The following is a 72,089-nucleotide window of genomic DNA, read 5'->3' on the forward strand; positions in this document are numbered from 1 at the left end:
GAAAATAGCGGAATATAAACGTCCAAATGGACAAAGAAAAAATGGCGGAATGTAAATATGATGAAATGATAAAATAAAGCGATAAAGCGAGAAATATAAAGAGCGGTATAATAAATTGCGGAAATTAAAGTTAGTTGTTAGATGTTAAAGATAACCATCTTGAAACTTGTCAAGTATGTTATCAAAGTTAGTAATGAAGATCGATGGTGAGTGAAGGATGTACTCGGATTTAAATTCAATGGAAACTTATCAGAAGCTTGATAAAATCATAGCGACTACACGATAAATTTCCATAAGTCATAAATCAACCGCATACAATTCTCTTCCATATTTGATCTTTTTTTATCGAGTCGGGACAAATGTAGGAGAACTCTCCATGTATCAAGATCATCAATCAAAAGAAATAAGAAGGAGAAGAAGAGATGATCTAGTCTTTATCAAGAATCCATAGAATTCTCAAGATATTAAGACTTTCATCGATCAAAAGAAAATAAGATGAAAAAGATAAGAATGAAAACATAAATTGATCTAGTCTTTATCAAGAATCCATAGAATTCTCAAGATATTAAGACTTTCATCGATCAAAAGAAAATAAGATGAAAAAGATAAGAATGAAAACATAAATTGATCTAGTCTTTATCAAGAATCCATAGAATTCTCAAGATATTAAGACTTTCATCGATCAAAAGAAAATAAGATGAAAATAAGAATGAAGACATAAATTGATAATCAACTCACACTATCATTAATATCACTCATCCATTTTGGTGGATTAAGTCACTTCAAACCTATCAACACCCTAGATCCAATGATATTAATGAAGTGGAGGAAGAAGGAAGCCAAAACAAGCACAAAAAAGGCAAAAAACCACATTCTCCCTGCTGGAAATCGATTTCATGCAGGGGAAATCGATTTCCATAGTGCAGTTTTAAAAAAAAACAAGTTACGTTCAGCAGGAAATCGATTTCAGCCTTAAGGAAATCGATTTCCTCAGTGTAAATTTCAGCAAAAACAGCATTTAAAGGCATGAAACTTGACTTGAACAAATATACAAACACCTTATGATCACACATCAATTGGAGCACGGATTTTCCATCAAATCACCATCAAATAGCACCAATATAGCATCAAAGATGCATCACACACAAGCACAAAAGAATCACATTATGATAGATGAAAAAGGATGAAGAAAATTACCAAATCTTGAACAAAACTTAGATGTACTTCAAGAATCACCAACACAAATCTTGATCTCTCAACAATTGAAGAAAAAAGAGTGAAATGGATGGTGGCTTAGCTCAAAGTTTGTGAGGTTCAATATGTGACTTACAAACTTTATGAAAGAACAAAGAGCTTTGGTGAATTTGGTAGGGATGAAGAGAGAAATTGCAAGGGATTTTTTGGCTATCAAAGCTTGAGAAATGAGAGAGTAGAGGCCTCTATTTATAGAATTTGAGCAAGAGTAGTGGTAGTTTGGTCTTTTTGCATTTGATAATTAGCTTGTGTTTAATTGGTGATTAAAGTGGTATTTAAATGGTAAGAAATGGTAAAATGAGGTTTAAGTGGGTTTAATGAAGGGATTAATTTTGATGTGGTGGAAAATTGGTAAAATGATCAAATAAAAAAGGTGCCAAAATGATGTCAAGCTTCCCTCCTTATATTTTTTGAATTTCGCCTTAAGGAAATCGATTTCCCCAGGAGTGAAATCGATTTCACTCTGTTCCAGAAGAGAATTTGGCGCAAAATACACTAGGGAAATCGATTTACCCAAGAGGGAAATCGATTTCATGCTGTCCAGAATGTGATTTTGTTGAAAACTGCTGCAGGGAAATCGATTTACCCAGAAGGGAAATCGATTTCATCAGTCAAAAATGTGAAAAATGCCTTGTTTATTGCATGTCTTGGCTTGGTACCTACAAAACAAAAGCCTACAAAGAAACAAAGCAATGTTTTTGGTATTTGGGTTAGTATAAAACAAATAAAAAGCTAAAAGTGCTTGATGATTCCCCTCAAAGGAAAAATGATACCTCAAGATTGTGATCTTGATTGATGATTGAAATGCGAATGATGTATGATCTTAGGGTCAAAAATTGGGGTATGACAAGTTGGCATAGCAAGAAACAAGTGTCCGTTACTTTGTCAACCGCCGAGGCGGAATATGTGGCGGCTGGTAATTGTTGTGCTCAAATACTTTGGCTCAAGCAACAATTACTTGACTTCAATGTCAAGCTTGATCATATTCCTATCTTTTGTGATAACACAAGTGCTATAAATCTAACCAAAAATCCAGTCTTACACTCTCGCACTAAACACATAGAAATTCGACATCATTTTGTTATGGATCATGTTGAGAAGGGTGATGTAGTGTTTGAGCATGTTGATAGCAAAAATCAACTTGCCGACATCTTTACAAAACCACTAGCTACCGAGCCCTTCTTTCACATCCGTAGGGAACTTGGCATCCTTGATATATCGGATAGGTTGCAACTATGAGTAGTTGCATATGCTTTATTTATTATTATTATCTATGCTCTCACTATTTTTTAAATGATCATTGAAAGATATGTGAGGGCTTGTTTCTCCTATCTCTTGTGTAAAGATAATATCGTTTCAACCTTAGATTCACTTCATGCTAATATATCACTATGGTAAAGTTGAAATTTGTTCATCAATATGTTTATTCTATGCAAGATTTGGTCATAACATGCATACATTCATTGCATACAGCCAAATTTTGAAATTTTCAAGCCTTAGGTCGACCTACTCCTTATGTGAGTCGACCTATTCAAAAATAATTTTAAAAAAAAAATTAAGGCTAATGCATCGACGCATTCACTGCATAGGTCGACGCATCGTTCGCAGAATTTCAAAATTAGGTTACATTTAAAAAGGGAACACAAAGCAAATTCATTCTCTTCTTTCTCCTCCTTGCGTCGACCCCCTCACACAAACCTTAAGCACTACTCATCTCCTCCCTCTCACTCATCCATGGCTTCCCACAAATCATTGAGAAAGAGAGCAAGCAGAGAGGACTCTTCTTCTCAACCACAACCAGACATTGAGGATGCTTTGTTTCTTATTCCTGATGCACTTGTGGAATCCTACTCCTCCCATTTCAGAAACTGAAAAGTCATCAAACAATTCATGCTGTTCACAGGAACTCTACGAAGACTTCATCTTCAACAGGTAATGGAACTACTTGAAGTTCAAAATTTGGGCACTTTTCTTGAACTAAACCATGATTACGATGAGGATTTGGTAAGGGTTTTCTACAATGGTATGCAAGGACACTTCCAAGGCAGTTCCTTCAACTTTCAGATGGGTACAACCACATACGCCATCACCGACAACACTTGGATACAATTAGGTCTATTTCCACTCCGTGAGAATGCTGTCACTGTAACTGATACAAACGTGTTGACCCAATTTGACTATAATGTTGCTTTAAACAACATGTTGAGGCGTCCTCATGCTGACCATGTAGTTCAAAGCAATTTTTTCCCTCTGTCCGCTACTACAGGTCTCCTAAACATTGTTGATAGAATTCTACAATGGATTGTGGCACGAATCATCCGACCTAAACAAGGTGGATATTCTCGTGTTGACCAACAAGAAGTGTACTTAGTTTGGTTGATCAAGAGCAGAATTCCGGTAAATTGGCCTCATTTTATAGTGAAGCGTATGTTTGAATTGAAGGAGTCAGGTAGAGGCACTGCTATTGGATATGCCTCCTTCATCCAATGGGTGCTTAATAAAGTCAATATTCCATCTCAGCGGCTCCCCAAGAAGTCCATCTCAATTGACCAAGAATTCACAAAGAAGACACTGAAAATGATGGGTTTCTTCTACAATCGAGCCACGAGTGCCTATGGAGCTGTTCTACGAGGAAACAATCCGGACCTCAATAGAGAAGATGAGGATGAAATGAATATTGATGAAGAGGAAGAAAATAAAGGTGAAGATGAAGATGAAGATGTGGGTGTTGAAAATGCCGGCTCAAACATTACAAATTTGATGGAGGCTATGCGTCTTCAACAAATTGAGAATCAGAATCTGATGAATGAGCGTCTTACTACTTTGACCACTCGTGTCACTGAGCAAGGTGCTCAATTTACAACCTACTCAACACTTCAAGAGCAACGGTACAACACACTCTATGGTATGTTGGATGCACAGAGCAACCAACTCTCCTCCTTCACAAGTGCCTTCATGCAACACTACCCATTCCCTCCAGTTCATACGGCTCAACCACCACCACCGGCTCAAGAAGGAGATGATGATGCTGATGCCTAGTGTTCCCTTTTAATATTTTTTCATGCATTCACCATTTCCACACTTTCATGAACAAGTTTATTGTATTTTGTGTCTTTATTTTATTTTATGTTGAACAACATTCTACCGTACCTTGTGGTTGTGTAAGGATATTAATTGAGCTATGTGCTCATTATGTGTTTGGTTATTAATGTTATGTTGCCCTATTATTCATTTTATCATTAAGAGATGTTTTATGTGAATGTTTGCTTTATGATTATGATTGCAAAAAGGAGCTTAGTAATGATCAAAATTGACGCAGTCAACCACACCAAGTGCATCCGCCTGGAAAACCACATCGTCAAGTTTGAAGTCCTTAGCTAGCTGCATTCCCCACCGAATCCCAAGAGCTTCAGCCAAACCGGGGTTGATGAAACTAGTGAGCCTCTGGGTAGCTGCAACCGAAATTCCGTTCTTGGCAGACTCGATGACACAACCAAGAGAAACTATCCCTCCCTCAAAACAACCTGCATTTGATTGGATAATCCAAGAGTTACCATACAGATGCTCAACCCGCGCTGGCATTAAACGATCCACAGAATCAGTCTTGCAGCTATCAAACTCAATTGAAGAGAGCCACACATCTTTAGCAACAAGCATAGGACATGGCCGAACCTTGTTGAAGACGACATCATTTCTAGCTTTCCAAACCTTCCACAGCCCAATACTAATCACTTGGCAAAGCTTGATATCCTTGCTCCTAAAAATCCTCATCAACCAAACCATTACCTCATCAACAGCCGAGATCCTCACTCCCAACGGGGGCGCAAAAAACATTCTTTTAATAAAATCGCACCGCAGGAAAAGATGGTTAGCCGATTCAGCCTCTTCAAAACAAAGAGGGCAAGAGGGGTTAAGAGTGATGCCTTTCTTGCAAACGTTCATCCGTAAAGGTAAAATGTTTTTAACTAACCTCTACAAAAATTCCTTAATTTTATTCTCAATAGGTGCTCTCCATAATAGTTTCTATAAGCCTTCTTCATCACTAACCGAAGGGCCAGGGATGCTGCTCCATCTAGCATTTCCAAGAAGATGATACGAAGTCTTGATAGAGAAGTCTCCGTGCTTCACAGCGTTCCGCACCACCTTAGAAATGGGAATAGAAGCTATGTGAGCAACATCACTCTCACCAAACAACTCCTTCAAGGAGTCCATCTTCCAACAACACAGGTCACTATCAATAGGAGAACTGACCAACACATCAGTGTTTTGTGGAACCAAAGGGCTAAGGGGTTTGAAACCCGGTAAAGAAGGAACCCAGTTATCAGTCCATATCTTCACCCGCTCACCATTTCCAATACGCCATCTAGACCCCTTCAAAACAACATCTCTAGAGCTATAAATACTCCTCCAGGCGTAGCTTGGTTTGTAACCCAAACCCGCCTCCGCAATAGAGCTCCTAGGGTAGTACCTCCCCTTGAAAAACTGCTCCACAAGAGATCCATCTCCTTGCCAAAGTCTCCAAAATTGCTTACTCAGGAGACTAGTATTGAAATCCCTGAAACCATGGAAGCCCATACCACCGTCGCTCTTTGAATGAGTCAATTTGTCCCAACTCATCCAGTGAATTTTCCTCTCACCTTCTTTTGACCCCCACCAAAACCTGGATAACATTGATTCAATCTCATCACAGACACCATCAGGGAGTTTATAACAACTCATAATGAACGTCGGAATCGCTTGTGCCACAGCCTTAATAAGGACTTCCTTCCATGCCTTGGACAAAAATCCTTCCTTCCACCCCTTGACTTTTTTCCACACTTTCTCCACAACCAAAGACAAAATAGCTTTCTTTGAGCGACCAAAATATCTCGTATCGCTTCCCACGGCTTTGAAATCCAACTTCCTTCGTATAACCTCCCTAGACGCTTCACTGACGTTGCTACTAAACGAGACTTTGGACTTCTCAATATTGACCACCTGCCCTGAAGCTTGTTGATAAATCTGGAGAAGTTGGAGAATTCTGTCTGCTTCCTCCTCGTTGGCCCTTGAAAAAAGAAGGCTATCATCCGCAAAAAACATGTGAGAAATAACTGGAGCTTTCCTTGCAACCTGGATTCCATGAAGGTCCTTAGAGGCAGCAGCTTTATGAATCATACTTGAAAAAATGTCAGCACAAAGGATAAACAAGTACAGTGACAAAGGGTCACCTTGGCGGAGACCCCTTGCCGGAGTGAACTTCCTACTCGGGTGGCCATTAACGAGGACCTGATAAGAAACAGAGGAAATGCACCGCTTAATAGTCTGAATTAGGCCCAAAGGGAAGTTAAAAGCTTCAAGGGTCCCGACCACGAAGTCCCATTCAATGTGATCATATGCTTTGGACATATCCAGCTTCAAAGCCATAACTCCTTTCTTCCCAACTTTTTTGTTCTTCATCCAATGGAAGCAATCCATGGCCATAAGAGTGTTATCCGTAATCAAACGGCCTTTAACGAAGGCACTTTGCTCCTCACTAACGATTTCAGGCAGAAACTCCTTAAACCGGTTAGTGATGACCTTTGTGACCACTTTCATCACGACATTGCAGAGACTGATAGGGCGGAAGTCTTGAGGGAGTCTAGGATGTTTAATCTTCGGGATAAGAGCGATGAAGGTCGAATTAATCAAAGTCGGGTCTTGACCGTTGTTAAGAATACTCAAGGCAGAATTAGTGACCTCACCTCCAACAATATTCCAAAATCTTTGGAAGAACACAATCGGTAATCCGTCGGGACCAGGGGCTTTGTTAGGATGCATCTGAAAAACAGCTGCCTTAACTTCTTCAGCAGTGAAAGCCAGATCACACCAGACTTTTTGGTCTTCAGTAAGGCTACCTTGACAATTACCGCACGCTTCGAGGATATTTGAGGGGCCTGAGGAAGAGAAAATTCTTTCAAAATAGTCAAGCAGAATCCTTTCACAATGCACAGGGACGCTCCACCATTTACCTCTAACATCGATGAGTTTCTTAATCCTATTAGTTTTCCTTCTTTGATTAGTGTAACTCGGTGAACTGACTTTTATTTTTATTTCGCAAACAATGTTGCGATGAGCATGAGTCGCCACCGACTTTTATTTTGTCCAATGTTAGGAAGGGTAAAAAGTACAGAAAAAGACCTCTTTTAAAAAGAAACGGGCTCGGGGGGTAAGTTATGAAAAGGGAAGGTGTAAGCACCCTTTTCATCCGTAGTTATCTACGGGCTCTTAATTTGCTTAGCTCATGTTTGTTTGTTTATTTGTTTTGAAAGGAGCATAAAGACTTTAGCGTAAATGCGTAGCCTTAGTTTTTTTGAAATAATATTGAAAAGATGTTTTTATTGAGCTAGGCAATTTAAGAGCACTACCCTAATTGATTGGTCTTTTTTCTGTAAATTTTAAAGTTCCCAGGACTATCCATACTATATAGAAGTAGGTAGTCCTTGTTATATTGGACGTGCGGGTCATCGAAGGGTCATCGAGGTCGTTTGAAGGCAACAGGTAGAGATACCTTTAGCAAATTCGAAGGGACAATCACCGTTTCGTAGGCAATCATTCGAGGGACTAGATCACATCATCGTATGCAACATCGTGGGTCATCGAGGGACTTATGATCTTTGCGATGATTTTTAATCGAGGGACTTTTGCTAATGGGTACCTCTACATTCGAGGGACACGACCTTATTTCGAAAGGCAACCAAGAGGGGCGTACCTTAGAGGTGAGTGAGTGCAAAAAGTGTATTCAGTTCAGATATTTTATTTATCTTGATTATGGTTAGCTAACGTTAAGTTAATTAGTCTTGCCATACACACCCTAGTTACTAGCAGTTGAATATATATAGGAAATAAAGTGCGGAATGTAAAAGCAGAAATATAAATCCTATGCTATTACAGGGCTTCGGGGTGTGGATTACAATTTGCCAAATGGGGATAAAAATTATTACAACAACCGAATAAAAATAAAACGATTAAGTGTGCAAAATTAAGTAACTTGTAAACGTCTATAAAAATAATCCGAAAGCCTCAAGTGTAGTACCTCGCAACCAGAATAAAATGTTAGTATGGAAGCATAAAATAATGATGAGAAATGGAGCAAATAAATGATCAAAACTAAACAAAAGAAAAATCTAAATATATTTATATTAAGATCTAAAAGAAAAAAAAAACATTAACGATTTTTTTTTAAACCATTTTTTGTAAAAAAGAGAAAATTGAATTCTAAAAAACAACTTTAATTAAACAACACATTTTTTTTTTATTTTTTAATATTATGAATCTAAAAGGAAAAAAAAAAGCATTAACGATTTTTTTTTAAAACCATTTTTTTTTGCAAAAAAAGAGAAAATTGAATTCTAAAAAATAACTTTAATTAAGCAACACATATTTTTTATTTTTTTTAATATTACGAATTCTAATCAATTAAAATAAAGAAAAACACAAATACTTAAAAAATAAACACGTATGTATAATATAAACAAAGTTTACCCTTCTCTCCATAAGTTTCTTTCTAATCTCTCTTATGCAACACAACAACATATCATGCTCTCTCTCAAAGCCATGACAAACTCTCTTTCCATCGAATAAAAAATGGTAGTGTTGGATCTGAAACACGGTGGATTGAGTTGGAATTGTCGTCCGGCGGTGGATTGCGATTTGCGTTGATACTTCTGCATGTTACGAATTTGTTACTGGGTGTTGCATCACGTTTCTAAAAGCTTTCTACTTTCCTCTCCTTGAAGCTTGTTTTTCCTGCAGAAAATAAAATGATAAAAAACTATATTGATGGTGAGGATTGCTATATTTATTTTATTTGGTATGATTTGAAAAGAGTTATGGTGTTATGTGGTAATTTGAAGGATGTTGAATTGGTAGGTCATGTGTTTTATGATGAGGTATCTATGGTGTTGTTTTATGGATGAAGATTTCTGCTGGTTTGAATGGGTGTGAATATGATAGAAAAGTGAAAAATATTTACAGTGTATGAAACTTTGTTAAGGGATTTGTGTTTCGGTCAACACAAATGAGAGAGATTTGGAATTTTTTTTAGTGTGTTTTTTGGGTGGAGGAGGCTGTATTTACAGTGTTAGTGAAAATTGGCCGAGAGAGAGTAGGTTAGGATTCGTGTCCCTCATAGTCTCTTTTTGGACCTATTTATAATCAACAATTAGATTAATATTAATGGAAAGAAAATTAGTGGAATAATATGTAATCAATTTAAAAATCAATAATATTAATCCACTTCTAAAAATGCTATTCTAAACATAGAAAAAGAGATAACTTTTTTTGATATTTTGTGATTTGATTAACTAATCTTAAAAGTGTATAAAATCAAGATTTTATGAAAAAAATTATAATTTAAAAATAGCCTAAAATAGAAAACGAAAATTCAATTTAAATAATAAAAAATATATATTTTTGTGATTTTTCAATATAATTTAAAATGGAAGTAAAAAATAAAAAAAGAGTTTAAATTGTATCAAGTGAGATTCGAACCCATGACTTTACGTTTGCAAGCCTTACTTCCTTACCAATTGTGCTATATTGTTTGTTTGAAATAAATAGCCAATTGAAAGTGTATGAAGCGTCGGCCAGCATTTTCTATTTATTAAAATATAAGCAATTTAAGAGTAATACTATATTTTAAAATAGACTTTAAATCAAATATTTATAAAACTCAAGATGTCAATGTAAATGAACCCGAAATTTTATAAAAATTCGATTTTTTGAAATAGGTTCGCATTTTTGAAAAGTGTGGGCAAATTTTGGGGTATGACAGCTGCCCTTGTTCAATCTTCTTAAACCTGAGGATGTAGATTGGCTTGTTTGCCTATCGGAATCTGATGGTGGAAGAGGATTGAACACTAGAATACCCAGAAATTTGCCCTTGTTGATGGAGGGACTTTTGTATGAGATGGGCTTAAAGATGCCATCTGGAGGTTGACAGAGAACTGTCTGAGATGGGCTTAGAGATGCCACCTAACTGAGATGCTTGTCAGCAACCTGGGGGGTCATGCTTCCCATGGCGCGTATATGATAGATCTTCAGAATGTTTGGGGTTCAAGCTTCCAAACGTATATTTGGAATAGAGATTCATAGATGTTCGGGGTTCGATCTTCCGAAACATCTACCATAGAATTCAGATCAATCGGGGTTCAGGCTTTCGAAACATATCTGCCGTAGATTTCAGAACATCCGGGGTTCACGCTTCCGGAACGTTTCCGTTGTAGAATTCAGATTATCCAGGGTTCAAGCTTCCGGAACATATCTGTTGTAGAATTCAGATCATTCGGGGTTCAAGCTTCCGAAACATATCTGCCGTAGATTTCAGAACATCCGGGGTTCAGGCTTCCGGAATGTTTCTGTCGTAGAATTCAGATTATCCGGGGTTCAAGCTTCCGGAACATATCTGTTGTAAAATTCAGATCATTCGGGGTTCAAGCTACCGAAACATATCTGTCGTAGTTTTCAGAACATTCGGGGTTCAGGCTTCAGAAACATATCTGTCGAAGATTTCAGAACATCCGGGGTTCAAGCTTCCGGAACGTTTCTGGCGTAGAATTCAGATCATCCAGGGTTCAGGCTTCCGGAATATATCTGGCGTAGATTTCAGATCATTCGGGGTTCAGGCTTCCGAAACATATCTGTCGTAGATTTCAGATCATTCGGGGTTCAGGCTTCCGAAACATATCTGTCGAAGATTTCAGAACATCCAGGGTTCAAGCTTCCGGAATGTTTCTGTCGTAGATTTCAGATTATCCAGGGTTCAAGCTTCCGGAACATATCTGTTGTAGAATTAAGATCATTCGGGGTTCAAGCTTCCGAAACATATCTGCCGTAGATTTCAGAACATCCGGGGTTCATGCTTCCGAAACGTTTCTGTCGTAGAATTCAGATTATCCGGGGTTCAAGCTTCCGGAGCATATCTGTTGAGAATCTGGGGTTCAAGCTTCCAGACTGTATATTTGATAGAAATTGGTTTTGTAAATGATATTTTCATGACCGGTTGGTCGACCTGAAAGGAAAAGTTAGCTTTTGTGCAATGTCATGATGCATGTAATGTATTGTATGTTTTTTGAAATGAATGAGAGTGTTATGCATATGCCACGAGGTATATGATGCATGAATGCAATAGACGACAGCAGATTGCAACAGTGTTTTGCGGGGAAAATAAATCCCTGGCTCTTCAGCACCTTTGAGAGATTCTTTGAATCTCGACTTGACTTCCCCAGATGAATTGGATAATAACATGTCATGCCCTTTGTACGTATTGGCGTTTTAGCCAACTGAGCCTATCGTAGGAGATATTTTTGCTTCTCGGAGTACTTCTAAAGCATGCCTGTCGGGAGGGCTTCTTGAGATTTGTGCTGTTATAAGTAACATGCCCCAGTATCATGAACTTAGGAACAATGCCCCTGATTAATCCGGGTCGGAGGTAATTTTCAACTATGCTTGGGTGAATGCCCCTGATTGTTCAACACTTTTGAGAGATTCTTCAAATATTGACCTGATTGCCCCAGATTGACTAAACTATTACTCAACGAAGTATCCAACTACTTTTGTGCCCCTGAGGGTGATCAGAATTTGAGATATTCTCGCTCGAACTCAACGAAGTTCTGAAGACAACTTGTCCTTTGAAAGGATTAAAATTTTCATCAGCAGCTCATGATGGAAGCTTTCCTGGTGTCAAATACTTGTTCATATGCAAAGAATGTTTGGTATGAGAAATATAATTCTAATGCAAGGTGCATGTTTGTCTTGAAGTTTAAAGAAGAATTTTTTTTGAAAGGATGTCAAAACATCAATTTTTTTTTTTTGTGAAATGTGGTGTGATACCAACTCAAGTGTTTTAGCAAAACTCCTAGGAGTCGGTTTACCGTATTCTCGTTACAGTATGCTTTCGAATTAACCCTGCTTCAATTAGGACTTTTAAGGGTTGTAACGTGGCCAGGTTCACGATTTTTAGAAAAAAGGATTTTTAGGCTCAAAATTTTATTGGTGCCCACCCCCTTCGTGATGTTCTTCGACCTAAGTTCAGTTAACTCAATGCGAGCATTCATCCTTCAAGAGGAGTTTGAGATGATTGAGGAATCAATGAGGTGTCTGGACATGGCAGTCACTTTACCTTCGTATTTTGTGTTTGATCACACGACTTGTTCTTTGAATTTATAGTCACACGACTTTGCCCATTTTGTTGAGGATTTTTTTTTTATATTTCCCTAACTTTTGCCTGGACAAACTCTTTTGAATTTTGGGTTTGAAGTCCAGCGGGATGCCATAACTTTTGCCTAAGTCATATGTTTTCAATTTATTGACTTAGCGGGCTTTCTTTTCTCTTTCTTTTTTTTTATTCGTTCTTTTCTTTTTTGAACAAGTCGTATGATCCTGACACGTCTTCAATTTGTTGGAAAGATTGTAACTGCCTCATTTCTTGGTCGACGAGGGATAGTCGTTGTTGCATTGTCATATTTTGACCTCCTGTTGCGAGAGATGACCATCGCGGTCTCGAATTTTCCACAACCTTTTGAAAGATAATCATTGTTGTATCCTTAGACGCGTGCTCCTGATGAATTTTGAATGCTCAATCAAATTAACTGAATACTACCCTGCCCCTGGGTTAAATATGAGGGTTTTTCGTATAGAAAAGAAACTCCTACTTCAAGGCTCAAATGGGTTGACAAGGGATTAACTTCCTTATATCTCCAGTGTTTGGATTTGAAACAATGCCTGTACATCATCAACAAGGTTTTACTCGAAAGCACACCATTTAAGATTATGGGTATTATATGTTCGTCATTCTCCCTTCAGAGTCATCATGCTTTATCACTGAGAGTTTGGTATCACAAGCAAAGAAAAACATATTAGAGCGAGAGCGAATGGATTTTTTCAAGACAAACATATTCAATGCATCATTATTATAGTTCAAAAACAAACAAGCATGACATATAAGCAGTATTGAATCAAAACAAGAAAGACTACGCATAAACATGCATGATGATGTAGAGATTGTCAAAGTTGAGGAGATTTTCTCCGTATGGACTTATTGCTTCAGAAGATCCATTGAGTCGAAGGAGAACTTCAAATTTGGCTTCCAGGTACAAATGATGATAACCTTTGTGTCGATCAGGCTTTGAACCTTGTCTCGGAGTGGCTGACGATCATAAATCGAATGGTCAAGTGCCATGAGTTGTAAGTTTCCAGCTTTAGGGATTTGCGGAAGAAGATGAGAAACTTTGTTCTTTAGGGACCTGTTATGCAATGATATGCATGTAAATGCTTCAATGATATGCATGTAAATGCTTATGCAATGTTTTCAAGGATCTTTATGGAATTTATTCTGCAACATTGAAATGTAGTTGCAGCTTTGTTGAAGATCTTCGACTTCCATCTTTGGACGTCCTTCTTTAAGAATCAAGCTCACCATATCTAGTGGGTCATAGCCTCTGATTCGGGATACCTCTGAATTTGAAGGTACATGGCTAAAGGAAAATAAATCCTCTTGCCCCTTGATAGGTATGGTGCCTATAAACTGAAGACATATGGCTAGAGGAAAATAAATCCTCTTGCCCCTTGTTAGGAATCTGGCCCTTGAGGATGGCACCTGGAATTGCGCGCCCTAAATACTTGAGATCCTTGAAAAAGGTTAGTTAGGTAAAGAGTTCAAGTTGTTAGCGTACACAAAAATCCTGCAAGGAAACCAAGCGGTTAGGGTATAAAAAAATCCTGCGAGGAAACCAAACGGTTAGATAATGAATACAAACGAGTCACACAAGTAGCCTTAGGTTTAAAGGCTTGCATGAAGTTCAAAGGTAAGTACCCTCCCCACTGAAGTTTAGTTGGTTCAACCTGTCCTATATAAAGATCGGGTTCTAGGGTGCTCATATCCCTGATCTTTCTCGTGGGCATTGTCTCAACATAACACTCAATCGGCCAGCCAAAAGCATCCCTTGAGTCCAATCTCAATGAGTGTAGCATCGAGTATCAACCGGCTTCAGTCAGGAATCCAAAGCCAGCCATCTCACTACTTCCTATAGGCCAAAGTCAAGTTCACTAAGGTTCTAAGGGCGAATTAGTGCTTGTGACACCACGCGGTAGCCAAATGTCTCCTCGATCATATTCAAGGGCCATCAGGACAAACCAAAGCGTCGCACTAACGGTGGCCACCAGTTCAACCATAACGATACATGTCGTACGGTTTCCCTGGTCTCATGCCACATACTTAAGGTACACTAGATCCGGGTGTAGGACCTTTCACACAATAACAAACCCAAGCAATTCCTTTAAAAATAAAGCATACAAACAAAAAACATTTATAATGAACTAAGCCCTAAGGTAAACCCCTCTTAAAGACTCCCCAGCAGAGTCGCCAGTTCTGTAACTCGGTGAACTGACTTTTATTTTTATTTCGCAAACAATGTTGCGATGAGCATGAGTCGCCACCGACTTTTATTTTGTCCAATGTTAGGAAGGGTAAAAAGTACAGAAAAAGACCTCTTTTAAAAAGAAACGGGCTCGGGGGGTAAGTTATGAAAAGGGAAGGTGTAAGCACCCTTTTCATCCGTAGTTATCTACGGGCTCTTAATTTGCTTAGCTCATGTTTGTTTGTTTATTTGTTTTGAAAGGAGCATAAAGACTTTAGCGTAAATGCGTAGCCTTAGTTTTTTTGAAATAATATTGAAAAGATGTTTTTATTGAGCTAGGCAATTTAAGAGCACTACCCTAATTGATTGGTCTTTTTTCTGTAAATTTTAAAGTTCCCAGGACTATCCATACTATATAGAAGTAGGTAGTCCTTGTTATATTGGACGTGCGGGTCATCGAAGGGTCATCGAGGTCGTTTGAAGGCAACAGGTAGAGATACCTTTAGCAAATTCGAAGGGACAATCACCGTTTCGTAGGCAATCATTCGAGGGACTAGATCACATCATCGTATGCAACATCGTGGGTCATCGAGGGACTTATGATCTTTGCGATGATTTTTAATCGAGGGACTTTTGCTAATGGGTACCTCTACATTCGAGGGACACGACCTTATTTCGAAAGGCAACCAAGAGGGGCGTACCTTAGAGGTGAGTGAGTGCAAAAAGTGTATTCAGTTCAGATATTTTATTTATCTTGATTATGGTTAGCTAACGTTAAGTTAATTAGTCTTGCCATACACACCCTAGTTACTAGCAGTTGAATATATATAGGAAATAAAGTGCGGAATGTAAAAGCAGAAATATAAATCCTATGCTATTACAGGGCTTCGGGGTGTGGATTACAATTTGCCAAATGGGGATAAAAATTATTACAACAACCGAATAAAAATAAAACGATTAAGTGTGCAAAATTAAGTAACTTGTAAACGTCTATAAAAATAATCCGAAAGCCTCAAGTGTAGTACCTCGCAACCAGAATAAAATGTTAGTATGGAAGCATAAAATAATGATGAGAAATGGAGCAAATAAATGATCAAAACTAAACAAAAGAAAAATCTAAATATATTTATATTAAGATCTAAAAGAAAAAAAAAACATTAACGATTTTTTTTTAAACCATTTTTTGTAAAAAAGAGAAAATTGAATTCTAAAAAACAACTTTAATTAAACAACACATTTTTTTTTTATTTTTTAATATTATGAATCTAAAAGGAAAAAAAAAAGCATTAACGATTTTTTTTTAAAACCATTTTTTTTTGCAAAAAAAGAGAAAATTGAATTCTAAAAAATAACTTTAATTAAGCAACACATATTTTTTATTTTTTTTAATATTACGAATTCTAATCAATTAAAATAAAGAAAAACACAAATACTTAAAAAATAAACACGTATGTATAATATAAACAAAGTTTACCCTTCTCTCCATAAGTTTCTTTCTAATCTCTCTTATGCAACACAACAACATATCATGCTCTCTCTCAAAGCCATGACAAACTCTCTTTCCATCGAATAAAAAATGGTAGTGTTGGATCTGAAACACGGTGGATTGAGTTGGAATTGTCGTCCGGCGGTGGATTGCGATTTGCGTTGATACTTCTGCATGTTACGAATTTGTTACTGGGTGTTGCATCACGTTTCTAAAAGCTTTCTACTTTCCTCTCCTTGAAGCTTGTTTTTCCTGCAGAAAATAAAATGATAAAAAACTATATTGATGGTGAGGATTGCTATATTTATTTTATTTGGTATGATTTGAAAAGAGTTATGGTGTTATGTGGTAATTTGAAGGATGTTGAATTGGTAGGTCATGTGTTTTATGATGAGGTATCTATGGTGTTGTTTTATGGATGAAGATTTCTGCTGGTTTGAATGGGTGTGAATATGATAGAAAAGTGAAAAATATTTACAGTGTATGAAACTTTGTTAAGGGATTTGTGTTTCGGTCAACACAAATGAGAGAGATTTGGAATTTTTTTTAGTGTGTTTTTTGGGTGGAGGAGGCTGTATTTACAGTGTTAGTGAAAATTGGCCGAGAGAGAGTAGGTTAGGATTCGTGTCCCTCATAGTCTCTTTTTGGACCTATTTATAATCAACAATTAGATTAATATTAATGGAAAGAAAATTAGTGGAATAATATGTAATCAATTTAAAAATCAATAATATTAATCCACTTCTAAAAATGCTATTCTAAACATAGAAAAAGAGATAACTTTTTTTGATATTTTGTGATTTGATTAACTAATCTTAAAAGTGTATAAAATCAAGATTTTATGAAAAAAATTATAATTTAAAAATAGCCTAAAATAGAAAACGAAAATTCAATTTAAATAATAAAAAATATATATTTTTGTGATTTTTCAATATAATTTAAAATGGAAGTAAAAAATAAAAAAAGAGTTTAAATTGTATCAAGTGAGATTCGAACCCATGACTTTACGTTTGCAAGCCTTACTTCCTTACCAATTGTGCTATATTGTTTGTTTGAAATAAATAGCCAATTGAAAGTGTATGAAGCGTCGGCCAGCATTTTCTATTTATTAAAATATAAGCAATTTAAGAGTAATACTATATTTTAAAATAGACTTTAAATCAAATATTTATAAAACTCAAGATGTCAATGTAAATGAACCCGAAATTTTATAAAAATTCGATTTTTTGAAATAGGTTCGCATTTTTGAAAAGTGTGGGCAAATTTTGGGGTATGACAATTAGCCTTGTAATGAAAGAACTTGGTGTTTCTATCTCCCCCTTTGAGCCACACAGCACGACTCCGTTGCCTCCACATGGTCTCCTGCAAAAACAAAAGCTTGTTTCTTTGAGCTTCAAGGGCTTTGTAATTCTCCATTTCTCTATCATCTTGGAGCAAAACTTCAATGCGTTTGAGTTCTTTTGCTATGTTCCTCGTCCTCAAGTGTTTGAAGACATCCTGGAGGGCTTGGACAGATTTATTTTTGTCAGAAATGAAACCAGAAGTCTCAGACCACAATTGCCTAACCAAACTCTCACACTTTGGTTCTTTAAACCACACTTCTTCGAATCTAAAAAGGTGCTTCTTCCGATCTGGGAAACTTTCCTTCTCTATTACGATCCTTAGGACATCATGGTCGGAACCAAATCTAGGAAGGTGAAAAACCTTAGAAAGAGGGAAGGACTCCATGAAGGCATTGTTAGCAAGGAGTCTATCCAATCTACACTGAATATTGTCCAGTCCCCGTCTCCCATTCGTCCAAGTAAAAGGGTAGCCAGAGAAACCAACATCCATAAGCCTGCAATTCTCCAGAGTTTGCCTGCCCCACGATAATTGAGAAGGCAGTCTGCGATTACCACCCCGCTTTTCATTCTCTTGGACCGTATCATTAAAGTCTCCAAAAATCAGAAATTTACCTCCCAGATTCCTTGAAAATTCTTCCACTAAAAGCCACGAATCTCATTTCTGCATCTCCTCCGGGAAACCATAAAAACCCGTGAAGGACCAAGGGCCTTCTTCATCTTCCATCTCACAAAAGCCCCCCACATGATTTTGAGAGAAATACTGAACTTGAATCACAACCGGATCTTTCTAAAGCAGACACAAACCCCCAGCCCTATCTCTACCACTCCATCTACAATCCACAGACTGCGAAAATTTGTAACCAAGCTTAAAAGAAATCTTTCCCATTTCATCAACCTTCAATTTAGTCTCCATCAAGAAGACCACAGAGGGGTTTTCTAATTTGATGAGCCTTGACAAGGCTCGAATTTCCCGAGGATGCCCCAAACCTCTGCAGTTCCAACTCAAGATTTTCACTGGGGTAGGCGGTGTTGGATATCCAACACCACCTCTGGTGACAAGATTTTTGCAGCTCCTTCTCCATTAATAGCTTTCGTCTTTTTTTCTCCACTTCCACAATCATCAATAGAGCCTTCAGTTATCATAACATCAATGAGTTTCCTTTTTGAGTTTTCCCCTCCTTTCGCTCGTCTTTGAGATACACCAGCTTTTCTTTCTCTTTTCTTCCTCACCCATTTCTTTTGTTGAGCTACCAATTGCCTTTTCATGGTTTCCACCGTTCTGCTACAGAAAGATCCACATCGCCCAAGGATTCAGCTACTGTCTCAATGTCTAACCCATCTAGATTTGCCTTTGATTTTTCTGAAACAAGCCCCTCTGGATCTCCACCCTCATGATTTTGTTGCACTTCATTTTCCTCTAGCAATCCTTTCTCCTTCGGATCGAATCTACTCTGACTGGAAGAGGCATTGAACAAGTTCTTACTACATGTACCAGAACTGGACTCCTTCTTCCTGACTTGCTCACTCATCTTGGGTAACGGTGAAACTCTTAACCATTGCCCATAGGATAAATCCTGTTCCTCCAGCTCCTCAAAACCTTCTTCAATTAGCTCTTCCAGGGACTCACAGTCTTTCAGTTGGTGCCCGATCCTCCCACAGACGAAACAAAAAGTCGGTAACCTCTCATATTTGAAATGCACCCGCAGGTTCTTCTCTTTGAATTTTACCACTGTTCCTCTTTTCAGTGGTGATTTTAGGTCCACCGTAACCTTGATTCTCAGAAAGCGCCCATTCCTACATGCTTCTCTTGTATCCATCTCTTTGAAAGTACCGAAAATAGACCCAATCTTCCTTGCCATGGCCTCAGATCGGAGCATCAACGGGAGTTCATATATTCTAACCCGGAAAGGGCTAAAATGCATATTCAGATCTGAAAGTTGCTCTTCACCTGAGACCCTATTCAAGACTAACAGAGCTCTATCAAAACTCCAAGGCCCATTCTTTAGAACTGACTCCAAATCCCTCTTCGAAGCGAACTTGAATAAGAGGTTTTTGCTGAGATCTTGAATTTCCACATGGTTCTTTTGCCTCCAAGCATTAACCATAGTGCTCTTAAAAGCTCTCACGTTGTAACTGCTATCCATCCAGAGTCTTCCCTCCATAGTCGTCTGAAATGTTTCTTCCTCGCACACTTCTTCCTCCGCCACCACCACACCTTCCTCTTCCTCCTTGGAAAAAGCTATGTTTTTCCATTGATCCATTGAGACTTACTCAAACCGATACGATACCAACCACCCCTAAATAGGCCAAGGAAAGGACAGAAACCCACAGACGGTGGGAAGGGAACCAGAAAAACTGGGGCACGAACCAGAGGGACCGGTGAAGTAGCCACCACAAACCCTAAAGTTTGGAGGGAGGGAGCACGATAAGTTTTAGAGAGAGAGTCTAACTTCTCTCTAGAAAACACGTGAATAGGTCTCCATGATCAGATTTTTAATGTTGATTAACCCATTGAAATTTCAATTAATACTAATAAAAAAAATTAAATAAGGAGAGGGATTAGGGTTAACTGGTAATGACCATTGAGCTTCTTGACCGAAAATCTTCTCTCCTCTCCTTACAAACAAAACGCAGCGGCGACCGTATTTTCCCCTCTCCGATCAAAATTCTGTTCGCCGCTGTTAATCCTCGCAAACGAACGACACTCTCATCTCAGCTTCCTCTCTCAATCGTTCTCGTCGATCTCCCTCGAAGTTCATCGCCTCACCCATCTCTTCAATTGAATCCCGAACTCTCTTCCTCATCTATTCTGAGTTCTTTTTTGAGTTGTTATTCTTGTTGATTGTAGATTATTAAGAACACGTGCGAGATTGTTGTGATATTGTTCGTGTGCAATTCGGTGAAGGATTATGAAGATTGAAGGAGCGTTGCGAAGATGATGATTAATAAACGAAGTTGTTGTTGAAGGAGATACCGATGGTGGATGTTATTGTGACGCGAAGCCGGTGCGAAGTTGCGGATTTGGATTTCGGATCGATGAAGATTGAAGATGAATTTCTGAGTGATTACGCTCTTTCGGTTGATTGTGGTTGAAGATTGATGATGACACTTTGCTGAACCGTGAAGAGTGGATTGAAGAAGATTGAATCAAGTGTTGAACGATTGTGATTAATTGGAGATTTTGCAGAGCTCTCGAGGATTAATGATGAACTGTCGAGGATGAAATCGGAGATTGATGATTGTGAGCTTTCTTTTCTGTGTTATCAATTCTCTCTTCTTTTCTCTCTTTCGGATTCTCTTGAAAGTTTTTGAAGTCTTTTTTTTTATTGAAGGTGGTGATCAAGTTTGTTGATGAAGTGATAAAGATGAGGATTCTGTTATGTGATTGAGATTTTCGTTTCTTGCAGATTTGGAGATTACCGAGAGTTGATGTTGTTTGAAGGTTGATTAGTGAAGAGGTTGAATCGAGAGAATGAAGGTTGAAGAGTGAGGATTGTTCTGTCCCAATTCCGATTGAAGGTTCTGAAGCCTTTTGCATTCCCGAGTGAAGGAGATTGCTCCAAAAGTTTGTTACGGTTTTCAGTTACCGATTTTTCTTCAATGAAATTCTGTTATCTTTTTCTGATATTTTCTATGTGATTTGTTATCTCCTCTCTCTGTTACGTGAAAAAAATCTGATTTTCTCTCCTGGTTTTATGTTATAATCAATGCCCTTATGAACTGGTTTTTTCCCGTATTGAGCTGAAGCGATTTTCGTTTGGCAGGATTGGTTTATTTTGCAGGGCTGTATGCTGGTTCAGTTTCGGTTTTATGAGATTGCTAAGCTGAACCGTGAGCTCTCTTGATTATGCAGGCTACAGGGATTGGTTTTGGATTGTCTTGGAGAAGCTTGAAAAACAAAGAAAAATTAGGATGGACTTTTTCTTTTGTAATTCAATTTTTTTTGTAATGAATGGCATGGATTTTTTTGTAATTTGAATCGGTATGTTTTGTAATACGAACTTTCAAAAAAACTTGTAAAGAAGCTTGTACTCCATATTAATCTTGAACTTTATTTAGAATTCCTCTTGTAGATTGTAATCATGGTCAAGCACCAATAAAACTCACTATGAACTTCAAAAGTTCAAATTGACTTTCTTCGCGATGCGTCAACCTTATGATGGCTCGTCTTTTGAGAAACAAAACAAAACTTCCATCTTTCCCTTCATTATCAATTGAGAAACAAAGTAAAACTTTCATATTTCCCTTCATCATCAATTCGAATGTATAGATAAAAGCTCAAAAAGTTTGCATAAGATCACATAGAACTCGTAACTCCAAGTAATGAAATGAATCGAGCCCAAGTGTTTGAGACATAACCCATGATGATCGACGCAGCCATAAACTCACAACTAAATCTCAACTCTTGAATATTTGGCATCCTAAGCATCAATGAAGTCACACCTCATATCATGCACAAACTCATATGTTTGAGAAGAGGGAATCTTACTCCACAATCCACTATTTAAAAAAAGAGAAGAGCCAGTCTTTGGATGATATCTATACCTCAACCACTATGAAAAATGGATGATATTTATACCTCAACCACTATGAAAAATTCTAGCCTCGAAACCATTGATTTCACTAGATTTCCATGCTTTATTGAATGCAAATGTATGCTAAGTTAATGACCTAACTATATGTATGCATATGCAATGTGAAACTTAAGTCAATTAGAAATAAAATATATGGGCAAAATTTGGGGTGCAACAGTAGCAATTTCTTTGTTCACCCTTATTAGCTCATTGGTTGATGTCAGTTTTATTTCCTATTTTTTATTGTACTCAACTCATTGGTTGTAGATGACATGTCGATTTTCATCAACTCATTGGATGATGTTAGTTATATCTTTTTGAAATCAACTCATTGGTTGGTAACAATTATTTTATCCACCTTCATCAGCTCATTGGTTGATGTCAGTTATGTCTTTTGAAGTGAACTCATTGGTTGATAACAAATCATTGTTTACCTTCATTAACTCATTGGTTGATGTTGGTGTCTTCCTATTTTTATCATACTCAACTCATTGGTTGTGGATGACGTGTTGACTTTAATCAGCTCATTGGATTGATGTCAATTAGGTCTTTTATAATCAACTCATTGGTAGATGACAATTTGTTGTTTGCCTTCATTAATCCATTTGTTGATGTTGGTTATTTTCTGTTTTTTTATCGTACCCAATCCATTGGTTGAGGACGACGTGTCGACATCATTAGCTCATTGGTTGATGTCAGTTTGTCTTTTATAATCAACTCATTGGTTGATCACAATCTATTTGTTTACCTTCATTAATCCATTGGTTGATGTTGGTTATTTCGTGTTTTGGTCAAACTCAATCCGTTGGTTGAGGAAGACATGCCGACTTTCATCAGCTCTTTGGTTGATGTTAGTTATGTCTTTTTATAATCAACTCATTGGTTGATCACAATCTGTTTGTTTACCTTCATTAATTCATTGGTTGATGCTGGTTATTTCCTGTTTTGATCAAACTCAATCCGTTGGTTGAGCAAGACGTGTCGACTTTCATCAACTCATTGGTTGATGTTAGTTATGTATTTTGAAATCAACTCATTGGTTGATAACAATTCGATGTTTACCTTCATCAGCTCATTGGTCGATGTTGGCTGTTTCCTTGTTTTAATCAAATCAATTCATTGGTTGAGAATGATTTTTGGCACCATTTTTCTTCCCTAGCAAGCATTCTCATTGGAACTCCTTGACCAATCATTTTTGTTAGTGTTTTCATGCTGGCTGCATTTGTGGTAAAACATTCCTGGGTGTTTAATGTCTTGACTGATGTCATGACATGATTTATATAGTGTTATGCAGGTGTCGCTACCGCGAAAATTAACAGAGTCGCCACTAACATATTTATCCTAAAAAGGAAGGGAATGCCAGCAAACCACAAAACAAAACAACGGTCTCACGACCAGAGAAAAAGGGTAAGGGAGTCGGTTACGCGAGGGGAAGGTATTAGCACCCCTCACGCCCATCGTACTCGATGGTATCCACGCCTGTGTCTATATTTATGGGTGTGTAACAAATCTACGCTAATCTGGACTAAAATGAATGCAGAATGTAGGGAAAAGAAAGGATTATGCTCGCACGGGCCCTACCCCGCTGCCTACGTATCCGTTTTGCGGAATCAGAGTTACCGTAACTCGGCTAACTAGTTTTTGTTTGTTTTATGTTTTTTAGGTGAACGAGTTACATTCACACTCCGCTGCTCGACCTTTGGAGACTTATGTTGGGAATGGAGCGGAAATAACAAGCTCTTAAGAAAAGAAAATCAAAGAGTGTGGTTTGTGTTTTAAAGAATGTATGAGGAAAACCTAAGCTAAGGGGGAAAGCTTGCTACCTAATGTTATCATACAAAGGGTACAAGTCTAAGCTAAGCTATCAACCTACGAGGAGAAGGGAAAGCAAACAAATAGCACACAAACGAGCATCTGCTCGTAAAGCAAACAAACCAACGGTACTGACCGAGTGGTAGAAAAGCGGTCCCGCCATAGCCAAGGGGAGCAGCTCAACCCAAGTCAACCAAGCATTAGACCTCGTGAAAATGATCGGGCCATAGACAAGAGGGCGGACCCCTCTCAGCAACCAAGCCGTCACGGATCGTAAAGGAAAACGGTGCGTGCGTACACCGAGCATCAACGTCGAGCGACGCGAGCTATAGGAAAGGCGGGGGTCCGGCTACATGAACCCTTTTCCTGACATACTCGATAACAAGATCTTGTGCAGGTTCAGAAGCGAGCCACGCGTAGCGTGCGCATAATGAACAGACTCGATGAGACTAGGCGGGGGTTGATTGCTAACCCTTTCCGCGTGCCTTCCATGAGGACGTAACGGAGTGCCATATAGGACTTATTACACCATGACTCCCTGCCGCAAAGCACAAATATAAACACACCAACAAAAACAGAGCCTCTTTCGAGGGCTTGGCCAGATGCATGTCTAGGTCCTACTTCTCATGTTATAGGATGATGCGAGTAAGCGATAAAGTGCGAGAGAAATAAAATGAAACGGGATCAATACCAAACGGATGATGATCCGTAAACTAAGGCGAAGAAAGAAAGGAACTAGAATCCCGCGAGCGAGCTAGCAAAGCAAAAGCAAATGGTCAGCACACCGATTAGCCACAAAAGCACACAAAGGTCGACATGCGCGTCGAGCACAATCACAATACACCTGCAAGAGGAACAAGCAAACCAAACAAGCAGATATAAAGTAATAGAGACGTGTCTCCCGGATGAGAACACGATGCGAATGAATAGGATTGTGTCCCGCAAGTAAAGCGGAACACTCAAGGAATAAGCGCTGGTCGGTGACTATCCAAAAGCCTTGCACACTAACACACAAGTTAGAGATAACAAACATCGCAATCGGAATTGCGTTATTACTATAAGACGAAAGGAACCGGACAAGTAACGTAAACATGAAATGGTCAATGAAAAATCAAAGAGAAATCAAACATGAATGATCTACAAATTAATGAAAACTAAGCATCTAGCTAGATAGTACATCTCATAAGCTTTCTGACGATATAAAGAACGTGCAAATCGGAGTTACGAGTGAAAAGTTATGCAAGATGGAAGTTAGAAAAGAAAACACAAAAATTACACACAGGAACCGGTTCCTGCATAGGACAACCCGGTTCCTAGTACTAAAAACCAGAGGCAGTCACATTTCAAGTTTCTGGGAACCGGTTCCCACCTAGGGACAACCCGGTTCCTGGCACACAAACCAGAAGGCAAAAACAACGCATGAACCGGTTCCCACCTAGGGACAACCCGGTTCCTAGCACACAAACCAGAAGGCAAAAACAACGCAGGAACCGGTTCCCACCTAGGGACAACCCGGTTCCTGGTACTAAAAACCAGAGGATCAACAATTTTGGATTGACTGGGAACCGGTTCCCGCCTGGGACAACCCGGTTCCTGGCGTAGCAAAACCAATTTTTAAGCATTTTTAGGACCTCGGAGCCGTTCGCACTCAATCCAAAATCGTTCCATAAGCAACTATCACAAGCAAACATCAAATCATGAATTAAGCACGAGTCCACAAGTAAAATTATCCTTATTATGCAAAGCGCGACGCGTCAAGCCAAGCAAATACCAAGCAAAAGTGCACCACATGCATTTGCACAAACACTTTGAGTGCGACACAAGTAACATACATGAGCATCAACAATTAAGCACACAAAATCATCCAATAATCACGGATTCGAACACGAATATCACAATTCATCATCAACGAGCAACAGTTATATGCAATCAAAATTAAATCCAATCACAATTCTCATGAACACGACTAATTCGAGCAAAAGATGAGCAAAGTCACCAATCAATCATCATCAATCATCAATTAATCAAGAATAAGAGGTAGATCTAGATCCGAATTCACATAATAATCAACAATTAAACACTTAATTCAAGATCCGAAAGCTTACCGAATGAAGATCTAACCGAAGCGCGAACACGAACACGATACAAACGCGAACACGACACGAACGAAATCCGGAGGGAGAGAGACAGTGGCGCGCCAATCTATGTGGAGAGAGGAGGAGAAATTCAAACTTCGATCTTGATTCTTCAATCCATCTTCTTGATCTTGATGAAGATTGATGAATTTTGATGAAAGTTTTATGTAATATGGGTTTTGATCTATGAGAATTGAGAGAGAATTGAGAGAAAATGTTTGTGAAGAATTGGTGAATTGAAATTATGAGAGTTTTTTTTTTTGATTTGTGAAGAGCAAAATGTTTATATAACGTTAACGCGAAATGTCCAAATTGCCCTCGGTACGTCTTATTTTGGCTCGTTTTTTAAGGAAACTCGGTTCGTCTCTGAATTCCGGAACGAAACCAATGCCACTGCGTAGATGACCAAATTCGTGACTTGTAGCCGCGAGAATCGTCTCAATCCGATAAACGATGAAGAAATTACGCGCGTTTGAATGACGAGAAACGTCGATTCATCTGGCGCGACTGTGCAGAATTTTGTGAGTACCGCTCAAAGAACCTGATAAAACCCTATCTTCGGCTCAAAATCTGAACAGGCATGTGTGACGAAGAATCGAAGCTAACAAAATTTCTGAGAGAATGCCGCCGGAATGAACTTCATACGATAAAAATCGAAGGAGTTATGAATTTTCGAACTCGGCGCGACATACTCGAAAACACACTTTTTACCGAAACAACACGACGATTCTTAAAATTCTGGGAATTTTCCATGCATATTTGGCCCTCGGTCCGAACATATGAAATCTTGGTAATGATGCCACAGAGATCCAGTTAAATTTTCAAACGAATCCGACGAGCGGATTAGGAGATATGAATTTTCCGAGGCACAAAACCTTACATTCAGCACTGTTTTTCACTGCGAAACCTCAAGTAATTTGCACATTTGACAACCTTCCTCAAAGAATTGGCTTCCGAGCCGAACACGAAAGTTGTAGATATCGTCGAAAAAGCGGAGACAACGCAGGAACTTAGCTCATATCACCTTCAAAATAGTATTTGTGAATTTTCTCGTACTTTCACCGTTTAAACCATTTTTTCACACTTTACCCTCTTAAACCCATGAAAACTCTTTATTATTTTTCTTCAATTTTTGAATGACGAAATAAACGTCATTATTAACTTATAGCTCAAATAAAGAGGGCAAATTTTGGGGTGCAACAGCAGGCTGCATATGTTTAAGCTAATACAGATTTTTGTTAGTGAGTGTCATGACCGATGTCATGACATCCATGTCTGACAGCAGGAGCTGTAATGTTTTATTATTATGTTTCATGATTTCTCTCAATATACAATTTAGGAAACATTTTATGGTGTGCTGAATATTTCTCCTAGAAGATTTCGTTAACAACACATTTTGTAACAACCTGATGAAGTGTAAATTAGGTTAACTTGGTTAACCCTAATTTGGTTCTTGGAAAGCCCAAGGCCCAATAGCTGCATAAAAGAAGACTACAATACCAATTTGGAACGCAGAGAGATTTGTTAATTGTGAAGAACCGTAGTTCTGTGTCTGTGTGTTTAGTCTCCTGTACTCCAAGCAATTGTCTCTTGATGATTGTTTTGGAATAGGTTGTTTTTGTAATTTGTCACTCTAATCTTTTAAGCACGAGTGTGTGTCTCTTGATTGAAGCTTTTAAGCAGATCAAGGTGTGTTTTTGAAGTGTGTCTTCTCTCTAATTTGTTTAATGTCTGTTTGTAATCACCGTTGTGATTGAGGGGGAGTGAGTGGAGATACTCAAGTCTAGGAATAAATTGTAATTACATTGGGTAGGTCTTAAGTGAGGAGTTGTAAACGGGGGAGTTTAACTCTAAATTAATTCTGCTTATATTGGATTCCCTCCCTGGCTTGGTAACCCCCATAGTAGGTATTGTTGTATACCGAACTAGGTGAACAATTTGATGTGCTCTTTACTGTTTTATGCACTTCTGTTTTAACGCTTTATTCTGTCTGAGTGTGGTTGTCATAACATCCAGTATGACATCGTGTGGGAGGTACTAGAATTTTCAATTGGTATCAGAGCAGGCAACCTACCTGTTTACATCTGGGTGAGATCGAGGGACAACAAAATGTTGGTACTATGAAGAAGGAATTGTTAGAGTTTGGGAATAGACCACCCATTCTAGATGGCTCTAACTATGACTACTGGAAACCTCGTATGGTAGCTGTCATAAATTCTATGGACAACAAGGCCTGGAGAGCTGTGTAAAACGGATGGAAACATCCTGAGAAGGTTATGGAAGATGGAACCACAGTTCTAATTCCTGAAGAACAATGGAGTAAAACCGAGGAAGAGTTAGCTTTGGGCAATTCCAAGGCACTAAATGCCTTGTTCAATGGAATTGACAAAAACATATTCAGACTTGTGGAGCACTGTGATCTAGCTAAAGAAGTTTGGGATATTCTCAAAACAACTCATAAGGGCACATCCAAGGTGAAGATGTCTAAACTTCAAATGCTTACCACTAAGTTTGAAAATCTCAAGATGAAAGAGGATGAAACCATTCATGAGTTCTACATGAATTTCCCTTGAGATTGCAAATAACTCAGGAGCCTTAGGAGAAAAAATCTCTGAAAAAAAGCTTGTAAGAAAGATCCTCAGATCATTGCTTGTGAGATTTGCTATGAAGGTAACTGCTATAGAAGAAGCTCAGGACATCAGCAACATGAAGCTGGAAGAACTCATTGGTTCTCTACAAACCTTTGAGATGAGTATTTGTGATCCTGTTGAAAAGAAGAACAGGAGCATAGCTTTTGTTTCCAACACTGGAGATAGTTCAAGAGAATGCAGTGGTGGAAGTGATGAAAATTTATCAGAAGCCATAGCCATGCTTGGAAAATAATTCAACAGGTTCATCAAAAGGGTTGATCAAAAGTCCAGACCCAATGTCAAGAACACTTCCAATGACATTAGCAATACCTATGATCCTAGCAGAAGATTCAAAGCTGAAGAGAAGCCCAATCAAATTAAAGAGGTTCAGTGTCATGGATGTGAAGGATATGGACACATTAAAGCTGAATGTCCTACCTACCTCAAAGAGCAAAAGAAAGGGATGTCTGTCACTTGGTCTCATGAAGACTCTGATTCTGAAGAGGAAACTGCAAAACATGTCACAATTCCAACTAATGTCTATGCATCTGATGATGATTCCAATGATGAAGAGCTAACCTTTGATGAACTTGCTGCCTCATACAAGAAGTTGTGTATCAAGAATGCTGAAGTATGCAAACAAGTGGAGAAGCAAGAGATAATCATAAAGGAGCTAGAATCTAAGAATAATAAACATCTTGCAACCATAGTGTGGTGTCGTTTTTTTTACCTCCCCGTTTCACTTGGGAGGACGGCACGCTAGACCCTTCACGCGAAATTTGGAAGGAGAATGCGCCCGGGATGGGATGAATTTTATTTCAGTTCTACCTACGATATCACACGAACTTTCTTATTGTCCTACGAGTAGGAAAGGGAAAAAAAATATCTCAACTAAACCCTAATAGTTTGCTAAGTGTGGGGATTTCACCTAGACTAGAAATTCTGGAATCCGGGGGGTCGGTTATACATAGGGAAGTGTTTAAACACCCTACATATCTGTAGTACTCTACAGGAACCTTCTCAGTGTCATTGTGATTGTGTTTATTGCTATTGATTGGGAAAGTTTCTCCTTTGTATTAGGAGAAAGAATTGAATTGATTTGAAAAGACAGACAGACAGACAAACTGACTATTTTTGGTATTAGCTCGCTGAGGTTCCTTGTGAACATCATGCCTACATATCCCTAATGGAAGTCAGAGCTTAATGTAGTTCGGGGAACTAATTGATTATTAATTATTTTTGGGTGCCTTGCTTGAAGCTCAAGGTTGAAGCTTGAATTAAATCTCTGTTTACAGTAAAGAGACATGAAATCATCTTTATAGAGAGGTATTTGTACTATTCTACCACAAACATTTTGAAAGAGTGACAGAATAATTGAATTCATTTCATTCAAGAGGGGGACCTTACTTGTGTGTTTGCAAGTATGCCATTCAGATGCCTCTTAAATGAAAGAAAGATGCTCGTCCAAATTAGGGAAAGTTACCACATGTCTGGGTTTTACTGCCAGCTCATGCCTTTTAAAATCCTAAATGGGAGACTTGATTAAAATGAAATGTAATGTTTGTTTGTCTGAATGTGGTGAGATAGAGGAAAGATCTCTCTATAGAGATAAGCTATGTCTATCTACTGTATAAAAGATTTGATTTTTAGCTGGCTTGTATGAGGCCCAAGCTTGAGGCTTTTGATTGATTAATTATTATTATGACTCTGGGAGAAAACTTCACTGGGGATTAATTTACAAGGAATTTTTATGTTTTGTACAAAGCCCAGAATTGAGGCTGACTCTACTTAGGGAGTGTTTATTTTGATGGTTTTTATTTGGTGTTCTGTACAAAGCCTAGAATTGAGGCTGACTCTAACTAGTGGAAATATTATTTTCTGCCTTGTACAAAGCCCAAGGTTGTTGCAGACTCTTTAAATAAACTGAGTATGGATGACTCTATGGGAGAAGATCCTGGATGTTAGGAATCTTTGACACATGAAATATGGTTTTTCTGCCTTGTACAAAGCCCAAGGTTGTGGCTATTAAACAATGAAGGACTCACTAGGGGAGACTCTATTATCTGCCTTGTACAATGCCCAAGGTTGAGGCTGACTATTAACAGGGAGAGTTTTATTGTTTTGGTGTCTTGTATGAAGCCCAAGGTTGAGGCTAACTGTTTTTGTTGGATTTTTGACTTTACTGAAGTATTTATTCATTTAAAAGACTGATTTTTGGAAGCTAACCCTTTCCAGGGATTTTGACTCAACTAGAGAAATTGTCCGTTAAAAGACTGATTTTTGTCATGTTTTTGGAGGCTGACCCTTTCCAGGGGTTTTGACTCTATTTGGGGAAATTATCTCTTAAGAGAATGAATCTTTGGTTTTTGAAGAAGTGATTTTGGAGGCTAACCCTTTCCAGGGGTTTTTTTGACATTTTAAACAGATTTTTTATTAATTGACTTTGGAGGCTAACCCTTTCCAGGGGTTTTGAAAGATGGCAGAAGAATTATCTAGTGGAGACTTCTTGTTTAAAGCCCAAGATGAAGGCTGTCACTCTGAGGATAAGCAAACATGGATCCTAGACTCTGCTAAGGAAAATGGATGAAGGTAAGGGTGACAGAGACTGTCCATGTCTCTCATTCCAAAAATGTGTACTCAATGTAAAATTGAGACAAACTTAGCTTGTTTAAAGTCTGGTTTAAATTGGAAGAAACTCACCAGGGTATGTTAAAAGGTGACTAAAGACCTGTTCCTATGTTTATAAGAAACCTGATGGGTCCTTGTATACAAGCTCAAGAGGAAGCTGGAAATGCTTTTAAGAAGCCTGTGGGTCCTTGTACAAAGCCCAAGAGGAGGCTAATTGAGGGTCATCGAGGGTCCTTGTTATAGCACAAGAGAAAGCTATGTAGTTTTGAACTTATTTTGGCTCTAAGCAAATGGGTAAGAGGTTTCACCGGGAATAATTCCTCTTTGGGTGGATGTGTCCTATTTTGGGTTCTAAGGTTTTTGCCAAGATGTTTCACCGGGAATAATTCATCTTGGGGGTTTTGAACTACAGATCTCTAATTAGGAAAGAGCCTTCACCGGGAAGACATTCTCAATCCTAGGTCATATTCCTATAATATATATAGTTTAACTTGTCCTAAGGTTTATACTCAAACGTAATTCTAAACTAATATATATGCACAATTTATATTTGACAATAATTTAAATAAAGACTGTAAATGGAAAGCTTGTAAAGCCTAACCTGGATGGAGTGGATGCCATTGAAGAAGTATGTACAGAGCCTCAACAGTAATTGGTGGATAACAGTTGAATATATATATGATAAACAGTTAATGGTTTTGAAAACAGAAGAAGTGAAGATGGACAAAGGTCACATAGGTATCTGAAGAGTTTCACCGGGAATAATGCCCTTCAAATACCAGAAGAATGTTTTGAAAACAGAAAGAAGATTTTGAAAATACAGTTTTGAAAACAAGCTAAGAAGAGAAGGTGTTGGGACTTATACTCTATTAGAGGCCCAATTGAAAATGATTTACTGTTTATGAGAAACAGTTGAAAATGATTGAAATGATATAAGGTTTTGTTGTTTGAAAACCTTAATCGTTTGTTTAATCGGAGATTCAAAATAATTTTGCAAATTGACAAAAGTCAACTTAATTAAGGCAAAGATGAAATCTATACCTAATTAAGACCTAAAATAATAGGGTTTTATCATAAAATTATTCACAAAGTAATTAGGTTAAAACAAAATGAATATATATACTTTAAAGTATTTAAGAAAACATTTAAAACATACTATTTTAAACCTAATTAAAATACATGAAATAAATAATATTTTTATGATTTTTTTGGTTATTCATAAAATAGGTATATTAAATAACAAGTGTGTGAAAAATGAAGTGAAAATGAATTAATTTGATAAGTGAATTAATTGTGTGAAGTTTGTGAGAAAAATGAAAGAAAATGGGTGTTAAAAAAAATAGTTTGGCCCTTGGAGTATTTGAACCCACGCCCTCTAGGTCACACACTCAAAATAATACCACTGGGCCAAGGCGCGCTTGGTGTCTAAGACACACACCCAATTTATTATATTTTCAAACAAATGGTAAATCATGAAAAAATAAAAGAGACAAAAAGTCTGGGGCGAGGGGGATTCGAACCCCAAACTTGAGGCATGAGGAGACTAAGGGCGCATGTGTGGCCACTGGGACAAGTTGTTCAGTCGTTTATGAAACACCTATCATTAAATATAAAATAAACTCTACCCTGAGGTTTGAAAATTGCGCGCCACTACCATTGTCATCTTCTTCCTCAAGCTCCAACAATTTGAATTTCTGAACTCTCTCAATTCTCAACCATTTGCAACGATATAAAAACCAAACTTGCTCTAAATTCCCTCACGATTCTAGATATGTAACTATTATGAATTTATATTAACTATATCTACTGAATTATCTAAAATACGTGAAGAACCCTAAAATTTGAAATTCAAATTAAATGACTATACTGAAACATAAATGACTGATGATAGAGGGTTTTTAATCCTCTTATGATGCTGAATAGAATAGAATCGAGCTTTATCCCAAAGAGTGCTTAAATTAAAGAGGTGGAGTTCAGAAACTTACCTCTGAAACTGAAGGTCGTGAGGATGATGGAGAGCACCTGGGCTTGCGTGGATGATCCTAAAAGCTTCCTTGGAACTCAGTGATGCTAACTGGATGCTTATCGTGGCCTGAATCCTTCTGAACTGCTCTATGGACCTCCCTCAATTTGAGCTTCAAGTGAACATGGAGAGTGATGATTCTTGAGTTACAGATGAGCTGCAGCCATCTGAACAGCTTCACCACCTCCTATGGAACGTGCCTGGATGCTTGGCTTTATTGGAAACCCTCTGAATTGCTCTATGGACCTCCAACTACAACAGCTCCAAAGTGAGAGCAACAATGGCGTTCCTCCACTTACAGAAGTGATCCAGGTGCTTGGATCACCTCAAATGATCTCCCTTGAGATGTTAGAATGCTTACTTTCCAAAGATAAGCTCTGGTTTGAAGAAAACGATTCTTCTTGCCAAAGAACTTTGAAAAACAATAAGCATGAGAAGAGAAAGAGAAAGCAAGGAATATGGTTGCTTTGGTGTGTTTTTCTACTGAGGTATGCTCTCCTATTTATAGGCAAATGATTCAGTACTGATTGAGAGAGTGAGCTTGCTTAGTGAAGTGAATTTGGTTTCTTAGCCATGAAGAAATTTCAAAGAATATCCAAGTGTGATCATTGCATTTTCGAGCCAGCTCCCTATCCTTTGATTCTATCTGATCTTAGGGAACATTTCAGATGCAAAGTGAGCTCTAATTGGTTGGTGAGAAGATTCCTTGGGTGATTCATCAATTTGCCATAAGTTCTCAAATGTAATCATTACATAATCACATGTTCTTGTTTTAGGAATCTTCCTCAATTATCATGGCATGGTAAAAATGAATGCATGGCATGTTTTCAGATGTGTTATGGGTCGTGTATCATCCATAATTGAGGTCATGTGCACAAAATTGCAAAGTTCAAAAATGATGCATGACCTATAATTTCACTTCATGAGGCCAACTTTGAACAAGCATAACTCCTAGCTCAAAATGAATTTGGAAAAGGTTGAACAAAATTTGGAAAGCCCTAAACATCTACTTCAAATCATTAGTTTGGAGTTTCTTCAGAATCCTTTGGCAAATTTGTGAAAAATGAGGCCAAAGTTGGAAGAAAACTAGGTTAAAACACTTAGAAAATTTTCTAAGTGTTTATGACCTAAAACTTCAAAATTTCCAAAACTCTTAAATGATTGATCTTTTGAAAAAAGTTCCATTGTAAGATGTTGTTTTATTTTGCAAGATCTACAACTTTCATGTTGGAAGTTTTTTGAGTTGTGTAGGTGAAATTTTGAGTTCCCACAATGCCCTCAAAAACCCTAATTCCCGACTTTTTGCTCCTTGAAGATTCTTCTTGAATTTCTTTGGTCAAATGACTTTAATATCCATATATTGATGATATTGATCCTTGAAAGTCATGGTTTGACCAAAAATCTTAAAAGTCAAAGGTGATTCCATACAGTTGACTTTTTCCAAATAAAGTGAGATTTGGACTTTTGTGTAGAATCAAGATCTTCTCCTCAAATGAGTGATATAAATGGGTTATATTGAGGTGGTAGAGGTTCTTGAATCATGTCTTGAGTTTTGGATCCATGCCCTAATTAAAAGTCAACTATCTTGGTGAATTAGGTCAAAAACCCTAATTGTCGACCATATGAAAATAATGACTGTAGACTTTGAATTGAGGTGTGATGTCCAGTGGATCTTGTCATATGAGCTATTTGAAGATGATTGATGTCTTTGAATGATCTCCTGGGGCTTTTTAGGGTTTCCCAAAGGTGATCCCTGATTTTAGTCCTTGATAGGCTAAAAAACCCTAGTCTGGCAACCTGAGTAAACCTGTACTCAGATGACTGGATGTCTAATCAATCATGGGTGAAAAAAGGAAACTCTTGAGTCTCATGATTGTATTAGAGACTAATCTTTCTATTGATTGATCTTTTGTCTGCGTTTTCTTGTCTTTGAACATCCTCGATTAAATGCCAGATGAAGAAGTGACTGTTCTGGGTAGTTGCTTTGACCTGATGAAAATCCTAAAGATATGTCATCTCAGGGGGGTCAAAAATTAGGGTATGACACATAGGCTCTCTCAGTAATGAAGTGAGCATGTTGAACTACAAGCTTGATCAAATGACTAAATCCTTCAGAATGCTGAATAATGGAGCTGATACTCTAGAGGAAACTCTGGAGTTTGGGAAAAGAGCAGGAGAAATGTCTAGGGTAGGATTTGTGGCTAAAGAGGAATTCACTTCTTGGATCAGGAGATCAAAACCTGAAGCTTGTGTGACAAACCAGATGTCAACACCAATGTCACAACATCAAGGAAACAGAAGAAGAAGCCATACAAAGAAGAAATTCCAAAGATGGAGGTGTCACCACTATGGAAGATTTGGTCACATAAAGCCATTCTATTTCAGACTAGTTGGATATCCAAACCAAACTCATCAAGCCAAACCAAAACATGAAACTCTTAACAGAAAGCAACAGTGGGTGGCTAAGAATGTTGCTCTAGTAGCACACACTTCTCTAAGAATGCCAGCCAAGAAAGACTGGTACCTTGACAACGGTTGCTCAAATCATATGACTGGAAGAAAGAACTTATTAGTAGACATCAAACTTGATGGAACCAGTTATGTGACTCTGGGTGATGGAGAAATAAGAGAAGTCAAAGGTATTGGCAAGTCAGGATATCCTGGTGTTCCTAATCTGAATAATGTCTTACTTGTACAAGGACTGGCTGCAAATCTTATAAGTATCAGCCAACTGTGTGATGAAGGGTTCAATGTCAGGTTCACTAAAGAATAGTGTACTGTCACAAATGGAGAAAATGAAGAAATCATGAAGGGAGTCAGATCTAAGAATAATTGTTACCTATGGGAGCCTAAAAACTCCAAGGTTCTTTCTGCTTGTCCCGTGGCCAAAGAAAAAATTGAGGGTAATCATCAAGAAAGAACTATCAAACTAGAGGTTCCCGTTCCTAGAACAACGAACCAGATTGAAGAAGTGGATGAGTCTGATGATGAGTCTTATGTTGAAGAACTCAGGTTAGTGAGCTTCTTGCACTATTAAATGAGCAAAAGATTAGTCTAATAAATGAAGAAATGAGCAAAAGATTGACAGTGTATAAAAATGCTTATGCACTATTACAAGAAGAAAGAGTAAGTCACATGATAAACATTGTTGATCTAGAAAGGAAACTGCAAAACACAAGATCAAACAATAAGACAACAATGGGAAGTACTCAAGACACAAATATCAGCAAGTCAGAGAGGAGAATCATTCATAACAAGAAGAAGAGAAAGAAGTTCAATCAAGAGCTTCAACATCTGGAATAACACACACATGTCTCAGCCAAGAGATGCCATGAATGTGGTAAGATAGGTCACTTAAGGTTCACATGTCCTGAAATTCATACACCTACCAGAAGAAAGATCCCTAACAGAAAAATCAGGCCAAGATAAAGCCACCTCAGCAGAAGTCATGTGTTGACACTAAACACTCAAGTTGTCGCATAAATGAGAAGAAGGCTATAAGAAAAACAGGAAGCTTTAGAAGAAGGAAACCTAGACAAGATGACGGTCTCAAAAAAGAGAAATCCATTCCTGCTATAAGAAAGAACACGACAATAAAGTGGGATGCTGTAAAAGAAGGTGAGACTACTATCTCAGTGGAATATGAAGATGTCACAACAAATTTCTTAACATCAGAATATGCTCAGCAACTGAAGATAGCAACTGAAGCGACGGTCATCCCTAGTCTCGAAATGGGTACGAAATACTTCAGTTTTGCGTGAACGAACCACTTAGAAGGCTTGAGCAACTCCAATGGTGATTTATCGTCTATGTCAAATTGGAAGGACCAAAATGAAGAACTTTTGGGTAAAACTTATAATTCTCAGATGCTAATGTGGCATGTCATTAAACCTATGTGGCATTAAAAATAAATGAAAAATAAAAAAATTCCACTCAGCTGGACAAATAGGCACTTGGCATGTGCCAGATCTGGTGAAGGTCCAAAATGATAGAATCTTGTAATGGCAAGGGGGCATTTGCAAAAAAAAAATTACAGGGGGGTAAACCAGAAAGAGGTCAAATGGCAGGGGGCAAAAATGTATTTAACCCATAAAAAAATACAATTCTATTTATTCTATTTGTATATAATAAAATATAAGTATTTTAAATTTTTTTATAGGTATTGTAACAGAAACTTTTTCACCAAGCATGCACATAAATTCATTCTTTAACATTTCACTTTATAATTGAAATTTCTTCATAAAACGTTATGATTTGATTCTTAATTATTATACTAAATATTTGACAATTTGTAACAAAAACTCTTTCACTTGCCCATTCCAATTTTATTTTAAATATTCCTTTACACTTAAATAACTTACTTATACTACCAATTAAGCATGAGGAAACACAAAATATCATGAAGATATTATTTTTCATGGTCATATCCCCCTTCTTTCAACAAATAGATTCTTTTAATTGCACTATTCCATCTAATAAATCGTAGAATATGGAGTTTAGGAGATCCTCCTATCACCCAAATTGTAAGTTTCTGATTTTTTTTATTGTTAGATTTATGAATTATAGAGTCATAAAAAATAAAATTTATATACGTAATGAGATCTTAGTTATACATAATTGTTGGTTTTCTCATATCTCGAACATGTTGATCCAAGTTTAACATAAAACTTCTATGTCGCAGGTAATTTTGTATACTTTGATGTTTGAGATTCGTCCAACTTATTAATCGTTCCAAGTGTAATATAATACATTTATGTTACAAATAACTTCATACATTTCAATCATTCACTATTTCAAAACAAGTGATTTTACTTATAGAAAATCATGTGAATTTTTTACTATGACAACTAATTGTCAAAATATTATAAAATTAAATAAAAAATCAGGTATGTTTAAACTATTTAAAATTGACTTAAATGCACTTTTGGTCCCCCTATTTTCATGTTTTTATAGTTTTAGTCCCCCAATTTAAAACCCGGATTTTTGGTCCCTCTACTTTAGTTTACTTGGGATTTTCATAGTCCCCTCCAATTTTGCATACGTGCCGCCCTTATTAATGACGTGTCATTGTTACAGTAATAGTCCAGTTCAATGGAGCCTACTGAAGTGATGTTACTATAGCCGTGTCACCCATTAATAAGGGTGCCACGTATGCAAAATTGGTACAAATTTGGAAGGGGACCATAAAAATCCCGAGTAAACCAAATTAGAGGGACTAAAAATCCGGGTTTTAAAATGGGGGGATTAAAACTTAAAAAACATGAAAATAGGAGGACAAAAAATGCATTTAAGCCTTTAAAATTTGTACAAAGAAATATTGGTTCTATTTTTGTCTCCAATAAGAAAAATGAGGAAAAGTATATATATTTGGCCTATCATGCTTTGTTGATGTTAGTAAAGCTATTTTAAAATATATGGTATAATTTTATTTTATTTAAATTTTAACTCTGATCTATATTCTTTTTTAAACATATGTTTAAAAAAAAAATCATTAGTACTGTTACTCATGATACGTAGAGCCTAAAAATGTAATGATACAATTATTATAAAAGTCATGACTTATTATTTTACAAAAACACTATCTCCAAATATATTTTTCTACATGAGCTATATTTTAAATTCATGAACATACATCAATATTTTCTTCAATTACTTATATAGCTTAAAATATTTACGTCCAACCTAAGCCTCAATTAATCAAATTAAAAAATATATATATTAAATATATAATATCTCTATTATATTTTAATATCATTATTTAAAAACAATTTATAACAATTATAAAATTTATTATGCTTTATTACACAATTTACTATTTTTTACTATTTCCTAACTATTTTATCACTCAATACAAATAATATCAATTAATAACAATTTTTAATTACTAAAATTAAGAGTTACAATTTAATAACTGTTTTTAATTAAAATTATGAGTTACAATTTTTAATACGAGTTATTATTGTCCTATTAATAATTATGATCACATATATAAATACATAATTGGTGCATGAATTTTAGATAGTTGTAATATACAATTTTGTTATAGGTCTTCTTCACCTTTGACCTTATTCCTAACACCTCTTATATGATACATATATACTTTTTTTTTTAATTTTATATTAGCTCTTATATGGTTTATACTTTTTGATTTTGTATTGTATTTCTTATTTCATTTTCTTATTTATCATGAAAGTTTGAAATAAAATTTGATTTATGATATCGACTAAAGACTCAAATTACTTTATTATATTGTTTATTAAAATAGTTTGTTTTCATATCTATAATTTCTTATAATTTGTTTTCATACTGTAATTTCTTATAATTTGTAAAATTCTCCAAAAAATATTAATAGTGTTAATCTTTTTCTTTTTGTAATTGAACACATATGTATTAACTCATCTATGCAATACATTATAACGTTATTATTATTTTATTTAATTTATAAATTTTTTTTGGATATTCTTTAATATTTTTAATTTCAAAATTATAATTTTTAAAGCATAATCTAGATGGTAAAAAAATAATTTATATACAAATAAAAATTAAATATCAACTATATAATTTTAAAATTATAACTTTATTTCTAATATATCCGTGCGAACCATGGGTCCGCAATCTAGTTTATCAAAAAAGAAAAGTAAGCGGTGCACTAGCTAGATTAGAGGTGCAGACTTAAATATTAAGGAGGTTCAAAGATGAATATAATAAAAAAATTGAGTGTGATTTAATAAATTCAGGGGTACAACTGAACCCCTCAAGTATACCTAGCTCCGCCTCTGTCATAGCAGTAGACAATATAGTTCTCTCGCACTCTACTATTACTAATAAAAAATTAACTTCCTTTTCAACTTAGACATTTTGTACATAACTTTGTGAAAATTACCTTTTGAACAATGAATTGAAGTATTCCATTTCCCTATTAGCTTTTAAATCTGTTCTAAACCTGATTTATAAACTACTTTTAATTGTTGTTCAATATTAATCCATTAATGCGATTGTCATGTACGTTTATATCCCCAATTTCAAACAAATTGCAAGATGATATGAGCAAAACACATCCAATCAGATTTAAAACTTGTTTTAGTTATTCATCCATACATAATGTTTGACTATGGTTTCAAATAGTTTCTATTAATTATCAGTTTACAAATACTATAACAGTATCATATTATAGTTCTCTATTTTTTCACCTATTGATTCTTATGGTGGATTTTATTAGGTATGAAGCATAGATAAAATTATTCAGAAAAATAACTATTGACTCTTATTAGTTTTTATTAGCTAAGAAACATTGTTTAATATCTTGATGGTTTGTTTGAGATCAAACCCATTGTTTAATATCTTGGTGGTTTGTTTGAGATCAAACCCTTTTTTTCTCTGAATATAGAAATTTTTTCAATTAACAATAGAAACAATAAATTGTTGATCAAAGAAACAATAATAACAACAACATGAACAAAATATACCTGGATGATATCCTTAGTAGGTTTCCTTGACTTCTTCATCATCTTTACCAGCTTCTTCAATCTTCAATAATTCATATACTCCTTCTCCCATTCTTGTATCATGTTGGCATTAAACTCATTTCTAGATTTAACCATTATTACAGTAGTAAAAATGAGACGTTTAGTTGCGACAATGTAGAAATGGAGAACTTGCTATTTTCTAAAAAGTTGTGTTATGAGCACTGCATAATTATATGTAGTAATACTGGTTTTGGTGTATGTTAGTTTTTAATCACAGTAGGAGTGGGATTGTATGCAGCTAGAAATTGATATATAATCTGCTTTTTGTTAGCATCTATTGTACTTTTGCATATTTAATATAGATTCTTCCTTTGGCATTTAAAAAAAAAACTACTTTTAACCAGGGGCCTACTTACGCTGCTATGTTTGATTTTGGTTAAATTGAAGAAAAGAATGGGAAAGAGAAAAAGAATAAAAAATATCCTTTTTCTTTATTTGGCTTGCTAACAAAAATATTCCACTCTTTAGTTAAATAGTTACTAGAATACTTTAGAAGTTAGATAAGCTTAGAGATTAAAAATGTACATTACATCATCACCACTAAGTATCTCTACTACATATAAACATGATTGAATGCTTTGCAACATATCAACTTTCAGAAATAAAGAGTGGAAAACGGATCAAACTATTTGGTCGCAAAATATCATAACATTTAAAGTGTTTAGTAAGAAAAATGCGCGCACACGCGTAAAGACACTGACACACACACATATATATGGCGCATAAAGACCCAGACACACAGACACACATATATATATATATATATATATATATATATATATATATATATATATATATATATATATTAAATTCTTTTGATTGTTTATTATTTTTGTAGTTGATTCTCGTTCTCTCCCACATGTATAAGTTACATTCATACAAAAATAGATGTAGACTTAACAATGTGAACACACTGCACAAAATCAATGAAACTATGAGTACATTAATATATAAATACTTTTATACTAAAAATGTAAAAAATTAATTTTAAAGAAAATTATGAAATATTTATTGTTTATTAAGTGTGTTTACTAATTAGTTTTATGATTTAAAACTGTAAAATTTGATCAATTAACAAAAAAACAATTAATTTGTAATAATTTGCCAAGACAACGATATGAAAGAACATGCAGACAATCATGCAGAGAAAAAGAGAGACAAAGAGATTTAATTATAAGATATAAATGTGAAAGATAATCTTTATTTTGCAAATAAAATTTTTAACTTAACAAAATATTTCAAATTTGACTCATTAGGTTCCAAATTTATTTTTATTAGTGACTACTTGAAATTGAACACATTAAATCAAACATACTGTCTCACATGATACATAGATATAAGCTTATAAATAACGAGAGATAAGGAGAGAATCAATATATTACCAACAAAAAAATTGATCATATTTGAATCTTTAGGTTGCTTCGGTTGTAAAAACTTCATTGTCTTTTTTCTTATCAATTTTGGTGAAGTGTTTTGAGAATTTGGACTCTATTTCATCCATTAGCTTAACAGCCTTATATATAATTATAGCAACATATTAGAATCATATATTATTAAGAATATGTGAAGATTAAGATCTATAGTAGATAATTCCATAGAAACCTAAACAACCTGGTGTTGATTCCATAGAAAACTACATACCTTCAGCACTTACCAAGTATTGATTTAAAATTACTACAAATTCCAACTGACATAATATTAATAGCCCCCAGAGTTCTTCAAATAATATACAAACATCAAATAGGCCTCATTAGACAAAGATACATCTCTTAATACATATGGATCACCTTAGAAGACATTAACATATTTGACAATATTTTGAAGGAAACAAGGATTTGGAGATTGGTACTAAGAAATCATTTGTCAAATTAGATAGACAATTCTTAATCAGGATCCTGCTAAAAAGGGGCTTCAATTATTGGTTTTACAAGTTGATAACTACCATTCTTGAATCGAATTGTAACCTCTGTAATTCATGGTATGTTTCTCTATAGCTTTACAATATATGACTAGTCAACAACGTTTTTCAAAAGATTGCATAGTTGTATCAGAAAGTTTTAATGTACAAAAAACATTGGCACAACAAAGTTATTCACACTGTCTTGGGTGAAAGTAGGCACACCAATACCTGCCACCAGTACTTGGCCTCAAGAAAAATTAAGTACATTAAAATGCATGTTGCCTTACCCTTGGCCAAAACATGATCACATCTAACACATATTTAATCATAATATTAAATATGTATTAATAATTTTAGACATATTTAATCATAATATTGAATATGTATTAATAATTTTAGACATATTTAATCATAATTTTAAATATGTATTAATAGTTTTATTATTTTATCATTTTATAAAATATTAAGTTTTAGTATATTTTTTCTCCATTAAATATGTACTTATTAAAAAAATTATATCATGTTTGAGTAAAAAATATAAATTTGAGAAAAAATTATATTACAACAATATATAAAATTATAGATTAAAAATCAAATTTTAAAGCTAAATAAAATATAAAGTATACATTTCAAATAAAATAGAATAATCAATTAATCATCCATTGTGTATTTATTAAATAATATTATACTACAAAATTATAAAATATTAATAATATATAGTAAACTTGCATTTAATTTTATAGATACAGGAGCAAAGTTAAGTGGTTTAATTTACTAGTATAACAAGAAGTGGTAAAAGTATCGATCCCTCTTTATGTTAGAATTAATTAATAATACTAAATGATGAAAAGAAAAGCAATCGACTGAAAGAGCTATATTGCCAGTCTTAAAGTTTAACTTTGTATTTGAATTAATAATCAACTACCTAACTAAGAATAGAAGATGCCATCAAACCGCCTAAAATACCCTTTCTTACATTTTAATTAATACTAAGATTTGCCCCTTATCGTAATTTACTAAATGAATTAATTTAAATCAATAAAATTAATCCATTCATCCAAGTGGCACACTCTTTTTTTCAAATTTTCCTCACTACATACCATTAACCGGGTAAAGTTATTGCCTTCTTACACATTTCTTACACATTTCCTCAATTATGCACTACTAGCCCCCTCATTTCATATTTCTATTTCTCTCTCCAAACACAAATTTCTCACACAAACACACACTCTCGTCTCTTTCACCCAAAAAAACCCTAGCGCCGCAGCCTCCCTCTCTTCTCGTCTCTCTTTCATTCTCCAACCCTAGCGCCGCAACCACTTTCTCCACCCTCTATACGACCATAACCACCTCCTCATTGTCTTCCAAATGAACCGAATAGTTGTTTCGTTTTGGCGAATCCTATTGTTGACCACCGTCACAACTCATGTAGGGAAGAGAAACCTCAATCATGGCTTCAAGTTTAAAGAGGGAAGTTTTCATGTTTTTATTTGATTTTTTATTTTAGTTTTGAATTGCTGGTCTACAATTTTTATTTTCATTTGGTTTTGTTTTACGGTTTTGATAGTTTTTGGTCTTGAAGGTGAATAACAACAGTAACTATCATCATAAATTCATATCATTGTCTTGACGGTTAATGATTTTCATCGATGATTATTCCATCGGTCAAAACAGAATGAATATTTCTTGTCTACTTTAGACTCTTCAGGTATTCAACTGTACTGAAATCTCTTGCGGCTGTTGGTTTCTGAAAGCTTATTAGATTTTTTAAACTTTCTGTAGTTTTGGGAACATTGAGAATTTGTAATTTTTGAAGGTTTGCTCTAAGGATTGAAGTTCTTTGGTCGTAGTAGCAGGTGGATGGATGTTCATATTTATATTCATATTTACAATCACTAGTTGAAACTAAATTGAATGTAATTTGTATATAGGTTGCTGTGTCAAAAATCTATTTCCATTGTCGAATCTACCGGTTCATTTTTAACATATATATGGAGGTAATGCAGTCACGGTTCAATCTTGAATGCGTTCGCCACAAGTTAATATATATTTTCGAAACTGAATTTTTCTTCTAGCTCATCTTATATCCTATGAATGATGAATCTACTAAGTTAATATATATCCTAATAAATAATATTTGTTTCACAATGCAGGTCAACGAGGTGAATGGGTATATCATAACTTGACTAGCATTTTTAGCTTCAGCTAAGATGGGAAGGAAAGTACTCTTAAATTGATGTTATTCCAGATTACTTGTGGTCAACAGACAGTAGTAGGTATATTTGAGTATCATACTTTATGATAAAACTCATAATATTTCCTTTTTAGGTTTGAAAAGTCGTTATTAGAATTCAAATGATTGTCATGAATAGCTATAGCTAAGGTATATTTGGCCTTAATCTATATTTGTACTAAGTAATGGCAGCGCAAAGGAGAAAATGAAGGCAATGGAGCAAACATTGTTGAAAGGAAAGAATTCAAGATGATTGTGTTGGTTCTGCTTTTGTGTAATCCACCTTGAAAGGCAGTCATTCAAGTTCATAACATTGAAGACTTCAAATAGTTGAATACAAGTTACAGCCCTGTTCCTAAGCAGTTGGCTTCCCCAGCTATGATAATTTTTGGTGAGTGATTCATTCATGAATTTGAAATATTGTATTATTACTAGCATAGGAGTATGCATTTTACTAGCACTTGAATCAACATATTTGATGTTTTTCTTCTATGACTTTACTTCTCAATTCCATTCTTTGCATTGTTTAATTTTTTATGTTAGTTTTTATACTATTTTTCTTGCAGAATGTTCCTCCAGCATTTTTGGTTCGCTTCCTAATAGAACACTGCTCAGAATGGACTGATTTCAATGTTAATGTTTATTATGCTGCATCGCTGAAAGCTGGAAACTATGCTTATTGTGTAAGACATTATTAACTTGTGCATGAATTCTAACTATTCTAACAGTTAATTGAGAGTCGGTTGAACTACGTTGAATTTTTAGTGTAAAGATAACACTTCTCTTATTATTATTATTATTGGGCTCTAATTATATTTGGGCTTTTAGTTTTATTATCCCAAATATAATTAGAGCCCAATAATAATAATAATAATAATAAGAGAGGTGCTAATAAATAATACTATTATACCCTTCTAACAGTTAGTTATTTTAAGAATCAAATTCAATTTTTGTTGCATATGTAACAATGTAGTGAAGTATATATATTGGAGGTTAAAATCAATGACATGTAGTGATTTCTACACATTACATATACCATATGTTTTAGTAACTTTGATTGTTGGCTTTGATTGTTGTATGGTCACTGGTGGGGTTTATATCATTAGGACCTGATGGTGTATGTTCAGCTGAGTTGTTTCAGCAGCTGGGGGAGTGGATGACGACTTGGCATGGACTGGAAAAGCAAGATATAATTGATACATAGTTATTTTTATGTCCTCAAATTCATATGATAGTTGTGTTTGTAATATGCATTTAACATGAGCATTAAGTTATGTATACACTTTGGTAATATTTTTCTTGAGTTATGCATCACATATATAATTATGATCACATATAAGTAGATCACATATATAAATACATAATTGGTGCATGAATTTTAGATAGTTGTAATATACAATTTTGTTATACTTTGGTAATATTTTTCTTGAGTTATGCATCACATATATAATTATGATCACATATAATTAGATCACATATATAAATACATAATTGGTGCATGAATTTTAGATAGTTGTAATATACAATTTTGTTATAGGTCTTCTTCACCTTTGACCTTATTCCTAACACCTCTTATATGATACATATATACTTTTTTTTTAATTTTATATTAGCTCTTATATGGTTTATACTTTTTGATTTTGTATTGTATTTCTTATTTCATTTTCTTATTTATCATGAAAGTTTGAAATAAAATTTGATTTATGATATCGACTAAAGACTCAAATTACTTTATTATATTGTTTATTAAAATAGTTTGTTTTCATATCTATAATTTTTTATAATTTGTTTTCATACTGTAATTTCTTATATTTTGTAAAATTCTCCAAAAAATATTAATAGTGTTAATCTTTTTCTTTTTGTAATTGAACACATATGTATTAACTCATCTATGCAATACATTATAACGTTATTATTATTTTATTTAATTTATATATTTTTTTTTGGATATTCTTTAATATTTTTAATTTAAAAATTATAATTTTTAAAGCATAATCTAGATGGTAAAAAAATAATTTTATATACAAATAAAAATTAAATATCAACTATATAATTTTAAAATTATAATTTTATTTCTAATATATCCGTGCGAAGCATGGGTCCGCAATCTAGTTTATCAAAAAAGAAAAGTAAGCGGTGCACAAGCTAGATTAGAGGTGCAGACTTAAAGATTAAGGAGGTTCAAAGATGAATATAATAAAAAAATTGAGTGTGATTTAATAAATTCAGGGGTACAACTGAACCCCTCAAGTATACCTAGCTCCGCCTCTGTCATAGCAGTAGACAATATAGTTCTCTCGCACTCTACTATTACTAATAAAAAAATTAACTTCCTTTTCAACTTAGACATTTTGTACATAACTTTGTGAAAATTACGTTTTGAACAATGAATTGAAGTATTCCATTTCCCTATTAGCTTTTAAATTTGTTCTAAACCTGATTTATAAACTACTTTTAATTGTTGTTCAATATTAATCCGTTAATGCGATTGTCATGTACGTTTATATCCCCAATTTCAAACACATTGCAAGATGATATGAGCAAAACACATCCAATCAGATTTAAAACTTGTTTCGGTTATTCATCCATACATAATGTTTGACTATGGTTTCAAATAGTTTCTATTAATTATCAGTTTACAAATACTATAACAGTATCATATTATAGTTCTCTATTTTTTCACCTATTGATTCTTATGGTGGATTTTATTAGGTATGAAGCATAGATAAAATTATTCAGAAAAATAACTATTGACTCTTATTAGTTTTTATTAGCTAAGCACCATTGTTTAATATCTTGATGGTTTGTTTGAAATCAAACCCATTGTTTAATATCTTGGTGGTTTGTTTGAGATCAAACCCTTTTTTTCTCCGAATATAGCAATTTTTTCAACTAACAATAGAAACAATAAATTGTTGATCAAAGAAACAATAATAACAACAACATGAACAAAATATACCTAAATGATATCCTTAGTAGGTTTCCTTGACTTCTTCATCATCTTTACCAGCTTCTTCAATCTACCATAATCCATATACTCCTTCTTCCATTCTTGTATCATGTTGGCATTTTACTCATTTCTAGATTTAACCATTATTATAGTAGTAAAAATGAGAAGTTGAGTTGCGACAATGTAGAAATGGAGAACTTACTATTTTCTAAAAATTTATGTAATGAGCACTGCATAATTATGTGTAGTAATACTGGTTTTGGTGTATGTTAGTTTGTTATAACAGCAGGAGTGGGATTGTATGCAGCTAGATATTGGTGTATAATCTACTTTTTGTTAGAAGCTAGAAATTGGTGTATAATCTGCTTTTTGTTAGCAGCTATTGTACTTTTGCATATTTAATATAGATTCTTCCTTTGGCATTTAAAAAAAACTACTTTTAACTAGGGGCCTACTTACGCTGCTATGTTTGATTTTAGTTAAATTGAAGAAAAGAATGGGAAAGAGAAAAAGAATAAAAAATATTCTTTTTCTTTATTTGACTTGCTAACAAAAATATTCCACTCTTTAGTTAAATAGTTACTAGAATACTTTAGAAGGTAGATAAGCTTAGAGATTAAAAATGTACATTACATCACCGCCACTAAGTATCTCTACTACATATAAACATGATTGAATGTTTTGCAACATATCAGCTTTCAGAAAATAAAGAGTGGAAAACGGATCAAACTATTTGGTCGCAAAATATCATAACATTTAAAGTATTTAGTAAGAAAAATGCGTGCGCACGCGTAAAGACACACACACACACACACACACACACATATATATATATATATATATATATTAAATTCTTTTGATTGTTTATTATTTTTGTTTGATTCTCAAAATTATATTTATAATAGATTAAATTTATGGATGTTTTGAATTTATTATCCTTATTAAAAAAATGGGTATTACTCACTAAAAATTATAGATAATCATACAAATTATATCCACTTCTTTATGTAATGGTAAATTTATACTAAACCAAACCTATTGGATATTCATATTTTTCATATACTCCACCAAAGTTACAGAAGCGTTGTCTGAAATCTCCACCATGGATTTCTCAACTCCTCCACCTCCCTTCTCCACCATCTCCTCCTCCACATCTTCACTTCCTTCAACCTCCATTCCGGATTACATCCTGAAAAACTTGTCCAACCCAGTCCTAGCTTCCAGTCTGCCACCCCATCCACCACTGCCACAACATCGCAATTGGAGCCACCGTCGCACTTATCTTTGTTTTAGTGGTTATGGTTCGCATATAGCAAGCCGTCCGTAATGCCTACTCACGGTTTCCTCTGCTGGTGACAATGCCACCGCCAAGGTTGATTCAACTTCAGGATCTGAACCGGCGAGATGTCTCTATAGAAGAGCAACGTAGGATTCAGACTATATATATATATATATATATATATATATATATATGTTAATGAACAACTTTCTAATTCAATATCAATCAGTTTCTCTTTGCCGCCAATGACTATTATCATCTTCCCCAATACAATTTTGCAACTGTAATACAAAGTGGCGTTAGGATGTAATTTATAAAATGAAATGTATTTCTATAAAAAATTCAACAAGGTTTATAAACAAATAGCTTGAATCAAGGGTGTAATTGTTATCATGATGTTGTTTTAGCTTTGATTGATTTTAATATAATTACACGTATATTCAGACGGTATTAATGTGTTACCCGTGCACGCATTCACAAGAATTTTGGTAGGATTTTCCATACGTTTACATAATATTAATATGTTACGTGCGTGCATACGGATATTGTTGCGATACATACATTTTTATTTTCAAAATAGATGTGATTTTTATGAAAGTTAATCACAAATTTGAATTCGGTATAAATTTAAATTTGAGCCAACATAAAAATCATTTACACTTAACAAGATTTAAAATGAGCACATTGTCATTTATCAAGTTTAATAAATGAGACGAATAAATATCCAAAATTAAAATTAGTTGAAAATCAGTAAAAACATAATTTTACTTAAAAGTCTAAAAAGAGAATGATATAAAATAATTAAGTTTAATGTTATATTTATTAAAATTTAAACTATGATTTACTCGTGTGTTTGCACAGACGTTGGTATGATTACTCGTGCGCTGACAGGGTACTGGTGTGTTACATGTGCGTGCGCTCGCATATATTTTAAAATGATTACCCATACATTCACATAGTATTAATTTTACCCGTGTGTGAGCTTGCACAAATTTTAGTATGATTACTTGTGGCGATGGCAATAATAATGTCGCGGTCGTGGCGATGGTTGTGCTCGGGCGGGATGGTAGGAATGGTGTTGTTGTGACGTATATATGGAGAGATGGATTTTGAAGGAGAGGAGGGGGAGGGTGGAATTCCATTGAAATCCATGAAGCAGAAGCAAAATAGAAAATGATGATGATGAATGTGAGTGAAAAAACAGTTTGAGAACTTGAAAGATGAATGACTGAAGAAACTCTTTGAAAGTGATGAATGAGAACTTGCATGTCACGTGATGCTCTGACGTTAACACGCTTTCTATTATCTACTAGTTTCAACTCATACAGACTTTTCTTACTACTTAATGAATCACTCTTCTTGTGGAAACTTGCTCTATTTTATTATTAGTAAATCTAATTTTAATTTCTATTCAATTAGAAAAAAAGTTAAACATAACAATAAATATTTTTAGTTTTTCCTTTTTATTCTTGTTATAATTAACTAGTTTTAAGTTCTTGATTTGTTTAAGCTCTTTAAGCTAATTAGATATTAAGTTGGACTAGTTGTATTTATTAAAATGCATTAAATAAATGATGAGTAGTTTTATTTTGTAAACTTACTTTTTTTTTCTATTAAAATCTATTTTTATAAATAGAATTAGGTTTTGTTGTTTAATAGGTAATGATATCAATTAAAAAATTAGTCTTGGGTTCTGAGAGTGTGCTCCTCTCAAGATTTTAGGTTCGAATTCTGGTAGATACAAATTGCTTATTAAAAAAAATTAACTCACGTATTATCTCATAGGTCAATTCAAAATAAGTATCAATAAACAAAGCTAACCACCAGTTGAAGCATTCTAAGCTCACTGAAACACTATAAGGCCTATAAATGACAAACTCTGTCTTGAATAAAAATAAAAAGTACATTCTGCAAGCCAATTAAAAAACCTTCCACTATGCATCATCGTCATACAAGAGAGGACTCCGGCTCATCAGAAGGTGAGATTCCTTCCATATCAAGCAAAAATAATAGGTTAACCTAAATAACAAAAATTAAGCGAAAATGGAAAGAGTACCTTTGATTTGAAGAGAGCGAGGAAGAAGTCATCTTCTGCTCCGGCAGAATAAGCTTCGGTGGAGGTACTATTTCCAGTGGAGGAGGCCGGCGGTAGGCTCTCCAGATTACCCAGCCCACCAAAATGCACATCGTTACAGCCACTACCGCAGCAACAACGATGGCAATGATAATGTCACGGCGGTGGTGATGGTTGTGCTCGGGCGGGATGGTAAGAATGGTGTAGTTGGGACGAATATATGGAGGTTTGGATTTTGAAGGAGAGGAGAAGGAGGGTGGAATTCCATTGAAATCCATTCTAGCCTATTTGGATTAGCGGTGGCTTCTATGAAATCACGGTGGATTTCCACGTTTTCGCAGAAGCTGCCTTTTATAGCTTCTCAAAAATCACGGTAGGGTCATGTTGAAACGCGCGTTTGTATATTGAGAAGCAATAGAAAATGATGGTGATGAATGTGAATGAGTGAAAAAACAGTTTGAGAACTTGAAAGATGAATGACTGAAGAAACTCTTTGAAAGTGATGAATGAGAACTTGCATGTCACGTGATGCTCTGACGTTAACACGCTTTCTATTATCTACTAGTTTCAACTCATACAGACTTTTCTTACTACTTAACGAATCACTCTTCTTGTGGAAACTTGCTCTATTTTATTATTAGTAAATCTAATTTTAATTTCTATTCGATTAGAAAAAAGTTAAACATAACAATAAATAATTAATAAATATATCAAATTACATTGTTAATTTTTCTAGTAAAGATTCTTATAAAATCCGATCCAACTAGGACTCTCTTTATTTTTTATTTTTGTTCATATTTTTAGTTTTTCCTTTTTATTCTTCTTGTTATAATTAACTAGTTTTAAGTTCTTGATTAGTTTAAGCTCTTTAAGCTAATTAGATATTAAGTTGGACTAGTTGTATTTATTAAAATACATTAAATAAATGATGAGTAGTTTTTTTTTAAACTTACTTTTTTTTCTACTAAAATCTATTTTTATAAATAGAATTAGGTTTTGTTGTTTAATAGGTAATGATATCAATTAAAAAATTAGTCTTGGATTCTGAGAGTGTGCTCCTCTCAAGGTTTCAGGTTCGAATTCTGGTAGATACAAATTGCTTATTAAAAAAAAATAAAAGGAGTATAAGGGATACTCCGCCCAAAAACTACAAACGGAAATCCTCTACTCCCTAAAACAAAGAAGAGGTAGAGTATTCTAAATCGAGAATGCATAAGAGAGAGAGAGAGAGAGAGAGAGAGAGAGAGAGAGAGAGAGAGAGAGAGGGAGAGAGAGAGAGAGAGAGAGAGAGAGAGAGAGAGAGAGAGAGAGAATGGGTGAAAAGAGAAAAAGATATGATGAAAGGTGTTTAAATAGACACGGATTTGAAAACAAAATGAAATAAAATTCTGAGAATGAACAGTTACAGAATCCAGAAAATCAGAATGCATTTAATGAAGAGTGACGTTAGGAGAGAATAACGTGATATTTGAAATGATTTGTACAGTTACCTAGGGCGGTGTCTTCTCAACTGCACGCACGCTTGTTCCTTTAGAGTGAACACGTGTTCATCTTCTGGAATAGCTGATGACAGCTGGTTTGCTTTGAAAGAAATTTTGAATCAACTTAGATAATGAAACGTTAGCAACAACAGAATCAGAACATCTAATTGATCAAAACGTCAGAACATCTTATAAGAAAATAAAATAATTATTTCACATCTAATCCATACGTCAGATCTTTTCATCTTTTCATTCTAGGCATAAATCCATACCGATATTCTTCAGAATAAACTTAAACATATCTTCAGCAAGGGGTTTTGTAAAGATATCAGCCCATTGATGGTCTGTATCCACAAAGTTTAAAGAAAGAACACCCTTCTGAACATAGTCCCTAATGAAATGATGTTTAATCTCAATATGTTTAGATTTGGAATGTAAGATTGGATTCTTAGACAAACAAATAACAGAAGTATTATCACAGAAGATAGGAATGTTACTCTCATATATCTGATAATCTTCTAGCTGACTCTTCATCCAGAGCATTTGTGTACTACATCCAGCAGCAGCAACATATTTTGCTTATGTTGTAGATAGGGCAATTGTAGCTTGCTTCTTGCTGTACCAAGAGATTAGATGACTTCCAAGAAATTGACAACTTCCAGAAGTACCTTTCCTTTCAATTCTATCTCCAGCGTAATCAACATCACAATATCCTACTAAGTTGTATTCTTCAGATCTTTTGTAGACTAAACCAACATTAGTAGTACCTTTCAGATACCTCAGAATTCTTTTAACAGCAATTAAGTGAGATTCTCTAGGATCTGATTGGAATCTTGCACACAGACAAACACTGAATAATATATCAGGTCTAGAAGCAGTAAGATATAGAAGAGATCCAATCATACCTCCATAGAGCTTCTAATCTACCTTCTTACTTACTTCATCTTTACCTAAGATACACGTTGGATGCATAGGAGTCTTTGCTTCTTTGCTTTCAGAAAGATTAGACTTCTTCAGAAGTTCTTTCACATACTTGGTCTGATGAACATAAGTTCCTTCAGAAGTTTGATTGATTTGAATCCCAAGAAAATACTTGAGTTCTCCCATCATGCTCATTTCAAATTCTGCCTGCATAGACTTAGCAAACTCCTTTCCAAATGTAGAATTAGATGTTCCAAAGATAATATCATCAACATAAATTTGACAAATTAAAATATCGTTCTTAAAGGTTTTACAGAAGAGAGTTGTATCCACTTTTCCTCTAGTGAAACCATTATCCAGAAGGAAAGAACTTAATCTTTCATACCAAGCTCTAGGAGTTTGCTTCAGCCCGTATAATGACTTAGAGTGTTCAAAACCAGGAGGTTGGTGGACATAGACTTCTTCATCTATATAAACATTTAAGAAGGCAATATTAACATCCATCTGGTATAGAGTGATGTTGTTCTGAGTGGCAAAAGAAATTAATAAGCGAATAGATTCTAACCTGGCCACTGGTGCAAAGGTTTCAGTATAGTCACTACCTTTTTGTTGACTATATCCCTGAGAAACCAATCTGGCTTTGTTTCTTTCAACTTCTCCTTTTCCGCTTAGCTTGTTTCTGAAGACCCACTTCGTTCCAATGATGTTAAATCCTTTTGGTCTTGGAACTAGATCCCAAACAGCATTCCTTGTAAAATGATTTAGTTCTTCTTGCATGGCAATTATCCAGTCAGCATCCTCCAGAGCTAGATCAATAGAAGTTGGCTCGATCAAAGATACTAGACCTAATTGACATTCTGCATTGTTCTTAAGGAATGATCTTATTCTGATAGGATCTTCTTTCTTTCCAATGATAACATCTACTGAGTGAAGTGAGTTGAGTCTTGAAGATCTTCTGATAGTTGGCTCCTTCAGAAATTCTGAGATTCTCTAATGAAGCAGCAACTTGATCTTCTGAAACTTTGCTTCTGGGTTCTTCAGATTCTGAAATAGAGATTTCTATATCTGCAAAATTCTCAAACTGCTTTGGCTTTTCAAGACCAAGCTTATCATCAAATCTGATATTGATTGATTCTTCAACAACCAATGTTTCAGTATTGTATATTCTGTAGCCTTTTGAGCGTTCAGAATATCCATGGAAACATTTCTGTGCCTTAGATTCAAACTTGTTCAGATGATCTTTAGTATTCAGAATATAACAAATACATCCAAATGGATGGAAATATGAAATGTTGGGCTTTCTATTCTTCCACAATTCATAAGGAGTCTTATTAAGAATAGTGAAGGATAGAAAAACGCTTAGAATGGGGGGTTTGAATAAGTGTAGCTTTAAAACTTGTAAGATAAAAACTATTTGCACAATGATTTTTATCCTGGTTCGTTGTTAACTAAACTACTCCAGTCCACCCCCTTGGAGTGATTTACCTCACCTGAGGATTTAATCCACTAACCACACTTGATTACAATGGTTTTCCACTTAGACAACTGCTAAGTCTTCTAGAGTATCCTGATCACAACCTGATCACTCTAGGAACAAACTGCTTAGACAACATCTAAGACTTTCTAGAGTATACTGATCAACAACCTGATCACTCTAGTACTTACAAATTAATGTAAACAAATTCTTTTAAGATTTACAATGCTTCTTATAAAGCTATTATCACAACTATGATTTTCTCTTAAGTTTAAGCTTAAATCTCACTAAGATATTACAACAGCAATGTAGTGAGCTTGATGATGAAGTTTGAGAGCTTTTGAATTTGACAGCGTTTCAGTATAGTGCGCAAGTGTTGTGTTGAGCTTCTCATCAGAAATTCATATATATAGGCACTTGAGAAGATGACCGTTGGGAGCATTTAATGCTTTGCGTAATCCGTACAACATTGCATTTAATGTTTCACTCTTTTGTCAACTACCTCGAGCCTTGTTTCCGCTGTGTCTACTGACGTTGCCGTTAATAGCTTCTAACGTTCCTTTTGTCAGTCAGCGTAGCTTGCCAGTCTAGTACTTGCTTCTGATCTGATGTTTGTGTAAACAACGTTTGAATATTATCAGAGTCAAACAACTTGGTGCAGAGCATCTTCTTGTCTTCTGACCTTGAAGTGCTTCTGAGCGTGATACCATGAGAACTTCAGTGCTTCTGATGCTTCCATAGACCCATGTTCTTATTCTGCTTGACCATCTTCTGATGTCTTGCCAGACCATGTTTTGATGTTGCATGCTGAACCTTCTGAGTCAACGCTTCTTGCGCTGATTCTGTGCATACTCTTTATACAATTCCTGAAACGGAAATTGCATAGTATTAGAGTACCACATTATCTCATACAAAATTCATATACCTGTTATCATCAAAACTAAGAATATTGATCAGAAAAAATCTTGTTCTAACAATCTCCCCCTTTTTGATGATGACAAAAACATACATAAATGATATGAATTTGCGATCAGAAAAGACAGACGGCTAAGGACAATTACACAGCTATAGCATAAGCATATAGACAATGTGTGAATATGTCTCCCCCTGAGATTAACAATCTCCCCCTGAGATAAATAATCCCCCCCCTGAAATAAATACTAGAAGAATTTTATAAATAAAAGACTTCCCTGAGTATTTCGGTTGAGACGTTCACATATGCTTAGATCTTCAGAACATTCACAGCTTCTGATTCTTGCTTCCTGTAGCAACCTGCTTAAAATTTACGTTCAAACGGAGTCGCAACCCACTTTATTTGGGGCAAGTGAGAAACCCTTAAAAAGAGAGATTTGGGTAAGTAGGTAAATTAGACAAAAGGAAGGTGTTAGGCACCCTTTGCCTCCCTTGTACTCAAGGGGACCCATTTAATCTTTAGGTTTAGGTTTTATAAAAAAAATATTTGACAATTGTTCACTAATAGATTTAAAAAAAGGTTAATCTTTGCCCAAAAGGGTAAATCTCAGTTTTGATAAAGGGCAGGTATTATTACCAATTCTAATCGATACGTTCGATTATCACTAATAACAATTAAATATGTTTTATAGAATCAATTATTTAATTTTTATCGTTATCCCTCGTAATCGATAGATTCGACTATAAATAATAACGAATTTTTAGAGAAAATAGGCTAATCATCGCAACCAATAAGATGGTTGAAACCCTTTAGCTAAATAAATCATATTTTATTTTAATTAATAAAATACTCAAAAGGTTTTGATATGGTCATTGTCAGATCGAGACAATAATGACCATGGCTAAGCCAAAATATATGTATAGTATATAAAAATACGGCCTCCTCAATGCATCATTGGCCAAAAACCTTTAAAAGTAAAAAAATATTAAAATTCATCAGAAGCCTCAGATGTTCATCATTGGCCAAAACAAAGATTTTTTAAAGGGGCCTCATACTAAATCATTGGCCAAAAGTTTTTAAAAAAAGGTTTTAAGAAAGGGAGGCCTCATAGATTAATCATCGGCCAAAAATGTTTGAGTTTGTGATTGAGTTTGAATAATTTGAAATTGCGTTTGAGTGGTTTGAAAATTGCGTTCGAAAGGGGGAAAGGGTTTGTCGGCGGTTGTCAGTTGATCAACAATGGCGGATTAGGGATGTTCAAGACAGACCCCGAGACAAACCCTCAAAGGGAGAGAGAAAAAGGCGTTGAAAAACGTAGTTTGTGTGAAAAAAGCGTAGTTTTAGGTGTGTGTGAATTTGTGAAAAAAAAAGGTTCGTGAAATTGAAAGAAAGGATCCCTAATAGGATTGTCAAAGATCCTATTTATAATGTTAGAAATTAGGTTAAAAATCCCAAAAGGGAAATAACCCAATATATTTTGTCATTTTTAATAATAATAAAATAATAATAAGAATTAGTTAAATAATAATAATCCTAATTCTAATAGTATTAAAATTAATAATGCTAAAATTCTAATAAGAGTCAGTAATAATATTTAATAAAAACCCTTATGATAAGATAAATGGACTGACTGGTTTTAGGCCCAAAATACCTGCTAATTACACCCCAATAAAAATAGTTTTATAAGAGCGTGGGTTTAACAATAGATATGTTAAACCCCGTAACTCTTAATTTTAATACCCTTGATAAATTATTAGACGAGAATTGATCGGGCAAATTTTGGGGTATGACAGCTGCCCCTATTCAATCTTCTTAAACCTGAAGAGGTAGATAGGCACGTCTGCCTATCGTGATCTAAAGGTAGAAGAGGATTGAATATTGAATGCCCTGAAATTTGCACTTGTTGGGAAGAAGTTCCGTGGGAGATGGGCTTAAAGACACCATTTTTTCAGAATGTGAAGCAACTGCTTGGGGAAGGAATCAGGTGCTTTGATTGTAGTACGGCCTAAAAAGGCAACCTGAATTTTAGGCAATGTTATGATGCATGCGATGTATGATGCAGTGAGCTTCCCAAAATAAATGAGAGCCGTGTATGTATATGCACTATGTATGAATGAAGTATGTTAGGTAAATGATGCATGATTATCAGTTGAAGTATGTTAGTAATTCTGAAAAGAAAGATAAAACCTTTGCGTGTTGGTGATGCCGTTTTGGAGAATATCACTGCCGAGGGACTAACGTGATAAACCCAATTGAGAAACCCCTTGAAAATCTGGTTGTAAAAACCCTTTGAGAAACCCTTTGATCACTGCCGAGGGACTAACGTGATGAGAAACCCAATTGAGAACCCTTTTGTAGATCCTTGTTGTACAATTCTTTGTAAAACTCTGTTTGCCTAGAAAAGCTCCTAGAAAGGATGGAATACGTCTTAAAGAAGACTGCCTGGAAAGGCTCCTGCACCAATAGGGTTATTTGCGAGGGTTATCGCAAACTTCACCTGCACCATTTAGGATAATTTGCTATGCTTATAGCAACTTCACCTGCACCATTTAGGATAATTTGCTATGCTTATAGCAACTTCACCTGCACCATTTAGGATAATTTGCCCTAGTTCGGACAAATTTCACCTACACCATTACGATTACTTGTCATAGCTCTGACAACCTCACCTGCACCAATGGGATCACTTGCGAGGGTTGTCGCAAATTCACCTACACCAATAGGATTATTGGGTTTTGCTGTAACAGTCAGACGAAAACTGACTACCAAATGAGAATTTGATTTTTATGCACCAGTCAGACGGGAACTGACTACCAAACGAGAATTGGATTTAATGTAACAGTCAGACGGGAACTGACTACCAAATGAGAATTGGATTTGGATTGCTTAATGAAAATTGGACCTCTGTAGTGTGTGAATGCCACAGATGATATGCATATGCTAATGCGTATGTATAGATTGTTTATGGATGAATGAACAACAAGGTTGCTATCATCGGTAAGGTTACCGGGATACATCAATCAGGTGATCGGGTGAATATCTCCGTGAGGTTGCTATCATCAGTAAGGTTACTGGCATCGGTAAGGTTACCGGAAACATCAATCAGGTGATTGGAAATACACCCACATTAGGGTTACTGTCATCGGTAGGGTTACCGGGAGCATCAATCAGGTGATTGGAAATATCTCAGTAAGGTTACTGGCATCGGTAAGGTTACCGGAAGCATCAATCAGGAGATTGGGAATATCTCAGTAAGGTTACTGGCATCGGTAAGGTTACCGGAAGCATCAATCAGGAGATTGGGAATATCTCAGTAAGGTTACTGGCATCGGTAAGGTTACCGGAATCAGGTGGATAGTATAGCTTAGCACCAGAGTTTTTTGATGTATGGGATAATGCTTATGCTCATGCATATGTTGAGTAGAACGAAGTAATGTCTTCTATAAGACTACCTGGAAAGGTTTTCGGAATGGATGTGGATGTTTGTCTTAAAGAAGACTAATTGAAAAGATTTTTTTTTAGCAGCAGGTGAGGAATGTCTTTAAAGACGACTACCTGAAAAGGCTGAAAGATGTCTTAGAAGGACTACCTAAAAAGGTTCTTAGCAAGGAATGAGGAATTTCTTAGAAAAGACCACCCATAAAGGTTCGTAGAATGTCTTAAAGAAGACTACCCGAAGAGATTCCTGAAAAGGATGCCAAATTGCTTTGAAAATGACTACCTGAAAAGGTACTTAGAACAAGAATGTCTCAAAGAAGACTACCTCAAAAGGTACGTAGAAAAAGAGTGTCTTGAAGAAGACTACCTCAAAAGGTACTTAGAAAAGGAATGTCTTAAAGAAAACTACCTAAAAAGGTTTGTAGGATGTCTTAAAGAAGACTACCTAAAAAGGTTCTTGGAAAGGGATGTCTTAAAGAAGACTACCTAAAAAGGTTTGTAGAATGTCTTAAAGAAGACTACCTAAAAAGGTTCTTGGAAATGGAATGTCTTAAAGAAGACTACCTAAAAAGGTTTGTAGAATGTCTTAAAGAAGACTACCTGAAGAGGTTCTTAGCAAATGGAATGTCTTAAAGAAGACTACCTAAAAAGGTTTGTAGAATGTCTTAAAGAAGACTACCTGAAGAGGTTCTTAGCAAATGGAATGTCTTACAAAGGACTACCTAAAAAGGTTCTTGGAATGGCAATGTCTTAAAGAAGACTATTTAGAAAAGTTCTTAGAATGTCTTAAAGAAGACTACCTAAAAAGGTTCTTGGAAACGACGATGATTGTCTTAGAGAAGACTACCTAGAAAGGTTTAAAGAAAAAGAATGTCTTAGAGAAGACCACCTAAAAAGGTTCGTAGAAATGATGACAATTTATCTTAAATAAGACTGCCTGAAGTGGTTCCTAGAAAGGATGATGAATGTCTTAGAAAAGACTACCTGAAAAGGTTCCTAAAAGGGATCGTAGGATTTGTCTTAAAGAAGACTACCTATAAAAGGTGTGGTGTAATGTATCTGTCAATGTATGCAATGCATGACTTATATGTATTTGCATGATGCTTCAATGATAGGTTGTTGATAACCAAAGCGTGTATATTTTGCTAATGTTGTAAGGTTGTTGGATGCTAGCGCGATTTCCCAACATCTATTTCTTGAACTTTGTAGATCGTAGTTAGGAGAGAGATTGATTCGAGGTTGTAAAGCATGAAGACACCTTTTCTTTTTGTTGTGCGCCTTATGGGTTTGATATCCATTGCCCCCGTATTTTCGTGGAAAAAGATGCTTATGAGGGAAGTGCCCCAGGAAATAACCTTGTCATATGCTTTGGCGTTTAGATTGAAGGGTATGCCCTTGATTTCCAGGATATGGAGGGTTATCCATAGTGTTCTGTCCTTTGGTTTAAATTTTTCCCATGTTTGACATGCCCCTGATCGTTATTGCTTCGAGATGTGACCCAGGTCAATTGAACCTTAGGAAGAATGCCCATAGTTAATATGATCCTTGATTGTATGCCCCTGTTTAGGAAAACCATCTAGATGTGGTTCCCCCATGCAAGAGTCTTTATTAGAAATGGTCATCTTTGATTAACCAATTTCGAGATCTCCTCGATGCTAAGTGTATATTCGTAGATGGCGTTGTACCCTTTGAAAAGTAATTATAATGTAATGCGAATGCAAATTTTAAAATCGAAGTCCGCCATGAATTAGGACTAGATGGTTAGAAATGAATGCTTGAAGAAGCGTAATGATTAGAAATAGTGTTAACAAACTTTTGGAGTCAGTATAACAAATCCTGCTTAATATGCTTTCATAGTTAACCTTGCCTCAATTAGGACTTTTGAATGTTGTATCTTGGCTTGGTTCGTGGTTTAAGAACAATGGATATAAGGCTCAAAATTTATTTAGCCCACCCCTTTCTCCTTGATGTTCTCCAAGTTCTAAAATTCGCTTAATCCAATGGATGTGATTTGTTTTGTAAGAGAGTCGTTTCAGTTTTTGATATTGAGCAAAAGCCTTAGTATAGATGCAAGCATTGATGAAAATGTTGTAGAGATCCAAGCATTTACGAGAAGCTTCAATGATTTAGCAGTCACAAGATTGTGCTTTGTATTTTTTCTTTGTTTTGTTTTTATCCCTTATTTTTGCATGAACCAATTCTTTTGAATTTGATCCATCGGGATGCCCTAATTTTTGCCTAAGTCATTTTTGTTTTCATGGAATTTTCCATTTTGACTTAGCGGGCATTTTTTCTTTTGAAAGCTCCTTTTGGAATTTGATCTTTGGATATTGAATATTGTGACTGCCATGTTGATTTTGATTTGTAAGCTTTGACTTTGATACTTCCTCGATCTTGAATGATATGTTGAGGAAGAAGATGTTGTGAATGTTATCTCCATTGCTTCCTCAATCTTTGATGAATGCGAGGAAGAAAATGTGCTTGAACCGTTTGCTTGCTTGATCCTTATGCTTGAACCTTTGCTTGGACTGACTGATTCTCTTGACAACCCAAAATACACCATTGAATTAATCGAAATCTACCCTGCCCCTGGTTAAAATCAAGGTTTATTTGAAAAATAGAAGCAAACTCCAACTCCTGGCTCGAGGGGTGACGAGAGATTAACATCCTTATACCTCCACTGTTTAGGGATTTGAAACAATGCATGTACATCGTCGGTTCGGTCTTACCTTGAAAGCATATACTTAGCTGGACTTAGTTATTTGTATTCGTCATTCTCCCTCAAGTTTGTTAATGATTTGAAAGATAATTTGAAATGGAAAGTCGTAGTAATGCAAGAGCGGAGCGAAAGATTTGATTTCAAAACATGCATGATTATTTTATTGAATTACTATTCGAAAGGTACAACGTTTTACATCAAATAGTATTTTGTGATTGTAGGAATTACAACTAGAAAGATAAACCTATTAATCCTAAGGGCAATCTCCTTTGTGAGTCTGTTGACCTTGCTTTACTCCTTAGTTCCTAGACTTGTAGAAGTAAAAGGGTAATCTCGAATTCTCCTTGGGCACGTCAAACCTGTCGGGAATAATTGTAAGCGGCGGGTTTTCGTCGTATCAGAACTTCATGAGTTTCCTTTGACTGAACCTCTTTTTCTTTTCTAAAGGATAGTATCACACTATTTGCAACGTCCAGATTTTGTAGATTGGTAGAGAAACCTACGACCCTTTTGTCCCTTGGTATGGAGTTAGCATATGTCGCGTTCCCTCCATCGTAGTCACGCATTTTTGTTCATGGTATTGCCCCAGTTGGACTGACCCTTGCCCCTAGGTTATCATAGAGCGTCCTTGTAAGTTTGCTATGTTCGTAGATGAACCCCTTTATGGCTAGATACCCCTTGAGTGTATCTATGAGGGAACTTCTTTGTTGAACTAATCCTTGCTCGAGGATAACCTATGTTGTATGAACACGTGGCTGGCATAGTGGAAAGGCATCCTTCTTTTTCCTTAGCAAGACCAAGATCTTTTTAATCTCCTTTCTCCCTAGTTGATGATCCCCTTTGGTCTTGGAAAGTTGCGGGAAACTGGCTAACATGGTAAGTATGGATGCGGGCGAAGGTAGAAATGCAAATGTGAATGTAAATGAATGAATGCATGAAAATGCGAATGCGTGGGTACGCGAGAGACTCCTTGCATTATAACTCCGTGTATGCAATGCAGACATGTGACATATGATCCTAGGGATAGCCTTAGAGGCGACATTAGACCCTCGTGGAATCTTTGCAGGATAAGTGTTATGACATACCAATGAAAATCCCTTAGATCAGGGAGTATGCAGAAGGTAGTGGCTGGTGACCGTTCGTGACAGTCACCAAATCTCATGGCCATCGAGAGGCTAATCGACGTGCGTTAAAGAGGACGTCCTTCAAGGGAAGGACACGTTGTTGTAAAAACATATGGGCGAAAAAGAAAATTCCTATAGGATAGGGAGTACGTAGAAGCAAGCACAGAGTGACTGTTCGAGACAGTCACTATATCTTATGGCCATCGAGAGGCCAATCGACATGCGTTAATAGAAATGTCCTTCGTGGGAAGGACACGTAGTTACAGAAATTCAAGAATATAAAAGTAAAATCCCTACAAGCTAGGGAATGCATAGGCGGTGATATCCTTCGTGGGAAAGACGTGGTCTTTAGAAATTAGAGTCCCTACAGGCTAGGGACCACGTAGGGATACCTGCAAAATTGCAACGCATAGATATTCGAAGTATATAAATTGCAAACAAATAATAAGCACATAAGCACAAAAGTCCTAGGTTCATAGGTCCGACGTAGCGGCTCTTGGGAGCCAACCTTTCTATAGGGGGTGTTCTAGAAGGTCTCATGGGGTTGTTCGTAGCCTCCGAGACTTTTTGTCTCTTCGGATTTTAGAACAACTCATTTAATCCATGAGGTTCGAATTTTTGGGGTAGGTTCTCGGAGAGATCAGCCAAGTATCCAGTCCTGCCCTCAACAAAGTCAAGCCTCGTTTTGGACACTTCCGAATACTCAACCCACTCCGAGTGGAGTTATCAATGAGACTCGTAGGCGATTCATACTCCCCTATTGATCTCAAAGTTAACTCCCACACTTAGGGTTTAACAATATATATTATCCCACCATGGTATGAAAAAATGATAATTATACGAACAAAATAGAGATAATGAAACAAATATATAATTATCAGGAGAAAAACGAAATAATATAAACACCAAACAAAATTGAAAAGAGAAAAAAAAAACCTAAGACTAAAGGGGAGGTGAGTTAATTATTTGATTGAGTCTTGATAAAGAATCGTGATCTTTATCAGAATTAATTCGCTCGAGGCGAAGAAATTTGACTTAATTCAATTACCACATTTTTAGCGGTAGCTTTTGATTATTGCTCTAGGCATAAACCAATTCGCATGAATTTTAATCGTGTTTTGAGTAATTGATTGGTGCGACATCATGAGTCGACCAATTCGAAGATGCGGTGAATTTGAAACTTACCCATCGTATTATTCATAAAATGTTGAATTAGAGAAACTAAAAATATTCACAATTAATTAGATTAACTAATCTAGGTAGCTAGTAAAAAACACATTTTGTATATTTCAATAATAAAATTAACCAAACTATCTATTAAAACAAAAAAAATAACTATTTCGTCTAATTGACTAAATATGAGATCAACGTTTTTTGTATGCTTGTATTATACATCCCTTGATAAAATACCACAATTAGTTTTAACAAGTAAACTTAAATTAATTAAATTCACATAATTAAGAAACTAACTAAAAGACCTTAATGTTTAGCGATAATGGTAATAGAAAATTATATATTGGGCCAACGGGAGGCGACTCGTTCAACCCACTTTTCTAAAAACCTATTGTCATAATTAATAAAATAAAAACAACAAAACAAAGTGAAGAGAAAAAAACTATTAAGAGGAAAGGTTGGTGTCTCGTACCGGCATATGCTAAGCTTCCGAAATTTACTGACTATAGAAAATAACTTTGAATACTTAATAATAATAAAAACTTTAGAAAATGGAGTAATGAAAAATCTACTAGTTAGCTTTTTCAAAATTAAATGAATCAACCTTTAATAATGTGACATGTGGCACTAAAATAGAAAAGGAAAAAAAAGGAAAACCAACTTTCAAAGCCAAGAGAGAAACTCAAGAAAAAATAGTGTAACCTCAAAATATATTCCTCTTTCCATCAGTTTCTTCTTTGTGCTTTTCTGAAACAACAACAACAACAAAACTTTTTCACAAAAATAATTGTTAAATCAAATCCGTGAAGCATACCGTTGAAAGGAAGTGCCGAGAAGATATGATCTCTTCGGAGATGGTGTGCGTTGAGGTGGTGGCCGGTATTCGTCGGATCTGTATTTTCCTTCATATCTGATTGGAAGAACTTTGCGGTTACGATCGGAGCGAGATGCGGCATGACGTTGCTGTCATCGATGGGAGGTTCGGCTTGCTGTGACAGGGCCGCTTTCAGGTGTAAGGGTGATGGCCGCTGAGGTTCGCGACGGTGGCTGAAGTGTGAGATTCCGATCGGAAGTCGCGGCGGGTGGCTCGCGGATCTTGGTTCATCCTCGTTCTTTCTTTCTCCTACTATTATTTAACCCATCTTCTTTTGTTCATGATCTTACCTTTATCATGTTGTTAAAAAAAATAAACATAAACAATGTTAGAGTGAAATTATAATATATATACATGATGAATTTTGTAAAATTAAGTATTGGTGGTGAGATGGTGTTGTTCATGAATCTGTTACAAAGACAAAAGCTTAATGGAAATTAAACAAAAATCATGTTGGTCTATTTTTTTGTAATTCTGTGATTATAGTGTAACTTTGTGGTTATGATTGAAAAATGGTGATTATATTGTAGTGATGTTCATGATTTTGATGATGAATTTGTTTGGATTTAAAAAATTGTGAAGGAGATATTAATGGTTGCTGGAGAGTATAGTAGAAGCGGTGAATACTGAATTCTTTTATTTATTTTACAATAATAACAATGATTATAGTAATAATAAAATAATAATAATTGTTAGAAATAATAATAACAATCGTTAAGTAATAATAATAACAATACTTATCAGACAAAAAAATCAATTAATAAAATAAGAATAATTAATTAATAATAACAATATATGAATAAAGCAAGAACAAAAAAAACAATGTAACAAAACTCAATGAATGAAAACCTCAATAGAAAACCTAAAGATTAAACTAGGGTGAACCTAACTTTTTTAAAAATAATCCCCAGCAGAGTCGCCAGTTGTAGCAACATGCTTAAAATTTACGTTCAAACGGAGTCGCCACCCACTTTATTTGGGGCAAGTGAGAAACCCTTAAAAAGAGAGATTTGGGTAAGTAGGTAAATTAGACAAAAGGAAGGTGTTAGACACCCTTTGCCTCCCTTGTACTCAAGGGGACCCATTCAAGGGGACCCATTTAAAGGGATCCATTTAATCTTTAGGTTTAGGTTTTATAAAAAAAATATTTGACAATTGTTCACTAATAGATTTAAAAAAAGGTTAACCTTTGCCCAAAAGGGTAAATCTCAGTTTTGATAAAGGGCAGGTATTGTTACCAATTCTAATCGATACGTTCGACTATATATAATAACGAATTTTTAGAGAAAATAGGCTAATCATCGCAACCAATAAGATGGTTGAAACCCTTTAGCCAAATAAATCATATTTTATTTTAATTAATAAAATACTCAAAAGGTTTTGATATGGTCATTGTCAGATCGAGACAACAATGACCATGGCTAAGCCAAAATATATGTATAGTATATAAAAATAAGGCCTCCTCAATGCATCATTAGCCAAAAACCTTTAAAAGTAAAAAAACATTAAAATTCATCAGAAGCCTCAGATGTTCATCATTGGCCAAAACAAAGATTTTTTAAAGGGGCCTCATATTAAATCATTGGCCAAAAGTTTTTAAAAAAAGGTTTTAAGAAAGGGAGGCCTCATAGATTAATCATCGGCCAAAAATGTTTGAGTTTGTGATTGAGTTTGAATAATTTGAAATTGCGTTTGAGTGGTTTGAAAATTGCGTTCGAAAGGGGGAAAGGGTTAGTCGGCGGTTGTCAGTTGATCAACAATGGCGGATTAGGGATGTTCAAGACAGACCCCAAGACAAACCCTCAAAGGGAGAAGAGAAAAAGGCGTTGAAAAACGTAGTTTGTGTGAAAAAAGCGTAGTTTTGGGTGTGTGTGAATTTGTGAAAAAAAAAAGGTACGTGAAATTGAAAGAAAGGATCCCTAATAGGATTGTCAAAGATCCTATTTATAACGTTAGAAATTAGATTAAAAATCCCAAAAGGGAAATAACCCAATATATTTTGTCATTTTTAATAATAATAAAATAATAATAAGAATTAGTTAAATAATAATAATCCTAATTCTAATAGTATTAAAATTAATAATGCTAAAATTCTAATAAGAGTCAGGAATAATATTTAATAAAAACCCTTATGATAAGATAAATGGACTGACTGGTTTTGGGCCCAAAATACCTGCTAATTACACCCCAATAAAAATAGTTTTATAAGAGCGTGGGTTTAACAATAGATATGTTAAACCCCGTAACTCTTAATTTTAATACCCTTGATAAATTATTAGACGAGAATTGATCGGGCAAATTTTGGGGTATGACACTTCCATAGGACAGCTTCAGAACTTGAATTTCCTAGATCTTCAGAATATTCATAGCTTCTGATTCCTGCTTCCATTGGACAGCTTCAGAGCTTGAATTTCTTCTTGAGTCATTGCATGCTAGATTGTATCAGAACATTGTTGAATGAACCAGAGCATCATCAGAGCATCTCTACATCCTAAAATGTTACAGAACAAACTAAATGACAAAAGTCAGCATGAATGAATCAGAACATAGAATATGTTTCAGAACATATAATATGTATTAGATCAAACAATCATAATGTTTCAGAGCATATTTTGTAACTAAAAACATGCATCAGAACATATAAAGAATAAGAATGAAAGTATATTCTATCATCAGAATATCAGAACATTCTTCCTTCTTGCTTCTGATCTTTAAGCTTTATAGCACTCAGCTTGCTTCAATTTCCATGAGCTTGATTCTTTATAGAATTGCTTTTCCTCATCTCTTTGCTTCTCAAGTTGAGCTTTAAAGAGGATCTTCAATTTCTGCAAGACAACACTCAAAGACATAGAACTTTGCAAGTTCTGTTAGAAATGTGGAGCCTTTCTCTCAGCAACTGATAGAATAAATCAGATCATTTATCACATTTTTCTCCCCCTTTTATTCATAACATCAAAAACACAAAAGATTCAGATGGAAAACAAGACAAACACATAGAAGAAAAGGATAATTTTCATTAAGCACGGAGAAAAAGTTCAGAAGAACAAGAGGGAGGGCAAGAGAAGATGCAATGAAAAACATGTGCAGCAAAGCAAAAGAAAACAATCTAAGACTCAATCTAAGATGACCCTAGCTTTGACATGATCTTGGCCAGCATATCATGAATCCCATTGTTGCTCTCATTCTGCCTTTCCATGAAAGCACGAAACTCAGCGTTGATTGATCTCTGCTCATCCTAGTTCTTCTGAATGACTTCCAAAGTCCTTGCAAGACGGGAAGGTTCATCAGAAGAAGATTCACAACTTCTTTCTAGAGGGATGGCATTCTGATCCGTAGCTTCCATAGTCAGATCATTTGCAGGATTTTCCTCAACAGGAATTGTTTCAGCAACATGATCTTCAGCATCTGCTTCTTCCATAGAAGCATCTCCATACTCTGCAGCAGGAACCTTAGAATCTCCATTCTCAAGAGCCTGAAGAATGGCAGCAAGATTCCGTGGAGCAGAAGGACCTTCAACTTCTGGTGGGTCAACAACTTCTGGAATGACCAAGCTTGGGTCTTCCTCAGAAGGATTTTCCCTCAGAAATTCGAAGAGTGTCCTGAAGTCTCCGAGCAGAACAGGATATTGAGGTCTCCAGACCACAATTTCCCTGCAAGGGTTAGCTTCCATTGCAGCAGCAATTCTTGCTTCTTCCAGCTCATCCACAAACCTCTTCTCCTTAACAACAATCCTGTTTCTGAGGGGATGATAGTAGATACCATTGTCACCCTCCAGAAGATAACCAGCATAACCAGGGGCAGCAGCCACTAGTCTCTTATGTACTCCCATAGCTCCTACTTGAAAATCCTGGCGAAAGCTTCTCCAGAGGTTTCTTGTAGAAACATCATCAAGACCATTGAAGAAGGCATCCTTCAGAAGGTCCAGCCTGCTAATCACTTCATTTCTGAACAACTCCAGGTAGACATGGGGTTCAGGTTCAGGTGGGTTGAAGGTGAATTTATAGTCAAGGTAGAGAAGGCAGTAGGGTTTGGATTTTATGGTAGTTAGGGGATGGGATAGAGAAGGTGGAGGTGCGGTGTTTGAAGAAGATGGGATATCTGTGGGGATGATTGAGGATGAAGGGATATCTGTGATTGGAGTAGGTGAAGAAGGAATTATTATAATGGGGGTTGATGAGGATGGCTTATCAGAAGGAGTTGGGGGATGGATATTTAGCGGTGTAGGGTTTAAGACAGGAGTAGAAAGAGAAGGTGGAGGAAGATTTGGTATAGTGAAGGTGTTTTGTGGTTCAGAAGGAGGTAGTTGGGTAGAAGTTTGAGGTACAGAAGGAGTAGTAAAAACATGCCTGGAGACAATTGCAGAAGGAGCATTTGCAGATCTGGGAGTACGAAAAGAATCTCTAATTTTCTTCTGCCGATATTCTAGAGTGTTCACCTTGTCAGGATCATAGGTGACCCTCTGCTTCTTGGCTTGCTTGGCCTCATCTTCTTGAGGCTTTCTTTTTAGCCTAGCCTGTTGTTTCTTCTGATCCTTCTTCTGAAGATCAGCTTCATATTGTTTCCTCAATAGAATCTTCCAAGTGGTGCTTGACAGCCTTGTGAAGTTCTAAATGAAACAAAGTGGCAAAACCTTCAACTGGAACTCTCCTTGACAGAATATCTGGAAAGCTTGTACCAACAGAAGATACCTTCTAGATGAGATCAAGTCTGAACAAATCAACACCGTTGAAGATAGGTCCTTGAACAACTCCAAGAAATTGGGACGCTCCAAGGGTCCTAATAGAATCCAGCAAATTACTTTCAGTCAGAATATCAGAGATCATTCTGGCGAAAGGAATAGTGTTTCTTGGAATATGAGGACTCTTCGCCCTTTCTTCTTCTCTAGACTCAACAATGGAAGTCTTCAGATTCTCAAACAGAATGTGAGAGATGTTGAGTTCTATCTTTCTGCCAATGCAAAAGAGAGAATACTTGTGATCAGGACTGATGTAGGCGGAGGAGGAGAATAACTGCTTCCTGTGGTGAAGAGAACCCAGGATAATCTCAGCCCACACTTGATAAAACAGCCTTAAAGTACCCGTTTTACGAGATTCAAGCCCAATAGCATGAGAGATTTGTGTTTCAACCTGATACCAGTTAACTCTTCCAGGTTGAGGACCGGTGCAACCTTCTTCGTCATCCAGGTTGTATAGCTTCCTGATCAGATTTTCAGTAATAACAACTTCATGCCCTAGCACGAAGGAAATGATGGCAGTTGGGGTAACCGTTGCATGTACCAAGAAATCCTTCACCAGTTCAGGATAAATTGGTCCAACCAATCTATCGAGATAGTTTGAACATCCCTGTGCTAATATCCTTGCATCACACTGGAAGCCATTTGTTCTTAGATTGTTGAAGTCAAAAGCGGACTCACAGAGAACTTCAAGTTCATCAGTGGGAATCATGCAGGTTTTCAGAGGAGCATACCCATATTTTCTCAGAAGAATCTGAGTGGAAGTGAGTCTTTCTGCAGGGCTTGAAGAACTTGATGATGAATACATGATGATTTTGCTTGGTTTTAGATCAAAAACTAGGGTTTGAAGGAACGAATGCAAAGAGAGAGATACACAAATGGAGAGAGAGTGAAAAAGATGAAATGAAGATGAAGCGGGTTATTTAAACGGTTTGAAAAAGAAAATAAAATAAAGTAAAAAGAAAACTGTTTAAATGAAATGATTACAAAATAAAATGACATCAATATGCATTTAATGAGAAATGACGTTAGGAGAGATAAAGTAACAAAATGAAATGATTTGCACAGTTACCTAGGGCGGCGTCTCCTTAACTGCACGCATGCTTGTCCAAAAATAGTGAACACGTGTTCATTTTCTGGAAAGACTGGTGACAACTGTTTTACTTTAAAAGAGCTTCTGATTCAACTTAGATAATGAAACGTTAGTAATAACAGAATCAGAACTTCTAATTGATTAATATCATAACTTCTTATAGCTGTCTAGTCCTAACACATTTCAGAAGTTATTCATACAAAGATCTTCTCATCTTCTCATTCTGGGCATAAGTCCATACAGATATTCTTCAGAATGAACTTAAACCTATCTTCAGCAAGGGGTTTTGTAAAGATATCAGCCCATTGATGTTCTGTATCCACAAAGTTCAAGGAAAGAACACCCTTCTGAACATAGTCCCTCATAAAATGATGTTTAATCTCAATAAGTTTAGCTTTGGAATGTAAGATAGGATCCTTAGATAGACATATAGTAGAAGTATTATCACAGAATATAGGAATGTTACTCTCCTATATCTGATAATCTTCTAGCTGATTCTTCATCCAGAGCATTTGTGTGCTACATCCAGCAGCAGCAACATATTATGCTTCTGTAGTTGAGAGAGCTATGGTAGCTTGCTTCTTGCTGTACCAGAAGTTCTAGCGGCCTAGAGGAAGAGACAACATTCTTAGATTTGAACACAGGTTTTGAAAACTTCCCTTTCTGACATGCTTTGCAAAGAGCATCTGATTTATATTTCATATTAGGGAGTCCTCTGACCAGATTAAGCTTGTTAATCTGAGAAATATTTCTCAAACTAGCATGACCTAATCTTCTGTGCCAGATCCACTGCTCCTCACTAACAGAAAGAAGGCAAGTAACCTTTTGATCCTTCAGATCTTGAAGATCAATCTTATAAATGTTGTTCTTTCTTTTACCTGTAAATAGGATTAAGCCATCCTTCTGACTAAGAGCCTTACAAGAATT

The 72,089-nt window shown here is 35.6% G+C and overlaps 2 protein-coding genes and 1 long non-coding RNA gene across 4 annotated transcripts; 2 read left to right on the forward strand and 1 right to left on the reverse strand.

The window, feature by feature from the left end:
- Positions 1-18,718: 18,718 nt before the first annotated feature.
- LOC131627861 (uncharacterized) lies at positions 18,719-19,717 on the reverse strand. Its single transcript, XM_058898722.1, has one exon. It carries the CDS (start codon positions 19,715-19,717, stop codon positions 18,719-18,721), a length of 999 nt encoding a protein of 332 aa, XP_058754705.1.
- A 15,639-nt stretch (positions 19,718-35,356) lies between these two features.
- Positions 35,357-36,031, forward strand: LOC131627862 (uncharacterized). Its single transcript, XM_058898723.1, has 2 exons — positions 35,357-35,535; positions 35,644-36,031. Exons 1-2 carry the CDS (start codon positions 35,357-35,359, stop codon positions 36,029-36,031), a joined length of 567 nt encoding a protein of 188 aa, XP_058754706.1.
- A 7,780-nt stretch (positions 36,032-43,811) lies between these two features.
- Positions 43,812-46,633, forward strand: LOC131627870 (uncharacterized). Of its 2 annotated transcripts, none has more exons than XR_009291593.1 (7): positions 43,812-44,392; positions 44,467-44,540; positions 44,616-44,681; positions 44,838-44,960; positions 45,101-45,308; positions 45,484-45,600; positions 46,024-46,633. It is a non-coding gene; the product is annotated as an uncharacterized LOC131627870 (long non-coding RNA). The 2 variants fall into 2 exon arrangements; XR_009291594.1 differs by having other exon boundaries at positions 43,813-44,392; positions 44,501-44,540.
- The last annotated feature ends 25,456 nt before the right edge of the window (positions 46,634-72,089 follow it).

The sequence above is a fragment of the Vicia villosa genome, unplaced genomic scaffold (assembly GCF_029867415.1).
Source record: "Vicia villosa cultivar HV-30 ecotype Madison, WI unplaced genomic scaffold, Vvil1.0 ctg.000406F_1_1, whole genome shotgun sequence".
Taxonomy (NCBI): Eukaryota; Viridiplantae; Streptophyta; class Magnoliopsida; order Fabales; family Fabaceae; genus Vicia; species Vicia villosa.

Excerpts from the sequence above, each read along its gene's own strand:
- LOC131627861 (XM_058898722.1), bottom strand. The coding sequence starts at position 19,717 with ATGGATCAATGGAAAAACATAGCTTTTTCCAAGGAGGAAGAGGAAGGT.
- LOC131627862 (XM_058898723.1), top strand. The coding sequence starts at position 35,357 with ATGACTAAATCCTTCAGAATGCTGAATAATGGAGCTGATACTCTAGAG. Across the intron at positions 35,536-35,643 it reads AACCAGATGTCAACACCAAT|ACTAGTTGGATATCCAAACC; the intron begins GTCACAACATCA and ends ATTCTATTTCAG.